Below are 52,803 nucleotides of genomic sequence, written 5' to 3'. Positions count from 1 at the left end.
TCTGGTGGCAGCCAGCTCCCCACCACAACCTGGCTTCCCACGACCTCTCTGCCCTCAGCTCCCCTCTGGCCACCTTGCAGGCCTCTCCAGCCACAAGCCCCTCTGCTATTTGGGTGTGCTGGCCACTGTCTCCACTCTGTCTTCCCTCTTCCCCAGATGTCAGCATGGCTGGTGCCTTCCCTATTTCTCTTACAGTGGCAGCTCCATGAGAGCAAGGGCTTTGTTCCTTAACAAATCCCACCGGATGGGCACACAGTTTGCGTCCATTGACTGGATTCCCTGAGCCAGGACCGAGCCCTCTGTGCAGGGCCCTGGGCCAGTGTGAAGTCATCGGGGCCTCTAGAACATGCCTTTCAGCTGTGCTTGCTTCGTTGGTACAAGTTGGGATCATTGTGTCCACCTGGCCAGGTGGGTGTGAGGATGGGAGCAGATCCAGGTAAAGCACCCGGTGCCACACCTGGCCCTCAGGACACTGTCATACATGGTGATGGCTTTCGCTCATTCATTTGTCCATCCATCCCCAAATCCATCCATCTATCTATGTAATTGTCATTTATTGAACACTCGTGTGTGCTGTGCATCGTGCCAGGTGCTGGGAGACACGGTGAACATGTGGACAAATTCCTGGCTTCAAGAAGGAAGTGAGCCCCTTGCTTCCCTTGTGGTGGGACACCAGGGTGGAATCCAGCTGTCGGTGAGCTGATGTTCTAGAGCTTAAGTGTGCACAAGGCAGCGTGGTACAATGGTTAGGACGTGGGCTCGGGATCAGGCCACCTGGGTCCAGATCCCTACTTAGGCTCTGTCTGCATTTCCTCCTCTATAAACGGGGCCTCATCAAAGCATCCCGGCAAGGGGATAACCATGGAACATTCCTCCTCCCATCTTAAGGATTCAGGGACAGGCCATGGCGGGCATTGGGGCAGGGCTTGGTGAGCGTTCGCAGTGACGCGAGGGGACACAGGAGGGTTAAGGACCTACTGAGGCTGGCACTGACCACAGGTCCGGACGTGCCTTGTCCTGCAGCTGTGCCCTTGAGCCTGTGGCAGGGGGAGGGAGGGCCTGCGTGGCGGTGCCAGCCAATCTCCAGGGAGCTGGGGTCAATGTGGGCCCAAGAGCACCCCCGACTGCTGGCTCCTGAGGCGCACACTCCGCTCACTGGCAAATGACCTCCCTCCATGAAAGAGGAGGCCAGTGGCCCTCGAATGACCCCAAGTGAGTTTGCCAAACAGCTGCTGCCACTTTGTCCTGCGGTCGCTCTGCCCGGACGTCAGGTGGCTCTCCTCCAAGCAGAGAAGTGCCAAGGGTTGTGTCTGGTCCCTGCTGGTGCCTCAAAGTCGGGCAGGAACCCCCACACCCTGTCTTGGGCCGTGGGGTGAAATAAGCCCAGGAGCAGACCCCGCTCTGCTGCTGACAAGCCAGGTGGTCACGTGAACATTCTGAGCCTCATTTGGCACATTTCCAAAATAGAGTTGGTTGGTGCTAGCAACAGTGGGGCCAGCCCTTGGTGGACAGGCCTGGGTGCAGGGAAGGGATGCAGACCCCAGACGCCCCTGGGAAGGCATCCATGTGAGCTCCTGGCCACACCTAGGCACAGGGAGGGATATCCTGCCCTCGGATCTAGGTTTAGTTTACTCTGGGCTGAGAACTCTAGGTTGATGGACCCGCAGAAAGTCCGTGACCTGGCTGGGACAGGCTAGGTCCTGTGTTCCGCCAGGCAGGTGGGTGTTCACAGCCCCTTCCTGATATACCAACACAGCCGCTGTCCGTGTATCTGGATTATCGATGGGGTCAATTAGTTTCGGCCTCTCAACCGGGTGATTGATCCCCCAGGGGACGTTTGGCAGCGTCCAGAGGCATTTTTGTCACAATTGGAGGTGACAGTGCTATTGGCGTCTAGTGAGTAGAGGCCAGAGATGCTGCCAAACACCCCACATTCTGCGATACAGAATTATCAGCCCCATGTCAGCAGTGATTCAGCTTAAAAAAATAAGCTGGTGTGTATACCCTCGCCCCATGGAGGACCCCAAGGAAGTCCTCAAACAATAGTATTTCCAAGGGATGCCTGGGTAGCTCAGGTGGAGCATCTGCCTTTGGCCCAGGGCATGATCCTGGAGTCCCGGGATCGAGTCCCACATCGGGCTCCCTGCATGGAGCCTGCTTCTCCCTCTGCCAGTGTCTCTGCCTCTCTCTCTGTGTGTGTCTCTCATGAATAAATACATTTTAAAAATCTTTAAAAAAAAAAAAAAAGTATTTCCAAGAATAGGGCAAATCAATGGAGCACGTACCCTGTGCCCAGCTCAGCTCTGAACCCTTCCATGTATTAATTGATCTCCACAGCGATGCCATGAGGTCACGGAAGAACCCGGAGCTGCCAGAAAGTTCTCATCCAAGGCATTGACTCATTTCTCAGGCTGCCCTTCACAGCCTTGTCTGCGTGACCTCAGGCTTGGCTATTTTAGACTCCGGCCTGCAGCCAGTCTGAGGAGCTCTGTATTAGTTTTCCGACTGCTGCAGGAATGGGCCTGAGCTACACACACGGCAGGTGGGGTTTCCCTTCCCAGAACAAGCCCAGAACCACCTCTGACCCTGACCTCTGACCTCTGGCTTCCAACAACAGATGCTCTCTGGCTGTTGCACCTGCTGCTGGGACGACCACCCCCCACCCACCCCACCCCACCCCACCCCAGGAGCTGGAATTTGATCTTTCACCAACATAAGAAACGTTTGCCCTGAGCAGATTATCTCAGTGGGGGCCTGGGTGTCCTGGCTCTGCAGATCTTGTCTTTGGACCTGCACGCATGTGTCGTGCCTGTGCTCGTGCTGGGGGTCGGGGCTGTCCTTGCTGTGGGCCGTGGCTTGTGTGTCGGTTCACACAAGACACTCCCTGGGGCTCATCTGCAAGGGCAGAGGAGCAGCAGGACTTTAGAGTTTTCTGGAATCCTACAGGGAGCTTTAAAACGACTTACCAAAATGGAGAGCACATCAGCAGGTGCTTGCAGGGCAGGAGGAAGGTAGGCATGGTTGCAAAATAGCAACCGGAGGGGTCCTGGTGGTGATGGAGGTGTTAGGCATCCCGACTGGTGGTGGTGAGAGCAGGAGCTTGCACGGAAGCATGTGTGTGCACACACGTGCACATGCATGTGCAAATACAAGTAAACAAGGGAAAAAGCAGACAAGACAAGTACAGGCCAGTTGTACCAATGTCGCTGTGCTGGTTATGATACGGTCCTACTGTTTTTCAAGATGTTGTTATTGGGGGAACTAGTAAAACTACACAGGAACTTTCTAGATTATTTCTTATAATTACTTGTCAGTCTGTAACCATCTCAGAATATAGGGGGTAATTTGTAAGAGGTACACGCTCTGTCATCCCAGCTCCAGGGATGTGGACTTGAACGGTGTGCAATGGAGCCCGGGCAGGGGCAGGTGTCTGAGTTCCTCAGGCGAGGCCAGTGGGCAGCCAGCACGGAGATCCACCGTTGACTTCAGCTCCAGGGTGGACAGGGCTGGACGAGCCCGCACCAGGCCAACCTGGGCGTTGCTGTGTCCTCCTGGGTCTGTGGCGATTAGCCACTTTCTCTGCCAGTTCCTCCCAGAGAGTAGTGGGGTCTAGACCCAATGCGGCGGCACCAGCGATGACCCAGGTCCCTTGCACCCCCAGAGCACGGCAGCCTCTCTGGGTTGGTACAACGAGCCGAGGGCTGAGGGTTCACACTAGGCCTGACTCCTGTGCCAGCCTGTAAAACAGGCCCTTCTGGGCCAGCAGCTGGGCAGGGCTGCCGCTCTCTGCCACCTGCCCCTTGTCCATGACCAGCACCCTGCAGGGGAGAGGGAAACGAGTGGATCTTAGCAGCCCAATCGGCGCGAGCACTCTGCCACTGAAAGCCCAGCATGTCTGCTCCAGTCGAGTCTGGCCTTTCCTGCAGTTTCCGGACCCTGACAGCCACGGTGGAAGCATCGCTGGCCACGAGTCCTTGGGCTCGCCCCTTCCCCTGTGGGCACCAGGTGTGCCACCCATACAACGGGCCCTTGATAATCCATCCCAGCGCCTCTCCGGCTCTAAACCCTGCTGCCTTCCTCTGCCACTGCGGGGCCAAGGGGTAAGGGGGCGGCTGAGCGCCAGCTGGGAGAAGGGCTTACCTGGCGCAGTCCAGCACAGAGCTCAGGCGGTGGGCAATGAGCAGCACCGTGCACTGAGCAAGCCAGCTCCCGAGGGCAGCCTGCATCTGGAGCTCTGTCCCTGGGTCCACGGCAGCTGTGGCCTCATCCAGGATAAGGATCTGGGTTTTCCGGAGCAGGGCCCGCGCCAGACACAGGAGCTGCTTCTGGCCCACGCTGGGAACGAGTGGGATGGTCAGGCCGGACATTTGTGTGTCTGCCCACAGATGGGTTCCCCCGACAGCTGCGGACGTTGGGCGGGGGGCGGGGGTGTGTGTGCATGCATGCACTTCTATACGCGTCGGTCCCCAGTCCACAGAGCTGGTAGGGACCCCCAGCCTGCCATTTTTGAGCAGGGTGACTCTTGACAAACACATTCAAAGCCCCGTGCCTCAGTTTCGCCCGCAGTGAAATGGCTATTTCTATTTCTGTTCTGCAGTCTTCACTTTGTGCCGGACGTACCCTAAGTGCTTGTGCACACACTGGCCCACTGTGACTAAGGAGGGGGTGAGGACAAGGTAAGTCCCATAAAAAGTGCTCAGGTGGGGAAGTTGAGGCTCAAGGTCACACTGTCTGTGAGACCCTGACCCTGGAGACCCAGGGCCGTCTGGGGCTATTTCCTTTCGTGCTCTGCTGGTTCTCCCAGCAGTATCTCTTGAGAACCAGGACCTACTGTGGCTGTGCTGGGGGACTCTGGGCAAGTCTCAATTTGCCAATTCTGCAAAATGGGATTCGTGAGAGTGCCTCTCTGGTGACTACGGGAATAATTCTTGTTCCCTCTATCCAGGCACTGTTTCAACAACTTTACACATTAGAACTCAATCCTCATAAGGGAAGGAGATACTAACTGTAATTCGCATTTTACAGAGAAGGAGGATGAGGCCAGAAGGTTAACCCTAGGCCCAGGGTCCTATTGCTGCTAATTGGCAGAGGCTGGATTTAAAGCACGTCCAAACTCTTAGCCACCAAGCTACCCACTTCTCCAGTGTGTGGAATCTACCCACAGCCCCTTACCCTAACGCCTTTGGGGGCAGATGGTTTTCAGAATCCAGAACATCTCGGTTTTTAAAAAGGCACACACTTAACACCTAGCAACATTCTTCACAATAGCCAAAAGGTGGAAGCAACCCACGTGCCCTTCAATGAATGAATGGATGGATAAGAAAAATGCGGTCTATCTATACAATGGAATATTATTCAGTCTTAAAAAGGAAGAAAGTTCTGACACCTGCTACACCATGGAGGAACCTTGAGAACCTATGCTAAGTGAAATAAGCCAGTCACAGAAGGCAAATCCTGTAATATTCCACTTTAAATGAGGTACCCAGTGTAGCCGAATTCAAAGAAGCAGGAGGCAGGATGGCGGTTAGGGGGCTGGTGGCAGGTAGGGGGAAAAAAGAGAATTATTTTTTTTAATGGGGATTGGGTTTCAGTCTTGCAAGATGACAAAGCTCTGGAGATGGGTTGCACAATGATGGGAATGTACTCAACGCTACAAACTACATTAAAAAACGATAAGGTTGCTAAATTTTATTAAAATTAATAAATTTATTATGTGTATAAATTAAATCAATTAAATTAATTAATATGTGTATCTTAAATTAATTAAATTAATATGTGTATTTTACCGCAGTTAAAATTTCTTTTAAAAGGCATATGCCAGGGCCCCCTGGGTGGCTCAGTGGTTTAAGCACCTGACTCTTGATTTCAGCTCAGGTCATGATCTCAGGGCCCTGAGGTCAAGCCTGAGTCGCGCTTCATGCTGGGTATGGAGTCTGCTTAAGATTCTCTCTCTCCCTCTCCCTCTGCCCCTCCTGCCTCTACTCACCCTCTCTCTCTCTCTCTCTTAAAAAAAAAAAAAAGTCATGCCATATGTTACTCGATACCCAGTGAGCATGGGGTTTGCACCCAATATCAAACACAATGCCTTTGGAGCAAAATAAGTGCTGAGTGGGATAAAGGAAGACTGGAAGTAGCCTTCTGTCAGTAAAGGTTGGGTCTTGTCACCCAAATAAATTTAGGGACTGAACTTAGGAAAAAGAAACTGGGTATTCAGAGACTGTGTTGGGGTTTGAATTGTGGATAAGGGATGGGATTCATACTGGCAGTGTTCACCGAATGGGGCTGGTAGTCCTATGGTGGGGGGCATTCCAGGGTCTACTATCCTGGGGATGGCGCTGGGGAGCCCTGGCTTCTCCCAGGTCCTGGTCGTGGTGGGGCAAGCCTACCTCAGGTCGGAACCTTGGTCGGTGCACTCATACTGCAGCTGCCCGGGCAGGCTGGCCACCAAGGGTCTGAGCTGCACCATCTCCAAGGCTTCCCAGATGGCTTCATCCGTGTGCTCGTCCAGCATGTCGAGGTTCATCCGCAGAGAGCCGGGGAACAGCGTGGGGTCCTGGTCGGAAGGGGCAGCAGGTCAGAGCCGGGCCCAGCTGGGCCTCCCGCCTCGGCCCACCCTATTCCCCAGACCTCACCTGGGGGATGATGGTGATTCTGGAGCGCAGCGTGTGCAGCCCCACGTGTGCGATGGGGACCCCGTCGATCCAAATCCCCCCCTCGGCTGCCTCCAGAAGCCGCAGGAGGCCCCCGGCCAGGGAGGACTTCCCGGCCCCTGTCCTGCCAACGATGCCCACCTGTGGGGGGGGAGGCAAGGCTCGTTCTGAGCAGACCTGGCCAGAGGAAAGCAGGCCACAGGCTGGAGGGGCCCTGGGCATCTGGGCAAGGAGATGCCTGCATCCAAGATCCATCCATCTACCCATCATCCTTTGAGCACCCACTGTCCTGTCATCTGTCTACCTTCCCATATATTCATCCCTTCTTTCTGCACATCACTGTCTTCCTCTCACCTCTCCCATCTTGCTCCCCATTCCCCCAGCCTTGAAGCTATACCCTGCCCTTCCATTACTCCTTCCTTCTCTCCCCGTCTCAACCGATTCATGTCCCATCCTTCCGTCCATCCTCCTATCCATCCTTCCAGTCATTTCCTGTCCTTTCTTCCTCTCCATCCATCCATCTCCCTTCCCAGCCCATCCATATCTCATCCTTCCATCCATCTGCCCATTGCTGTATCTGCCCCCCCAACCCTCCTCAGTGTTTACTGTTGCATTCTCAATGTCCGACACTCCGCAGAGGTTCAACACAATTTGTTCAAGAAATCAATGAAATGTGCCACCCATTGTGTGACAGGCATTTCCTAGCCTCCAGGAATATAGATATTAAGGGGTCCTGGCTCCACAGGGCTCCCTGGCTGGTCTTGGAAATAGTGCAACTGAGCAACCCTAATCGGAATATGGCGAGATGAATAAATCCCCTCTATAATCAGACCCTGGACCTGAAGCTGCCTGGCAGAGGCAGTAATGGGGTAATCAGGGAAGGCTTCGGGGTGGAGGGGATTCTTGAGTGGAATCTTGCAGGGTGAGGAGGAGTTTAGGAAGGGCGAAGAGTCCAGGTAAACCACACCAAGTGCCAGGGCGTAAAGTCCCCAAGGGCAGCACCACGTGCACACCTAGCTCAGCGAGGCAGCTGTTGCACAAGGGTTGGCTAAGAAGCCCGGGCAGGGCAATGCATGGAGAGTTGGGCGCGGCCTTGAATGCCAAGCTCAGGAGTCTGGCCTTTACTCTGAGGGAAGCTGGCAGCAGGTGGAAGGTCTCAAGCAGGGGAACGACACGCCCAAATCAAGATCATAGGAAAACAGACTGGAGGTGGTGAACGGGGAGACTGGGGGCTCGGCGGGGAGCCTGGGGCAGTCCAGGAGGAGGCAGGGAGGATGTGCACATGGGTGGGGAGTCAAATGGACTAAGCCTCTGTAAAATGGGGTAAAACTGGTGCTTCTTCATAGGATTGTTGTCAGGGTAAAGCTGCAAAGGATAATAATAGAAGCACTGGCAAACATCTTGCAGCGCTTGCCACGTGCCAGGCACCGTTCCAGGCAGTGTGTGGGTATAAGTCGGGTGAACTTCTCAACTGCTCTGTGGGGCTGACATTATGGTTCCCATCTTACAGATGGTAAAACTGAGATCAAGGCATGAAGCGACTTGCCCAAGGTCAGCCGTGGCAAAGCCGGGAACTGAGGCCACACAAACCGGAGAAGGTACGTGGAGCCCTGAGCGCTCGGCCCCGGCATGAGCAGGTGTTCAGATACGGTCAGAGGCGAAAAGAAAGAAGGGGGTCGGGGAGCTGCCTCCTCATCTGGGAGCACCGGGGGCGGGGGGGTGCGTTTCACCAAGATGACGGCAGGTGTGGGGAAGACTGCAGGTTCAGGCAGGGTGGGGTGGGTGTGCGGATGAGGGGGTGCAGGAGGCAGCGGGTGCTCAGGGCCTGGGCTCCACCCCGGGCCGGGGCTCCGTGGGGAGGGGGTGCGGGAGGGCCGCCCACCTTCTCTCCAGCGTGGATCTTGAAGGACACGCCCCGGACGGCCAGCGGGAGCTCAGGGTGGTGTCTCAGCCCGAAGTCCCGGAACTCCACCTGCCCCCCGTGAGGCCAGGGAGACCGGGCTGCGCAGGCGGGCAGCCTCCAGGGCGCCTGGGGCAGGAGGGGACATGGGTCAGAGGAGCCTCTCTCCCTTCTGGAAAATGGGCTTGTTTATGGCTGTGGCGGGGCTGGAGGGGGCATGGAACACAGCAGAGCTACAAACAACATCCAGGATTCTAGAAGTATTGACTACTCCGTATTCCTCTTATTAGCCACTATCGAGGCTCACAGAATATCCCGTCTTCCTCTAGAAGGGGGAGACAGGCCCCTCTTGTCTCCGTGAAGAGGGCGAGGTTGCACAGGGGGTGTCATGAGCTGCCACTGGCTGTTCCTGTGACCTGGCACGGGCCCTCCACCCCCCGGAGGGGACAGGAGGTCAGTAAGAGCAGTGCACATGTGTGGAGTGTCTCCAGGGTGCCCCCCAGGACACCAGCGCAGTCAGCCTTGCCTTGTCGCCCTTCCGTCACTGTCACCTCGCTGTGATGTGTCTGTAATGTCACTGTTGTGCTGCGGTTACCCATGGTCCCCGGTCAGTCAGAAGAATGACCTGCTTTGCCCAAGTGAAGAAGCAAAGGAACCAGGATCTGTCCTGGCTTCTTAACCATTACCGCCGTGCTGGCTGTGACACCAGCCCACGGGGTCAGGGGCTCTAGCGCCCGTGTCCACAGCTGCATCCCTGCGCGTCCCCACCCATCACCTCCTTGGGCGTCTGGACATAGTCCTTCATCCGCTCCACCGACACGATGCTGCTCGCCAGGTCTGTCCAGCTGCGAACAGCCCACTGCAGTGTCTGGGTCACCTGGTGGGAGAAGACACCTTGGGCTGGCTTCCTGCAGGCCCCCCTGCAGGCCCGCGGCAGCCCCGAGGCGGGGGCGGGAGGCAGGACCTGGCAGACAGGGGGATGGGATGTGGCTGCCACTGCCAGGACCCTTCCTCTCTCCCTTCCATAGAACTGGACTATGCGGAGCAGAAGAAGCTTGTCTGAACCGTCTTGATGCAGGTGGGGAGACAGGACCAGAGAGGGCACGTGGCCCTCCCACAGACACACCGCAGGACCCAGGCTCACTGACTTCCATCCTGAGAGGTTTCTATGCCTTGATTTCTCATCATTTTGCCTCATTGTAAAATGAGGATAATAACAGTATTCCTGATGGGTTGTGGGCAGGGTTAAATGAGTTAATATTTGTCAAGCTGTTAGAACAATGCTTCATTCATAAAGAATGCTATATATATATTTTTTCTATATATATGTTTTTCCTTCATAGGATCTGATAGTATTTTTTAGTTATTAATATTATAAATAATATATTAATATTATAAAATATGGCATACATAAATATTAATATAAATATAATAGTATAATATAGTTATATAATATTAATTAGTTAATATCAACTATATATTAATATATTAAGTTATAATATTAATAGTTAATAAAAATTATAATATTAATAGTTAATTATAATTAATAGTTAAGAGTTCATTAACTATTAGTAGTTGTAATTGATTAATTTAATATAAATTGAATATAATTAATTAATAGTCAATAAAACTTAGCAATGCACTGGAAATGTACTTTATATGCCCTGTCTCAACTAGTCTTTACAATGTGTGAAGAGATTACTGACCCATTTCTCAGATGAGCACACTGAGGCTCTGGGAGGGAAGACTCTAGCCCAAAGTCCAGGAAGGTCACCTCAGCTAAGCTTCTGTAGAGCTATGTTTTCCTCACTGGTCAGTTGTCTGGCCCTGGGTCCTTGAAGGCCCCACTGGCAGGGGTGTGTCAGTCCCGGGTGTTGGGAGTACCTGCAGGGCAGCAGAGACCGAGAAGCCCACGAGGCCGGCGCTAAGGTGGGCCTTGCTCAGCACGGCACACATGGCGGCTGCCAGCACCAGCATGTTCCCCAGCAGCTCCAGGTTGGCAGCCAGCCACCTGCGAGGGGAGGCAGGTGAGAGCAGGGTCAGCGGGGGCCCTCCCTGCACAAGGACCGGCGATCGTGCCACCGTGAGTCCCCCAGGGGCCTCAGCAATTGTCCCCTCCACACCCCAGGCCCCACTCAAGCTCAGTGGGTGGGGGAAGTTGATGCTTTCCTGTCTCACCTGTGCCCGGTTCAGAGCCTGGCACACAGTAGGTGCTCAAGTAAAGTTTTGCCCTGGTGCCACTTTTCTGTCGCTGGGATATGCCTGGCCATATCCCTTGTGTTCCCCTTGCCTGAACCCAGCTTCCATCTCATCTTTATGTGCAAGTCAGCTCGAATGCCGCCTCTTGTGAAAGCCCTCTGGACTGCTCCTCCCTTTCTCTCAAACAGGTCACTGATGATTTCATAACAGTTACCACTCTTTATAGCAAAACTATTTAATCAGTCCTTGACTGTGAACTCCAAGAGGGCAGTGGCTTTGTCTTGTTCACAACTCTGTCCTCAGGACCTAGCATAAGACCCAGCACATAGTAGGTGCTCACTGAATAATACATTAAGTGGATGAATAAATATGCACCCCCTTCTCCTGGATTCCTACTCTACCATTCATTCATTCAACACACATGTATTGAGCATCTACTGTGTGCCGTGCACGCTGGAGATGCTGGGGACACAGAGTGACCCGGTATTAAAATCCCTGACTTCAGAGAGCTCTGGGCTTTCCTACAATATACTATCTAGTTCCCCAAAGAATCCCACAAAGTGGAGTATTGCTGTCCTGTTTGACAGGTGAGGACACTAAAGCTCAGAAGTAGGTCGTTGCCTAAGTCCACACACATAGGTCTTTGAAGCCACGGTGCTCTGACCAGGAAACACAAACCTTCCCCAGCAGGTCATGGGTTTCAGCAAAGTGGCCAACACATGAATAAAGAAACCACTTCCTAGATGGCTGACCTTGAGACAGCCCCTTTGTTTCCTCAAATCCCAGTGGAACCATCTGTGGAATGAGATGACGCCTGGCTCCTTACACTTGAGAGGATTAAATGAGATATGCCACATGTGGCACGGAAATCCCTGGGCCCTCCACATAGTAGGTGCATTCTAGATGTCTGTGAGGTCTTTCCTCCCTCGGTTTACCCCAGGAAGAGGTGGAATAGGTCATCCAGAAGGCATATGGGATTGAGACACAGCCCACAGCCCCAGGGCCTGAGAGCCACAGCTGGCCAGGGACCCAGGGCATAAAGGAGAAAGGAATTCACATTTATTGAGTTCTTACTGTGTGCTTGCCCTCTCCACACTGTGGCACCAGGGTGCCTGGATGTGAAGCCTGACTCCACCACGTGTTTGCTGTGCGGCCCTGGGCAAGTCCCTAAATCTCTATGCCTGAGGTCCACCCTCTCCAGAACAGCCTCTGCCTCGTGGGTTATTCATAGGACTCAGTGAATACATCCATGTAGAGTGCTCAGAACCGGGCCGGGCATGCGGTAAGCATGTTACAAGCACCAGCTGAGTGCATGTATTGGATCCTGAGAGCCACCCCGTGAATGCCGTCCCCCTTTGACAAAGGAGGCTCAGAGAGGTACGTAACCTGCCTGGGATGGCCCAGCTAGGAAGTTGCAGAGCTGGGATTTGAGCCCATGTCTGTCTGTGCTCAGACACTTTGTTACTGAAAGGAGGCTGGAGATGCTTATGTAGCTGCTCTATCACCAAGGCAACAGAGGCTTCTTCCCTTCGGCTGCTCTCTGTACCTGCTGCCCCTCTGCGGCTGTGGACTCCTCAGGCCACGCTCCCAAATGCACCCACATGGTACGTAGCCTCGGTTTTATCCCTGACTATGTGACCTTGGGCAGGCCACGTGATCTCTCTGGCTGCACAGTAGGACACTGGGTCTCACTCTCTGGGGACACAGATGTGTTTGTAGTACAGGGCCTTCTCCGCCCCAAGGCTCTTCGTACCTGTCAGCCACCAGCCGTGGGAAATTGACTCTCTGGCTTTCATCCACGTGTGTGTCATTCTGAGCCACAAAACGGCACTGGGCCTGGAAGGCTCTGACCACTGCGCTGCCCTGGAACGTCTCGGCCACGTGGGAGCACACGAATGAGTGCCTGGCTGACTCCAGGCGTCGGAGCTGGCATATGCTGGCCACATACAGGCTCTGAAGCGAGAACAGGTGAGGAGGGGAGAAGTCACAGGTTGAGACAGGTAGTTTGGGGAGCACAGGGGAGCCTCAAGTACAGAGTTTCAGCTTGCTGTATGACCTTGGGCTAGTCGCTTTCCCTCTCTGGGCTCCCATCTCCTTACAGAATCAGAGTTACGTGGTTCTTTTTAAGATCACCTAGGAAGCTCAAAAACCGTCCAGTGCCCCATTCCAGAACTATTAAATCAGAATCTCTGGTGGGGTTCCCTTGGCCTTGGTATTTAAAAAAAAAAAACTTCTGGGTGATTCTAATGTACAGCCAGGATTGAGAAATCACTCCTCTCATGCAACTAGGCTGTCTCATTCCCAGGTCTTAGGCCAACTGCTTCACTCAGGGCCAGTCAGTATGGGAACAAGACCATAAAGGACAAGGAAGCCAGTTGGCCAAGCAGAATTCATTCACATAAGTCAAGCTTCCATGGCAGGCTCTGGGAACATAACAATCCACAAATAATATGAGGTGTTATTTGGTTTGGGGTTGCAGTGTGTGCGCAGCCAGAGAGGGTGTGCATTTGCTGAACACCCAGGCTGTGTGCTAGGCTCTTTACAAACAGTATTTATTAACATGAGCTGGGCGTTAGTGGGCTTCACGGTTTACAGATGAGAACACCTGAGGCCCAGAGGGATAAAGCAGCTGGTTCAGGTCTCTACGGCAAGTAAGTGGCAGGGCCTGGATTCAAACCCACCTTTGCCCAACCCAAAAGCTGTCCCTCCCCAAGTCAAGAAGACACAGAGAAGATAGTGGTGGTTGTGGTTTTTGTCTGGCTACCATGGTTCTTTCTACTCTATTTCTGATTTCCTGGGGTGGGGCTTGGGGGGGGGAGTTCAACCATGGGACCAGATGGTGGAGGTGGTGGCATGACACAGCCTAGCCGGTTGGGGTAGCCATCCCTTTGGTCGCTCTGATTAGCCCAGGGATAAACACATGCCCCGAAGTAGGCAACTCTAATCTTTCCTGGGTCTGACGTATGAATGCCGAGCTGGAGAACAGGTTACTTTGTGCTGGTGTTGCTGAGGGGGATGCTGGGAGCACAGGGTTGCCAGGGGCCATCTGACCTGCCCCTGGAAAGAGAGTGTGTGCAAAATCAGGCCAAGCAGACTAAAGCCAGCGTGCACCAGGGTTACCTGAGGGGTTTGTTAAAACCCAGATTTCTGGGCTCCATTTCCACAATAGCTGAGTCCGTAAGTCTTGGATGGGGCCCGAGAACATGCCTTTCTAACTAGCTCCCGGCTGGTACTGATGCTGCTGTTCTGAGACCACACTTTGAGCCCCACTGAGCAAAGACAGGGAGAGACTATACAGCATCCTGGTGACAACTGGCCCACCCTGCACTTTAGGGGTGTCAGTCATTAAATTCTATCCTTTTGTTTAAAGCTAATGAAACGGGATGCCTGGGTGGCTCAGTGGATGAGGGTCAGCCTTTGGCTCAGGGCATGATCCTAGTCCCAGGATTGAGTCCCACACTGGGCCCCCCGCAGGGAGCCTGCTTCTCCCTCTGCCTGTGGTCTCTGCCTCTCTGTGTCTCTCATGAATAAATAAATAAAATCTTGAAAAAAATAAAAATAAAGCTAATGAAACAATTTCTCTGGCAACTGGAAGAGTCAAACTTAATGCAGCAGTCTCTGAGACCTTGCAGTGCCTTCATGGTGTCCAGATAACTGGAAAAGATGAAGCTGATTTCAGCAGCAGCCACAGGACAAAATCTTAGCTATTAAGAACTTTGACGTGGACCATTGGAAGACAGACGAGTATAGGGTGTTGGAAATAAATTGTGGTGTCTCTGCCTCTGGGATTCTTCTAGGGATGGCCCCTGGATGCCCATTGTGCAGAACCTCCTACACAGAATGCTGCCCAGAGACAGGGGACTGGATGAGGTGACCTGAGCTGAGCCCTGGAACTTCCTCAATCTCTCCCTACCTGAAACCCAGCATAGAAGACCAGCAGCGGCAGGATGGCCACCATAGCCAGAGGGGTGGCCACTGTCACCACCAGGCTGACCTCCAGGAGTCCAAAGACATAAATCAGCAAGGACCGGAGTTTGTCTGGGATGTCCACATCAACTATGTCTGTCTCTTTGGAGAAGCGATTCAGTAGGTTCCCGATGGGGGTCCGCTCAAAGAAGCCGATGGGAGACCGCATCACATCCCACAGAAGTCTCTGGAAAAGCAGGCTGGATGCCCGGATCCCCCCTAGGAGCACCATGGCCATGGAGGCAAACAGCCCAACGGCTGGGGAGAGAGAAGTATCAGAGCATGAGAGCTGAGACCACCTCCCAACCCCCCATGGTAGACAACTTATGATTTGACCCTCCTGCTAATCCCTCAATGGAACCCTCCTGTACAGGTTGAATATTATGCCTCCCACCCTCCAAATATATGTCCACCAGGAACCTCAGTATGTGAACTTATTTGGAAATGGGATCTTTGGAGAGGTTTTCAGTGAAAGAGCTTGAGATGATACCACCTTGGGTATAGGGTGGCTTCTAAATCCAATGACTAGTGTCCTTACAAGAAGACATCCAGAGATCAGAGGAGGTGGTGTGAAGACAGGCAAAGACACAACAAGCCAAGAATTGCTGGCCCCCAGCAGAAGCTAGGAGAGAGGCATGGGAGCGTTGCTCCCCCAGAGCCTCTGAGAAGAACCAGTCCTGCTGAGAGCTTGGTTTGGGGGCTTCTGGCTTCAGGGCTATGAGAGTTAAGTTTCTATTGTTCTGAGCTCCCAGGTGTGTGGCCATTTGTGTCAGTCCTAGGGAACTCACATGCCGCTTCCTCCCCATCTGATCTACGGACTTGGGATGCGGCCAGCTTGCTCCCTGTCTCTGGGGCCGAGCAGATTGGACCCCTGGCCAATCCAAACACTGCAGTTGGCCTGTCCTCACCCCAGTCCTCAGCTGTCCCCAACATCTGGGGGCCAGGATTCTGCATTTGCTGATGAGCCTGGCAGAGACTCTGGGGGGCCCAGGAGGGGAGGGATGGGCCATGTCCCCACCCCCACCCCCAAGCTTTATCTGAAGGATGCATTTGGGCCCAGGAGGTTGGCACAGACAGTCATGAAGGGCAGGGTAAGCCAGGGACGGGCAGGCCAGGGAGCCCTGAGCACCTCGGAGGGAGGCTGGGAGGATGGAGGGCGAGGGGTACCTTGAAGGCAGCCCAGGATCCCGAAGATTGAGCCCCGCAAAGCCGCCTGCGTCTGCCGCCCGTCCATGGTGGGATCGTCCGCCCACAGGCTCAGCCAGTAACCGTGACAAAAGGAGGCCACTTGCTGGCAGAGGAAGAGGAAGAGAGCGTAGACACAGAGGGGAACACCCACAGCCTGGAAGTAGCTCAGGTACATGGTGGCCTTCACCTGTAGCGCAGGTGGGGGTGGTGGGGGCAGAGGGAGGTGAGGCGGGGAAAGACCAGGCGAGGCTCTCAAAACACATCAGCGGGGCACATGGAACACGATGCAGACCTTACGGGTCCCTCCTCGGGGCCTCCCACCTGGAGTACGTCTCTCCTTCAGCCCCACCGGCCTCCAGGCCCCCTTCCTCTGCAGAACCCTCAGAGGGCCTGTCAGCCGAGAAGGTGACAGGCTGTGGCACTTTCTGGCTTGGGAGTAATTTACTGAACACATCCTGCGGGACCAGCACGTGTCTCTGGCCCCATCAGAATTCCCACCTGACAGATAAGGAAACTGAGGCATGAAGAGGTTAAGATGCTTGCTTCAGGTCCAGCTCCCATGAATCTGAAGTTCTTCATGTGGCCACAGCCAGAGCAAACTTCTGGAAACATCATCCTGACCCCATCTTGCTGTTGCTGACCTGCTCATGGCTTTCTCTTGCTCTCAGAAGAAATACCAAACCTCTAGTCTATGTCTCTGACCTTACCTCCTACTCACTGTCTGCTGGTCTTCTGGGATCCCCTTTTTTCCTCTGGCACCCTAAGCTCTTTCTCACCTCAGAACCCTTGCACCTGTTGTTCCCTCTGCCTGGAATGCTCTCCCCCTGCTCTATCTGAGGCTGGTCTCTTGCTTTAGGGCTCAGCTAAGTGTCACTCCTCAGAGCATCTCAACCCAAGTAGGCTCCTGACCCTCCGTTGGCTGGTCCCCATCTCGTTGCCCTTCTTTATTTTTTATAGCATTTATCACTATCTAGTATCACATTGCTTGGTAGCCTCGTTGTTTGCTGCTTGTCTCCCTTCACTAGTGTGCAATCTCCACCACAGCATAGACAATGCCTGGCAGTGTGGGTTCTGTAAATGTTTTCTGGGTGGATAAGTGAGTGGATGGTCAGGTGGGATAATGGGTGATTGGGCGAGTGGGTGAATAAATGGTAGGTGGGTGAATGGGAGAATAAATGAGTAAGTCTGTAGTTGAGTGGGTGCATAGGTGAGTTGATGGAAGGATGGGCAAGTGGATGAATGGGTAGATAGATGGAAGATGAGTATATGGATAGGAGGGTGGATGGATGGATAAGTGGGTACAAGGTGGATAGATGGGTAGGTGGGTGGATAAGTGGGTGCATGGGTAGATAGTTGGGTGGGTGGATGGATGGATGGATGGATGGAGAGTAGGTAGATGGCTAGATAGATGGAAGACGGGTACTGCATGGATAAGTGGGTGGATGGGTAGATGATAGTAAGTGGATGGCTGGATGAGTGAATGGGTGGGGGGTTGAGTGAGATGAATAGATGAGCAGGTAGATGGGTAGGTAGATGGATGGGTAAGAAGGAGGGAGGGGGTGAGTGGTGAATGGGAGGAAAGAGCAACAGGAATGAGTGAGTAGGTAGGTGGGTGGATGGGTGGACAAAGCAGCATAGAAGAAAAGAAATAGTACAAGCTGCAGATTCTGGCTCTCCTGGATTTGAGTCCCCGGGTGGTCCCGTGCTAGCTATGAGAACACAGACAAACATTTCCAGACCTCAGTTTCTTCATCCCTAAAATGGAGCTATCGCCATCTAATTTTAGGGTGGTTGTGAGCATTAAGAAATATGAAGCACCTCGAGTCTTGCTTGGCACGCAGCAGGTGTTCAATAAAAGTGAGTCTCTCCGCTCCCTGCACAGAGCCGTACCTGATGGGAGGCCTCGAGCCCTGGGGGGCCAGTGGGGGGTGGGGTGGGGAGCTGTAGCCTTGGATGCAAAGGGGAGGGAGCAGCCGGTGTTACCCTGCCATTCTGCCTGCCGTCCTCTCCTGCTGGCTGTCCTGCCCACTCGGGACCAGCTAGGGGAGCCCCTGTCTGGGCCTCTGAAGTGGTCCCGTCCTTCTCAGGGACTAACTTCATGGACCTGCCATTGAGAGGAAATGAGGACACATCAGGGTCCCTGTCCATGGGCTGTGTGCGTCCAGCCCTCCCGGCCACTGGTCGCCAACGAACCCTGAGGTACGCTCTCCACTCACTCATTCATTCACTCATTCGTTCAACTAGCAGTGCTCCGTGCTCCCTCCTGAGTGCCGTCCCCTACCCCAGAGGCGAGCAAGCCTGTTCTCCTGATGCCGTGTCACTGAATGAGCTTCATGTGTCCAACTTCAGAACTTGGTTTTTCAGAGTTTTTGTTTTGGCTTAAGCTTTGCTACAATCATTCTGCCTCTGCTGTTTACACTTCGATTTGTCATTCCAGGTGGCCAGAGTGTCACTGTCGCACAATTCAATGTTGAGGACTTCTTGTGTGTTCCTTTCATCTATGGATGGGTGGGCTGCCTCAATCTTAAATGCCAATTGCCACCTGCTGACCGTGAAGCCACAGGAGGCTGACTTAGCTGTCTGCCTCAGTTTCTTCAGCTGTAAAATGCGGTTAGTCTCTACAATCAATCATCTATCTATCCACCATTTATTGATCTCTTGTCTATCTATATATTCACCTATGTACATATGTCTGTCTTTCTCTCTCATCTTACTTAGGATTACCATGCACTGTGAAGACAAGTGGGATTGCCCAGTATGTGACCAGGAGCACTCTGGGAGGCTAGCTGGCATGGGGAGGCATTGTGCCCAGCCTCTACTTGCTCCCAGGGACCAAGGACCCTCAAGATCCCCCTACAGTCCCCCAACTATAGTCACTTAAGCTCACGCTTCCTGGTGCCCAGTGGTCTGTTGTTCTGTTTTACAAAATCACTTTCCATAAAAAAGAGAGAGCACCATGTTGGCTGGGCTCCTCGGCTGCAGACAGCCCACAATGAGTCCGGCTACGGCCTATCCAGAGGAGGCCAGAGAAAAGGGGACAGCAGGCCTTCTGGTGATCCCCCCACCTATGTGCCAAGTGATCCCATGAGTGTAGACTCAAGCCCTTTGTGTGGCAAGCCTGTCAAAGCATGATGAGCGACAGGACAAGGCATGTCATTAACAATGGTGAGGATCTTGCTTTGCAATCAGCCCTGCCCCTCCCCAGCCATGAGACAACCTGACAAACTGTAAGGCATTCATCATACTTGAGGGCACACTGGTCATTCTATGAACTGGCCACTTGAGGACCTAATCATTATAGAGCCAATTGATTATCCAATAGTTTTTGGTGAATTATCCCACAGCTGAGCCCCATGGCAGGTACTCTGAGGGGGGTCCAGAATCATCTTGGCTCCCCTTACCCACCTGAGAGGCAGTTGGTGACAACAGCCACCCTGACTCAGCCTCTGCCCATGCTCCCCCGGCGCTCAGCATCACAGTGGACTCACCTCTCGGGTCCACCTACAGGCTGCTCGCTTCCAGCAGGGCCTCTGGGGTCCTCTGCATTGGTCATGAGTTCTGTTTCTGCAAGGTCAACAGAGTCCTGTCACGTGATGGGGGTCAGCACTCGGGGTCCAGATGCTGGCTTTGCCACCCAAAGTTGACCATATGGCCTTAACTTGTCTGAGCATCTGTTTCCTTCCATCTGGCTCCTGCAACTTCTCTCAATCCTCCCTGGGATCTTCTGGGAACATTATTCCTTCAATCACTCATTCATTCATTCATTCATTCACTCAGCAGATATAATGGCACACCTGCTATGAACTTGGGGCTAGAAAAACAGTAGCAAACACTGTACACAGCAAACTGCCCCAGGTTCCCCCCAGCAGCCCTGCCCAAGCAATTCCTTGTTCCTGGAATATTCTTTTCTAGGTGACTCCCACCCAACCTCAGAGTCACCTCCCCCAGGGGGGAACCTCCCTCTGACTGTCGCCCAGACCAGGCGGGTTCCATCTCCAAGCTCCAGGATGGTGACATGGTGAGTCAACACTTGGGATTTTTACCAGGGTGGGCCAATGCTCAACAGATGTTTCCTGGCAAGGCAGACCCTGGGGATGGGGGCACCTGGCTGTGCATCCTTGCTTTGTCATGGTGTCATGGGGAACGTGGGGGTGAAGGACAGCATCCTGCCTACTCATGAAAAAGCACATACTCTGGAGTCAGGCTGCTTGGGTTCAAATCCCAGTACCACCATTTAGAGGCCATGTAAGCTTGGGCTAGTTCCTTCACTTCTGGACCTTGGTTTTCCCATCTGTAAAATGGAGGTAAAGATGGCCCCGACCTCACAGAGGCATTGGGATGATTAAATGAGCTAATGCATGGGAGGTGCCACCCACTGTGGGGGAGCTCACATCGGTGGCTTCACTTCCAATGCATGGTCATCTTTCCAGCACGCGCTGTGTTTTCTGGTTATTAGAAGCCCCACCTAGGGCGTCGTGGGCCTTCTGGCCTCTAGCCACCAAGTGACCATCTCGCTCAGCCTCTGTAGCAGTTAGGAACATAGACTTCAGATATGAACATACCCGAGTTCTAATCCTGTGACCTTGGAAAATTGAATTGTCTTTGTCCAGTTTGCTCATCAGTAACATGGCAGCAATGACTGCATGTGCCTCATGGGCATGTTGCAAAGATCTAATGAAATAATCACTGCACTTAGCACAGTCCCTGGTTCAGAGAAGGTGACACTGGCTCTAACTGAAGGGATAGGTGGCCTCTTCAGAGAGCTGTCTGCTTCCAGGCTTGGGCCACCATGAAGGCTGTGGCCAGAGCATTCCAGCCATGCCAGTGGGATCCTTGGAGCCTTCTCCCCAAGGGTGGCAGGAGCCAGGGCCAGAGAACCGGCCAAGCCTAGCTAGTACCTCCATCTCCTCTGTCTCCTGGCTGTCTGGCTGCATCCAGAAGACCCACCAGGGCCCCCTTCCTGTGCAGAAGCTCCTGGTAGGGACCCATCTCTGCAATGGCTCCATCTTCCAGCACCACGATCCAATCAGCTTGGGGCAGGACATGGAGCGCATGGGTCACGAGAATCCGTGTCTGGGCAGGGAAGGGGTGAGTCACACTCACGTGTATGACCAGTCCTCCAGAGCCAGGGGTTGGGGGGGGGAGTGTCAGGCAGTGTCCTGGGGCTCAGGGTGGAGAGAGCCCCCTTTCTTGTACTCCCACCCTCTTTCTCCACATCCCAGTAGAAAAATAGAGGGTCTCCTTCAAACTGTATCTTGGAACAAGAAGACACACAGGCTCCACCTGAACCTGGACCTGGCCAGTGACCTGAGGCAGAGGAGCCTCATCCCAGACCCAAAAGCAAGAACAAACTGCTGTTGTAAGCCACTGTGATTGGGGGTTGCTTGTCACGCAGCATCAGCAGAGCAAAAGCTGACTATTACAGAGGAAGGAGAGCCTCGAGGAGAGCGGTGGTGAGACAGACTGGGGTCAGGTCCTCCCCTGCCTCTGCCCTGTGGCCTTTGACACGTTTTCCCAAACTTACCGTTCCATGGAGCAGCCCGCCGGGCCCGATGACCTGGTTAAAGACGCGCTGGCCAACGTGGGCATCCAGGGCCGCCAGGGGGTCATCCAGCAGGTACACAGCGGCCTTGCTGTACACGGCCCGGGCCAGGCTCAGCCGCTGCTTCTGGCCCCCAGACAGATTCATGCCCTGTGGCCACGGGAGGGGGCAGGGGCCTGGGTGTAACACCTGCTCATCAGAGTGAGGGCCAATTCACTCTGCATGTCCCACCAGGGCCACCTCCCAGCTTCCAACACTTGCTGTCAAGCCAGCATCCCCCTCAGCCTCCGCCCAGCCTTGCTTCCCCCTTTCCAGCCAGGCTTCCTGGAGGGGGTGGCTGCACGCTCCACACCTACATCTTCTCCTCCAAGCCACTACTCCCTTGAGTCTGGCTCGTGTTCTCATTCCTCTACCGTATGATACCTCATTCCTCAGGGACACCAGTCATCTCTCTGTTGTACAACCCAGTGCTAGCCTGTCAGTCCTTATTTTCATTCATTCATTAATTCATTCCACTCACATTTTCCCCATGGCTATGATACACTCTGTTTTCTAGGCTCCGGGGATACAGCAATGAACAAGAGCCAGTCCCTGCTCTCATGGAGGGCACTCTTACACTCTAACAAGGGTGAGGTGAGAGACACATAATCAATAAATAAACAAGCAAAAATACATCATCTATGGGAAGGTGTTATGTGCTCTGAAGAATAATAAAGCAGCATTAGTGTGTTTGCTGAACCAGCATGAACAGGGCTGCTGTGTGGAGCAAGGTGGTCAGGTAAGGCCTCTCCACTAAGGGGACATTTGAGTTGAGACCTAACAGATGTGAGGGATGAGGCATGTGGACCTGTGGGAAAGAGCTTTACAAGCAGAAAGAATAGCAGGTGCAAAGGCCCTGAGGTAGGAATGTGCTCTGGGTGTTTAATGAACATCATGGAGCTCCACATGGCTGGAGTAAAACAGGGAAGGGGGGATCACGGAGAGGAGATGGAGTCAGGGAGGTAAGTGGGGTTAGACCTTGAGAAGCCTTGTTGCTGACTATCAGGACTTTGGCTTTGACTCTGAGGGCGATGGGAAGACCTTGGAAGATTCCAAGCAGAGGAAGGATGTGCTCTGTTCTACATTTGAACAGAATCCCTTTAGCTGCTGCACTGGCATTGGCCTATCCAGTGTGAGGACAGAGAGAAGCAGGGCAGCCACATGGGAGGGGGAACTGATGGGGGATGATACCAGAACACTCCTGGAAGGTGGACCCAACAGGATTTGCTGATGGATCAGATGTATGCGTGTATGGAAAAGAGGAAAATCAAGGATGACACCAAGGTTTGGGATCTGAGCTCTGGAGGGATGGAGTTCCGGGCAGTGAGGATGGTGAGTTTCGGGGGCACATGGGTTCCGTTGAGGATATGACAGTGGGACACAGGTGGAGGGCAGCAGGCACTCCTTCCTCCTGAAACACCCTCCCCTGGCTTCCAGGTGCCCATCCTCCTCTCTGGACACTCCTCAGCCACCCATCGGGGCTCAGCCCACACAGGGGCTTCTCCAGACCCTCTCCTGGGCCCTGTCTTCTCACCAGGAAGCCCACTCATTTCCTTATTAGCAGCTCCTACCTTTGCACTCTCAACTGCCACCTAGGGGGGCAAGGAGGTTCTGCAAGGAGCCAGACGGTAACTAGTTTAACTCCGGTCTCTAAGACCACTGCTCGCCTCTGACCCCGTCATGCAAAAGCAGCCTTGGACTGTCCGGTAGATGAATGGGCATGGCTGTGTCCCCGAAGACCCCATTTACAAAACTCTCGGTGGATTGGATCTGACCCTGGGTCACAGTTTGCTGAGCCCTGCCCAGTCCGCAGCTCCAGGTGCGTCTGTCCAGTCTATGGGACATCTCTGCCCCAGACCCTTGGGTGAGGCCCAGAGAGGGGAAGCTCTTTGACCAGAGTCACCCAGAAAGGCAGGGCAGGACGGGAGCCTAGGTCTCCTGACTCCCAGCAGCCGAGGGCCCCTCAGCCCCAGTCCCTGCCACGCCCCTGCTTTTGTCTCTCTTTGCAACCATTTGCCCATTAAGCACTATTTATTGTGCTCTTCCTCTGGGTTTGGCCCTGAGCCAGGCCCTGTGTCTGCCCCATTTCTCTGCTCCCCTGTCTTGTCCCTCCCACCACGTGGCCCACAGGCCAGGGAGGCCAACGGCCCCCAGCTCCAATGACTGCCTGTGGCAAGAAGGCCCCGAGACCCTCACCTGCTCCCCAATTTTGGTGTGGACCCCTGCAGGGAAGCCCCTCACGTCTGGCCACAGGGCACAGGCCTCCAGAACTGTCTCCAGCCACAGCGGGTCCAGCTTCTGCCTGAAGCACACGTTCTCTACCACGGACGTGTTCTGGACCCAGGCCTCCTGGGGCACGTAAGCCACGGAACCCTAAAATGCAACTCACTTTGGCCAGTAAAAGGCTGATAGGGATGGAGGTAGGAGCGGTTTTGGAGAGGTAGGAGGAGCAGGGAGGAGCGGGGAGGAAGGAGGCAGGTGAAGCTCTGGAGGAGGGGGCAGGAGTGGGGGAATGGGAAGGAGCCAGAGGGCTTTTAGGATGGGGAACATTCTAGCACACAGGTAGGGGGCAGCCTCACCTTGATGCTCACAGATCCCTCCACCTTTGACAGCTCCCCAAGGAGGGCAGAGAGCAGGGAGGACTTCCCTGCCCCCACGGCACCTACGACAGCCAGCAGCCGGCCCTGGGGCACAGTGAGGTTTATCCTGGCAACACAGGAGGGACATGTCCCTGGGTTGGGTCCAGCCTGAGTCTGTGCAGGGCTGCACCCCGGACAGAGCCGGCCTTTCCCGATGGTGACACGGCCCGAGGTCCCCCTGAGTAAGCGTGGAGCAGTGTGGCCCCTCGCAATCCTCGTCTGGCTACTGGAGCAGCCCTCCTGCCCCACACGTGTGCATGTGCATCTCCACCCATGCGCACTCCCACAGCACACACGTATAATGCACATGTTCATTACACCACATACACACATGCACACAGCCTCCCACAAGGGCACACGCACATGCACACCACATACATGTGCAAACGCGAGCACACACGCAGACATGCGTGCACACGAATAATGGATGCACATGCACATTTATACAAACACTGCACCTGTTCTAACATACACATACCTGTAGGTGCACATATGCACATATGAACGCCTGCATACACGTATGTACACACACACAGTTTAGTGTGGCAGGAGGGTACACCAGCCTTGCCTCTTGTCTAGGGTATTGCCGTAGGCTGCCCACCGCTTGCACTCTGCCCCTGCCCATGTGCTGTAGCCCACCCTCCACGCCGTGGCTGGAGGGACCTGTTAAACCCACCTGGGATCGTGACACATTCTTGCTCAAACTCTCCAGTACTTCTCATTTCACTTTGGATCAAAGTTAAAGTCCCAACAATTCATGAAGGACCCCCAACCTCCTACTGCTCTGTCCCTTGGCTGCTCTGCCTCGGCCACACGGACCTCCAGTTCCTCAAAGACAGGAGGCCAGTGGTCCTCAAGTAGGAGGGATTGTGCCCTCTGGCTCCCAAGGGTCATTTGTCACACCCGCTGGGGGTTGCTGCTAGAAGCTAGAGCTACTGGTGGTGGTAGTTACTGGTGGTCCTGCTGAACGTCCTACGATGCACAGCAAAGCACCTACAACAGAGAAGTCTCCAGCTCTAAGTGTCAGTGCTGCTGAGGTTGAGGAACCTTGGTGAGACACACTCCTGCCTCAGGACCTTTGTACTTGCTTCCACCGCCTAGAAAGCCCCTCTCCCAGACACTTGCAAGGCTCCTTCCTTCCCTTTACTGTGACCTTACTACACATGCCTCTCCCCCAGCATCACCCCCTGCCCCTGATTTCTCACTGATGGGCCCCCATCCGGATGTCAGCCCCAAGAGAACAAGTCTCTTGTTTCTTTTCTTCACTCTGCGCCCCAGGCATCCAGCAGGGACTGGCACATAGCAAGCATTTAATAAAGACTGCAGAGTGGCTGAATGATAATGGACATAAATACTGCCCGGCGTATGTCTCTCCCTTCTTACGGGAGTGTTGGGGTTGGCTAGAGGTTTTCTGTCACAAAGACCCAGCCAACATTGGGGGCTGGAGGTGACAGTGACCTGGAACACAGGAAGGAGAGAAGCAGACGCGGCTGATGAGGCCAGGCCTCTCTTCGTGTCACGTCGGCCAGCCTGGGGAGCAGGGGGGTGTCTCCTGCCTGGCCTGGGGGGGTTCGGATTCCCTGTTCCTCCATCTCCGGGAGCCTCGCTTCCCCAGAACTCTGCCGAGGCCGCCTCTACCGATGTCCCTGACAGCCCCAGTGCAGACGGACCCGCCTCCGGTGCCAGGCTGGAGACCTGTGCTGTCTGTCATGTGGGAAGCTGCTGGAGCCTCTGCATCTTCCTCCTGCCCGTGGCAAGGGAGTCACCGGGGAAGCCCTTCTGTACCTGCGCAGGCAGGGCGTGCCTTCCCGGGACCAGGCGAAGGTGCCGTCGCGCACGCGGATGCAGGTCTCCCCAGCAGCTGCGGGGCAGAAGCGGGTCACCCAGACAAGCCCTGCCTGCTGAGTCTCATCATGCAACTGTGCCCCTCACCTTTCCGATTTTATTTTCTATCTCAAGGAACACCTTGCCAGGTTTATCTCCCTGACTTGGCGCACGAGGGCAAGGGCCCTGTCGGTTAGAGGGTTTGCGGCTGTACGCCCAGGGTGGCACGCAGGAGGTGCCCGTGGATGAGTGGAGAAAGTAGCCTCCGCATCTGTCCCCATGTTACACGGCGGCCAGCCCAATCCGCAGGTGCCATCCTGTCACCAGCAGCCCCCCAGCTGGGGACCCTGGCATTTGGTCACTGGGCTCCAGGAGTGCAGCGGGTCCCATCACCCCTTCCATAGTCCCGCCCCCTCGCCAACTCTGCACTCACAGCATCTGGAAGGACTTAAGTCCACAGCCCCGAGGTCCAGTTCTTCCAGGCAGAGGAAGGCGGCCAGACGGTCAAAGGACACTCGGGCCTGGGGGAACCAAAGCTCTGGGTCACTGGAGCCCAAAGAGCCAAAAAGAGGACTCGGGCTTCAGGTGCCTGGTGCCTCAGGATGTAGAAAGGCTTCTGGTGTCCCAAGCCCGAGGCACCGGCAAGGCCTTAGCACACAGCTTTCCAGGTCACGGGAAACTGTGCATGGAGGTGGTGATGATGATGGTGACAGTGACCTCCTGGCTACTCTCCCCTAACTACTAGCATAATAGGGACAATCGGGCTGCCATCCTGCATGCAGATGAGACCCAGGAGGAGGATGGTGGCTTTTCCAAGGAGGTCAGCAGACCATTATCAGAAATGGATCCAGACTTGGTCCACCTAGGGCGGCCGTGTGGGTAGGGATGCCTCAGCCTGGCATCATCTTGCCATCACCTCCATCACGGCACAGTGGGCATGGACACGGCAAGGGAAGAGAATCGAAATAAAGACGCTTTGTACGAGAAGGGAGACAGAACACGAGGGACTCCTAACTCTGGGAGGCGAACTGGGGGTGGTGGAAGAGGAGGTGGGCGGGGGGTGGGGGTGACTGGGTGACGGGCGCTGAGGTGGGCACTTGACGGGATGAGCACTGGGTGTTGTTCTATATGTTGGCAAATTGAACACCAACAAAAAATAAATTTATAAAAAATAAAAATAAAAAATAAAACCTATTGTATCTTAATTCAAAAAAAAAAAAAAAAGAGAGAAGGGAGTGGGAATGCTGGCACATCCTGTATCCTCTGCCTCTCCATTTCCCTGCCTCTTCCTCCCTCCCCCCATCCATCCTCCTCCTCTGCGGGCAGTGTGGGGGTGCATGGAGGCGGGGCCCTGCTGCTACACCCCTGCCGGTCAGCTCCCAGCTGGCCTCCCCGCGCCCTGCCTCACCTGGACCACAGAGTTGATGGAGAAGGGCATGAAAACCTGAGCCTTGTTGAGGATGGTGAGGACCGTGAGGGTCACAAAGGCTTTCTCAGCGTCCATGGCGTTCTCCTCGGCCACCAGCGTATGCACAGCAAACACAACCAGTGCGACCTGGGGGACAGGCGGAATGAGGGGGACAATGAGCTGGGGGCATGGCCCGGGAAGCTGAGCGAGCGAGACATGTCCGGAGGCCTGCGTGGCCAAACCCGCTCCATCCTCCCCTCGCCCGAAATTCTGCTAGCGCCCCATGCCTCATTCCAAGTTCATGCAGCTGTGTAGGTGTCACCAAAAATATGAGTGTATTGGTGAAGGGACTTGTGTGTGCAGCCCCCGTTCGAGGACCAGAAATTCTTGGTTGCAGACATCTAGGGATACCATGCATTTGATCTTGGTAGCATTTGGGAGGTTCTAGACATGGGGGGCACTTGTGTTTCTAGAACACTTTGGAGATGACCCGAGGTTGCAGCTATCGTCTGCACCCGAGGGCAGGGCGGTGGGCGTTGGTGGCATCTCTGGCTCTGGAGTCCCTAGGGGGTAGTTCAGTTCTAGGTATTGGAGATGTTTCGGTTCTAGGTGTCACTTGGTGTGATGACCTGATGGTCGCTTGGTGTGATGGTGACTCAGTGATCCTGTCTGGGGAGCTCTCATGGTTCTGAGTGGTGGTCCTGGTGGTTCTGAGTGTTGCTACTGTTGGTGACACCCCCCAGGATCAGGGTAGGGGGAGGTTCTAATCCTTCTGGGAATAGGTGTTGAGGCCCACCTGCCACCAGCCTTGAATATCTTATGAAGAGTTTGTATTGTTTATTTATTTGTGGGCACTGAGTCATTGCAGGTTTGTTGGTAGCAGGGTGACTGCAGTCAGAGCCGTGCTTTAGGAAGGCCGATGCGGCAGCAGTGGAGGACAGGACAGGCATTGTGCCCAGTGCAGGGCCACTGCAGCCATGTGACAGCCAGCGCCGGTGTGGACGTGGGGCTCTACCTCCGCAGCTTCCCGCACCTGTTGCCTCATCCCCAGGCTAGAAACTGCAACAGCTACAGGCCAATGCCAGGCCTTATTGGCCACTGCCGCCTTCAGGGGAATGGTCTAAGTGCTTAGCTAACTCAGCACAAAGCAAGGATCCCTGTCAGAGGGAAGGATCCAGAAAGGTACACTTGGATGGATGGGGTGGTCTGCAAAGCAGGGCTCCAGGAGCTGGGGGGTGGGGGGCTCCGCCTACCTCATCCCGCCCTAGAGCTCCATCCCTTAGTCTATGCTCTGCAGAGGGACCAGAGGGACCTCACCAGAAACGTGGACACTTGGAAGGACACCAGGGACACAGAGAAGAGGAGGCTGGAGGTCCTCATGGCGCCCAGCTCCTGGCCCCGGATATGCAGGACTCTTTCCAGAAAGGCTCCCTCCCAGCCATGGGACTTGACCATCTTCATATTCCTGATGATGCAGCTGGTGAGCCGCACCCGGGAATCCTTCTGCCTCATGTGCTCTTCCTAAGACCAGAGGGGAGAAGAGGGCAGAGGGCAGAGGGCAGGGAAACGTCAGAAATTCTACTTCCCCAAACCATCACACTCCACCTTCAGCTACTGCTGTTGATTCAACCTCCACACCAGGCCCCAGGAGGTCTGCCTCTCAGCAGGGCTGGCCCCACAGTCCTGGCCCAGATCACTGTCATCTTGCACCTGGGCCATTGTAGGTGCCTCCTCCCTCCTGTCCCTGGGCTTCTGCCCTCTTTGTGGGTGAGAGGTGATGTGCCACCAGCAGAGGGAAGCTCCCAAAGACCAGGGAAGCAGGAAAGAGAGCCGGGAGCCAGCCTGGGCATGGTGCCATCCAGAACGCTTCCTGGAGGTGGGAGTGACACATGAGCTATGGTGAGGAGGTGCTGGGTGCACAGAGAGTGGGTGGATGAGGGGACAGGGGAGATGAAGGGGACAGCATGACCCAGAGGATGGGCAGTGTGGTCAGAGAGGGTGTGGGGGGACCCGGGGTGGGGGGCTGGGCTGGACCACATTGGGACACAGAGGTCAGGCAGAGGAGTTGGGGCTGTCTCACCAAGGGGGGCGATGGCACAGGAACAGGAGGAGGGTATTAAAGGGTATGTGAGACAGATCTTCCTTCCTCCTGGGGTTCTGAGCTGAGAGGGATGTGTGGAGAGGTCCGGGTTGGGGCGAGGGCAGAGGCGGGGACCCAGGGAACGTGAGACAGGGGCACCGTTCTGGATGCATGTGCTGACGGACGTCATGTGAGAAAAAGAGACCATCAAAGCTGACCCAGGGTTGGCTTGGGGCTTGAGTGCTTGGAGCGAGGGGAGCAGCTGTCCACAGAGATGCAGGGGGCAGGAGTGACAGGAAAGGCTCCCACCACCCAGTCCCCCCTCACCTCCTCACCCCCCTGCACCTGCCCCAGTGCCAGTCCCGTGGCCTGCAGGCTCCCCTTCCCACTTCCCACCCGGTGTGTCCCGTCCCCCAAACATCACACCTGATGCTGTTTCCTCTTCTTGGTGATGAAGAAATTCAGAGGGAGGAGGCTCATGAAGACGGCGATGGCAGTGAGAGCAGACGGTCCTAGAAGCTGGAGACAGAGAGGGTGGATGTCCCCAGATGCTTCCAGGAGCCCAGCTGGACGACCCCAAGGGATTTGGTCAGACTAGCGTCCTAAGGTAATGGACTCCAAGGGAGCTGATGAGAGCGGCCGATGGGCGCCTGGTGAGGATGGAGTCCTTCCTGGTCATGGACGGGAACAAGCACCCCACACAGTGGTGGTGGGGCTGTGTTCAAGTACGTCACGAGGGTGCACGCCTGGCCAGAATGCTGAAGTTGGATCTCCGGGGTCAGGGTCTGAGTTCAAATCCTGACCCTGGCACTTACTGGCACTTACCTTCCCTAAGCTGTAGTGTCCCCATCTGTGAAAGGGACGTCGAGCATCACCCATCACATAGAGTAAGTGCCCATGTCATACAATTATTATCTTAGTCTTCATTTCACCCTTGACAAGGTTGCCTGATTTAGGGTGGGGGGGAAGCATTCGTAGTCAAATTTGAATTTCAGACAAAACAGCAAATGTCTTCTTTGTATAAGTATATCCCATGCAATTTTTGGGATATACTTATACTAAGAAATCAATCAAATCAATTTCTCTGAAATATGTATTTAACGGGACGTCCTGTATTTTGTCTGGCAGCCCTACCCCACACCTGCTTTGTGACTTTGGGACAGGAATGTTCCCTCTTGGCTTTGGTTTCTCTGTGTGGAAAATGTGGAGGTGGGGGTAAGGTAAATGATTTCGAAGGGGTTGTTTGAAATTTCTTCCAAGGTCCTCTGCACCCAGTTTCTAGACAAACCCCACCTCCACTCCTACGGCCACCGTGGCCCTCAGTTTCCCCTCTCAGCCTTTAAGAATACTTTTGTAATCTGGACCACAGAGCCAGCCAGTTTGTTTCATTTATGCAGCCATCGTGCCACCCAGTGGGCACATGGAGAAGTGCCCAGAAGGCAAACAGCCCAACAGCCGGGGTTGGGAGAATCATTAAAAAAAAAAAAAAAAAGGGTGAAGAGAGGGCACCTGGGTGGCTCAGTGGCTGAGAGTCTGCTTTTGGCTCAGGTGGTGACCCCGGGGTCCTGGGATCGAGTCGCACACTGGGCTCCCCATAGGGAGCCTGCTTCTCCCTCTGCCTGTGCCTCTGCCTCTCTCTCCGTGTTTCTCATGAATAAATAAATAAAATCTTTAAAAAAAAGAAAAAGGTGAAGAGAAGGTGAAGCTTTAACTGGCAAAAATAATATCACTTGGAAAAATTGCTACAAAATCTAATTGTGGCAAACTCAATGTCCATTCCTTCCAACCCCCGTCAACAAGATTTCAGGCTGACTTTCTGATGTTAGGGACCTTCTGGCAAAAGGCCAGGAAAGTGATGGCTGTGTCTTCTGCAGATTTGCTTGGGTCAGAGGCCTGCCCACTCATTTGCTCTGCATTTTTCTGAGTGTCCTTCCTCACCCTCTCTCTTCCTAATAGTAACATCTAACATTTATTCATTTACTCTTAAAGATTTATTTATTTATTTGAGAGAGAGAGAGAGAAAGAGAGCGCGCACACATGAGAGAAGGGGAGGGCCAGAGGAAGAGGATCCTCATGCAGGCTCCCTGCTCAGCACAGAGCCCGTTGCAGGGTTTGATCTCACAACCCATGAGGTGATGATGACCTGAGCCAAAACCAAGAGTCGGACACTCAACCGACTGAGCCACCCAGACAGCCCTAACATTTAACATTTATGTACTGCACGTCAGGCACTGTTTGAAGGGCCTGACATGTGCCCTCTGTGTGCTAGGCCCTGGATACGAGCTAGCAAGTCAGAAAGGGTCCTGGCCCCCTTGTCCCATGGGGTCAGGGCAGTAGGAGGAGATGTACAGTAACCATGACATACCCTGACCAAATACCCCTGGATGGTACTGGGGAGAATTCCACATACACAATCAGTATGACTGTGATCATCGATACCCTTGTCCAGACGTCCCTGAACGATGGCATACCTGCCAGAGATAGACAAAGCAGATAATCATCCAGATGATTGGCAGCCACAGCCCGTTAAGGTAGATGATACACTCAGTCAGTCGCTGCACATCCACAGACACCAGGTTGACCACGTCACCCACTGCGCTGGCCTTTCTGGAAGCGCTGGACAGGACCAGGACCTGGGCAGGGTGGGAAGATGAAGACCTAAGTCAGAGAGCAGGACAGGACGAGTGTGGTGGAGGGAGGTGGGGAGGCCCACAGAGGCGGGGAGGCCCAGGGCATGGATGGAGAAGAGCACAGCCACCTGGCGGGCCTGGATCTAAGCTGGTCTGCCCTTGGTCTGTTCACTCATCTGTAAAGTGGGCCAGTAAATCCCCAGAGCCACCCTCCCAGGGCCGTTGTGAGAATTCAGAGAGACAACAAAAATGGAAATGCTCTGAAATCCCTAAAGCACTGGAGTGATAAGTTAATAGCATAACACGTCGAACCCTTGGGTTTATGACGGTCATGGTGGTCCTTTGCTGAGCGCTAACTATGTCCCAGGCCTTGCGCTAAGTGAACAGTGTCATCACTTTCTGTGACAGAGCACATCCCACAACCAGACGGAGCAGGTACTGCCGCATTTCATTCAATCTGGAACGCCATGAGTAAAACACTCTATTTTTGTATTGCTAAGGAAACATAAAATCAATGCAATTAAGTTAAAACACAGGAGACGCCTCTTGATATCAGAAGGGCTAAAAAAGGGGCACTTGGATGGCTCAGTGGTTGAGCATCTGCCTTTGGCTCAGGGTGTGACCCCGGAGTCCTGGGATCAAGTCCTGCATTGGGGTCCCCACAGGGAGCCTGCTTCTCCCTCTTCCTGTGTCTCTGCCTCTTTCTGTGTGTCTCTCATGAATAAATAGATAAAATCTTGAAACAAAAAGGAAAAAAAGCCTTAAAAAGGTGAGATAGGAATCAATGAAATGCAAAATTCCTAACCTCGTTTTACAGCCAAGGCTAGGTCAGGCTTGGAATCTGAGATAGGACGAAGACCAGACACTAGAGCCAGACAGGGTGTTAGATCAACCTTTGAAGGCATTCAACGTGCCTCTCACACACCAGCTTGGCTCTCTGGCAGTCCCAGCTGTGCTCCGACCCCGGGGTCACAGTGGACCCCTTCCAGCCTGTTGAATCCTAGTTCTATTTGCAATCCTCTCTGCTGAGTGCATGAGGAAAGAAGTAAGGGGGTGAAGATGTGAGCCCAGAATGACGCAGTAGAAAATCTCCAAAAAAAACCACAAAAAACAAAAACAAAAAAAACCTTCAAATCTTTATCAAGTATGTACTCTGGGCCCCACAGGGACCTGAGTACCAGGCATATCACTGTAAACAACAGAGGGGGATAGCTTGCTCAACCAGGAGCAGTTTGAGCTGGGAAGAAAATGAAATAAAGACTTACATAGCTCCTTTTTTTTTTTTAAGATTATTTATTTGAGAGAGAGAGAGAGAGAGAGAGAGAAGCAGACTCTCACTGAGCATGGAGCCTGATGTGGGGCTTAGTCCCAGGACCCTGAGATCACGACCTGAGCTGAAATCAAGAGTCAAATGCTTAACTGATTGAGCCCCCCAGGTGCCCCAAAGCTCATTCTTTAATAACAGTTATGAAGAATGTTAGGGAGACATGTTTTAAAATATTATTCAGTAATATTAGTAATAAATCTCAATAATAATAATTACCATAATTATTATTATTAATAGGAGTTGTCCCTCATGGTCCAGTCCCTGGCCCTGGGCTGATTAGGGCAAGTGTGTGGTGGCCCAGAGTGTTGAGAGCCCCAACAAGCGGGCGATCGGAGTGCGAGCTCTGGGTTGGTTGGTAGGCACGTGGAAAGCAGGCTCCCTGGTGAGTCACTTACTGCCTCTAGGAATTGGCGAGCCCTGGCAGGGATTGGCAAGGCCCCAGATGTCCAAGCACCGGATACGGAAAATAAGACACTGTTAATGTGAAGACAGCCCAGCAGGAAGAGCCGGGGCCTGACCTAGAGATGAGCAAAGCTTCCCTAAGGGTGGGGATGGGAAGATCGATGTCCTCAGGCTGCCTTGCTGTCAGCCTCAACTCAGCAGGTGGACTCACTAGGCCAGTCGGGCAGCCCTGAGCTCCGGCTCGTGTGCTTGGTGGGGAGACATGGGTGGGAAACACAGCAGGCAGGCAGTATGGGGAGCCGCCCGTGTGGCCATCCAGGAGCTTCTTCTGTTCCCCTTGCACTGCCTCTCCCCCAGGAAACAGCGCAGGTGTGAGAAGGGACTCATGGGGACCGGGTCACCCTGGCTCAAATGCTCCAGACCCCACAAGAGCTAGTATCTCTTAGGCAGATAGTCTGGCGGGCTTCAGTTTCAGGGCTCCCAAGGGGGTGAGTCACTGCCCCAAGAGAAGCCCAAAGCTATGGCTTCCCACCAGGTGTTCATACTCCATTGACAGAATTTTCAGCCTTAATGAATTTACCAAAGGGTCAGGAGTCATTTTTACCATAAGCAAGTGTTGCCTGGTAACATAGCTGACAGCCCACCTCTTTCTGGTTTCCACACAGCCCCAAGATTAACCCTTTCTCCTCACGGGGGATGAGTGGAAGGTAGGTACGTGAAAAGAAATGGAAAGGGTGTCCAGGTAGTAGGAACAGCAAGAGCAAAGGCCCTGAGGTGGGAGGTTGCCTGGTATGTTTGAGGCCAGACTAGGCTGAGCAAGAAGGAACTTATATGACGTGATAGAGTTGGGGGGGATCCCAGGGTCAGATCACTCAGGGTTTTATGGAAATAACCCAGAAGGTGAGAGGGTAGTGAGAGACTGTGAATGAGTAAAGTAATGAATGAGTGCCTTTTCAGGCACAGATGATAAAAGATGTGACCCTTCTCAGCTAGAACATTCATACATGAATTGGGATGAGAAAGACATACCCCTCCCCGCCAGGGCTCACCTTTCTGTACACCAGGCCCGTGATGGCCGTTCGCAGCCTCATCTGCAGCACCTTGAGCTTGTACATGTAGTGTTGCTCCAACAGCGATTGCAGGGAGGCGGAGAGGAACAGAAGCACCGCGAGGACATACCCCTTCCAGGCCGGGATTGTGGGATTGCCGATAAACTCCAGAAAAAGGCTTTTGAGAGAGGGAGGGTACAGGTGCTGAGAGAAGGCATGCGTGGCTGTTGCTTTTGCCTGAGCCTGGCAAGGTGGGGAGGATCACACCGTGGGGGTGATATTTTTGCCAATCTGGGTGCAGGGATTTCTCCCACCATCCGCACACCTTTTCAATGTGACTGAGGCTCCTTCAACCAAGAGGTGAGTGTTTTATCTCCACCTGTTGTGGGCTATGTCGTGGACTTACCTATGTTAAGTCCTTTTTTTAAATTATTTTTTTAAGATTTTATTTATTTATTCATAAAAGACACACACAGAGAGAGAGGCAGAGACACAGGCGGAGGGAGAAGCAGGCTCCATGCAGGGAGCCTGACTTGGGACTCGATCCAGGGTCTCCAGGATCACACCCTGGGCCTAAGGCGGTGCTAAGCCGCTGGGCCACTGGGGCTGCCCCCTGTTAGGTCCTAATCTCTGGTGCTTTGGAATGCACCTGTATTTGGAGCTCAAGCCTTTCAAGAGGGGATTTAGTCAAAATAAGGCTGTTAAGGTGGGTGTCGTTCTAAGACATTTGCACACATGCTCAGGGGAAAAACCCTGTAAGGACACAGCAAACCAAGAATGAGGCCTTGGATAAAATCAATCTTGATCTTGAACTTTGAGCCTCCAGAACTGAGCGAAAATAAATGCCTGCTGTCAAAGCCGCCCAGCCTGTAATGCTTTGTTGGGGCGGCTGCAGCAAACAAATGCACCATTCCCTGAATCTGGGCTGGCCGTCCAACCAGCTGTGGCCCAGAAAACACAGTGGCGGCGAGACTGCGCCAGCTCCAGGCCCGAGGCCTCACGATCATGCAGCTCTTGATCCGTGTCTCCGAGCCCTGCCAAGGGGCCACGGGAACGAGCCGGAGCAGGCTTTGTGGAGCAGAGACAAGCTGTCCCCGCTGAGAGCAGCCAGTCCCCCGGGCCAGCCTCATGGCGTGACTGCAGGCACACGAGTGAACCCAACTGAGGAAAGAAGAACTGCCTAGCTGAGCCTGGCCCAAATTGCTGCCCCACATTATCATGAGCCAAAGAAGTGGTTGTAAGCTGGCCTTGGGGCTGTTTTGTTATGCAGCAAAAGCGAACTGATACACTCAGGTTAGAGTTCATTCATTTTCTCTCCCTGAGGTTTATCACTCTCCCATGTATTTTTCCTCCCACTCCTCAGTATCCTTTCAACCACCCTCCAGTGCCCTCAGCTCTGGAGGACCAGGCGGGGCAGGAGGAGAGCTGATGCCCAGCCCCCAACCCCCAGCTCTGGGAGAACACCATGAAGGGAGGGACCACCAGCCTCCACAAAGCCCCCAAGGCCTGGACCCACCTGAAGAGCTTGGGGACAGCAAACCTGAAGACACTACAGATGACAAGGTTAAAGGTCGCCAGGAGGAAGGTGGAGCGGGACACCTGCCAGATGGCTCTCAGCAGTGGACCCCTCTGGCTCCCTTCTTGCTGCAGCAAGGCTTCCATCTCTGGGGCTTCTACGTCACGGCTTCCTTTCCTTTTAACCTCTCTCGCCTTGGTGTGCCTTAAGGGAGAGAAGAAATTGGCTCTGGGTCATTGCAATAGATGCCCCCCCCCAACAAACTCATATGTAGAACCCTAACCCCAGAGTTATGGTATTTGGAGGTGGGGCTCTGGGGAGGGGATGAGATCACGAGTGGAGAGCCCTCATGAACAGGATGAGTCCCTCAATAAAACAGGCCCCAGGCAGCACCTTCCCCCTTCTGAGTGAGGACACAATGTGGACACAGCCGTCCATGAACCAGGAAACAGGCCCCCACCAGACACCGCAACTGTGGTGTTTTGATCTTGGACTCTCCAGCCTCCAGAACTGTGAGAAACCAGTCTCTGTTGTTTCTAAGCCTTTCAGCTTATGGCATTTTTGTTAGAGCCATCCGAATGGACTATGACAGTCCTTGTAAATATTCTCAGAGGTAGCAGCTGGATTTCCAGCAGGACCAGGCATCACAGGGCCATTTTTATGGCAATTGGGATGAGTGGGTGTGAGTCTAGCCACACTCCCTCACCTGTTTTTCTTTGCCCCCCAGGAGCCCCCATTATGAGACAATTGGGCAGGGGAGGGACAAGGCAGGAGGGCAGCCCTAGGACGTTAGGGGTGGTGATGGGAATGCACATGCACTGAGCACCTCCTATGTGCCAGGCATTCCTCACTCCTCTAAAGCTGGCAAGTTAAGTGTTATGCCCATTTCGCAGATAAGGAAATAAAGGGTTAGAATGAACTTGTCCAAAGCCCATGGTTGGGAAGTAGAAGAACTGGGATTTGATTCCAACTCTGCGTCTTCAGGGCCCAGGAGCTATGTGAGCCATTAATGCAGCTCCCCCCTTTCCCTTCCACAACTGGCTAGCCCGTAGGTGGTTTAGAGCTGGTCCAGAGCCAGTTTAGAAGGCCACAGCTGACATCCGTGGCCCTGGCACTCCTGGGCTGGATGAAACCACAGATCGAAGCTGGGGGGAGGTGGGAGGAGGGAGAGCCGGCCGGTGTGTGGTCTTGGGCAGATGACTGCCCTCTTTGTCCTCTGCATCCTTGTTCATGAAAGGGCTCTCTGAGCTCCTTTCTGCTCTGACAACTTCCGGGGGTTAGCAATGCCTGTTTACAGAGTTGAGGCCCAGGGCTTGGCACTGGGATCAGCCCTTTACATGCACTGGCTTATTGATTTTTCTTGACCTCCCTGCCTGGTGGGTTTCACAGGCTCCCTATTCAACCCAGGAGGACATGGAGGTTCCAAGAGGTGGTGGCAGCTGCTCGAGGTCACACAGTGAGGACCAAGCAGGGACTTGAGCCCAAATCTCAATTCGTGATGCATATGGCACCTCTTTGTCAGCCCCACTCACAAACATTTTTAGAAAGAAGGGGGAAAAAGAAACTGATCTTGGTGAGCACTGGCGGCCAGACCTTCACTAACAAGTCAAGGTCTTGCCCTTTGACCGTGGCCCAGCTTCTTGTTTGGTTTGGCATCTCTCATGTGGGTCTGTCACTGAGTTGGGCAGGGCTGCTGCTCACAAACATTTTGGTATTTGGGTCTCGAATGCCAGAAAGATGTCACCTTCTTGTCACCTGGCCATCCTTCCCCATCAGCCCACCATTTACTTCACCTTCAAAGCCATGCTCCAACTCTCACTTTTATATATTTGTCTTGTTAGAACTCCAGGTGGGCAGACTTCACTTGTATTTCCCCCACATTTGGCTCTAGAATGCAATAGGCACTCAATAAATACTTGCCAAATGGGAAAAATACAAATATGTGACATGTGTAAAGGGCCTAATAGGTGTGCCTGGTGCATAAAGTTGGAAAGATGTGTCAAAGGAAGGAAGGCAACCTGGTTTGCTCCTGCCTTGGAGCCAGGAGCCTGAGATTCAAATGTCTGTGCTGTCCCCATCCCTCCCAGAGCCTCAGTGTTTCCATCTGTAAGATGCGGTATGCCAGGAGATCCCTCTTTCCAGCTGGATGTTTTGCTCATTTCTGCTCCACTCTAGAATTCTGAATCGCTGCATTCCACCTGCAGGCTCCGTAGCCAGGCTCCTCCTTCACAGCGGGTCTCACGTTCCATCATGGGAGGTCTCCAGAATGGTGTCTGGTCTTTGGTCTCTGGGCCAAAGGACCATTTAGTGTGGGACTTGCAAATGACCACAAGGAGAGGCAAGGGGTGGGAGTGAGCAGCCAGGTCTAAGTTGGGTAAACAAAAGGAAGTGGTGGAGACTGTGGCAAACCAAAGAACACACACCCTGTCCACTGGGGCAGCTGCTACCCAGATCCACTCCCTTGTTACCATCCAGGAATGTGCCCTGGCACTGCCAGTGTACTTTATTTTTTATTTCAGATTTACTTATTTATTTGAGAGAGAGAGAGAGAGAGAGAGAGAGAGAGAGAGAGAGAATGCATGAGAGTGCAAGGGGGGTGCCGAGGGAGAGAGAGAATCTCAAACAGACTCCTCGCTGAGTGTAGAGCTCCAATCAGGGCTCAATCTCATGACCCTGAGATCATGACCTGAGCTGAAATCAAGAGTCAGACACTTAACAGACTAAACCACCCAGGCGCCACCTGCCAGTCTCCTTTAAAAGAGATGAGAATTCCAGATTTCTGCATGAAGTCTCCAATGTTTTAAATGTTGGCAACATTAAAAAAAGAAGAAAAGAAAAGAAACAAAAGTCCCAAATAACCACAAGAGTAAACACCAGGTGGACCAAACATTGATCTCATCTAGTCAGCAAGTGGCTGGTTCCTGACCTCTCAGGATGACGTCCTCTCCCTTCCCCTGAGAATTGCAAAATAATTTAGAAATAAAACCAAAGTTCTCTCTGTGTGTAATTAGCTCAGAAAATAACTGAGCTGGATCTTTGTAAGGCCTTGCCTTCCTCCTTTCCTTCTGTCAATTGCTGTGGATTCTTTAACTGTTTCGGAGACTGTTTCCAGCTTAGCTCCCAAGTTCCCATGCCCCTAGGGGGCAGGTCACAGCTGGGAGAGATTGGGCCAGACCTGGAGGGGGCTTTTAAAAGATTTTTTATTTATTTATTCATGAGAAACAGAGGCACAGGCACAGGCAGAGGGAGAAGCAGGCTCCCTGCGGGGAGCCCGATGCGGGACTCGATCCCAGGATCTCGGGATCACACCCTCAGCCCAAGGCAGATGCTCAACCACTGAGCCCCCCACCCCCGTGCCCCTTGAGGGCCCTGAAGAGTGGAGGAGCAGTACAGCAAGATATGGCTGGAGTGAGTTGCTGTTTTATGAGTTTGCTCATATCATTTACTCCTTTTGCAAAAATCACACACTCCACGGTGCCTCTGAAAGGACCACCAAGAATGGGGCCTGCCCCCTGGCCATGGGACTGGTCCCTGATTGGCACATGACTCGAGCCCGCCAATCAGAGGCCTTCCTTAGCAGTTTCTGTATGGATGGAGAGACACTCATTGTGCTGGAGTTGCTACACTGGCAGGATACGAAACAGGCCCATACACAGACCTCAGCTGAGCTGAGGGATGGTGTGAAAGAGTTTGGACGTTACGCAATGTCCCTGGATCCAGCCACACCTGAGGCTAGACCTACCTTCTCAGCTATGTGAGCCAATAGACGGTCTCTCTGTTGGTTTTTCTAATTTGGAGGGTTCAGCTCTCTACAACCACCACCCAAAATCCTAGCGCATGCAGGGGAACCCTGTAACTCTTCCCACAGAGCTAAGTCACTTTCGTCTGTCCCCTGAAACACCACGGTCACGTGATTTGTCCGAAGTCATCAACCACTCAATGGCAAGACTGCATTCAACCCACGTTTCATGAATCCTGTGCTAACATCTCTTTTCTGTAGACCAGAGGTTCCCCAGCCTTGGTTCCTCAGAATCGGAGGGGACCACAGAAGTTTCCAGAGATGCCACAGAGGGCAGGAGTGAGGCAGAGTGGACAGGACTCAAAAGAGCTTGAAATCCTCTGGATAACAGATACTGCTTGTGCTTTCATCATTTGTGAGGTATTCACTAAATTCTTTTCCAAAATCTTTTTTTTCCCTCCCCCACGAGCTTATGAGCCAGGGCCTAATGGCATGCCCATTGTACAGATAAGAAAATCAAGAACCAGGAAACCAATCCCTCAAGTTAAGTAGTAAATAGCTGCGTGCACGTCGTGGACCACCACCCAACCCTCGACTCCCCGACCCTGCCCGCCTGCCCTGGCCCCTGTCTGTTTCCTGCCTGGCATCCCACCATTGGAGCTTTGTCTGGGGGCTTCCAGGAGCACCCACTGTGTCCTTATGGAGCCTGCAAAGCGCTCTGGGAGGAAAGTCAGTTAATGCTTAGTGGGATCAGCTGGCAGGTGGGGACTATGGCATTGAAGCCCAGAGTAGGGTCTGGGGTTGTATTTGGGGCCAAATGATGAGCTTTGCTGACCAAGCACAGGGTCGAGCTCTTATTTTCCAAGCACTCACCGCTGAGCCGCGCTGCGGGTCCTTGTCCATTCCCTTTGGAGTTGGGAAACAAGCTCTTCAGAGGAGTTTTCACGCCCAAGTGACCAGAGATCTTCTGGCCCCAGCAGCCTCCTGTAGCCTCTCCAGACCAGCCTGTAAAAGAAGGTCACCGGGGCACGCTCCTGCTGCCATTCCCCCTGCAGAGTCCTCGTCTGGTCGCTGTGTGACCCCAAGTAAGTCACTTTACCTCTCTGCACCTCTACTGGCCCCTCAGGAAAATGAAAGCAATTAACCTGATCACACCTGACATTTGTAGGGGCACTTCTCAGTTTACAAACATCATCTTATTACATCTCACACAGTAACTATTGACCCACTTTATAGATGAGATAAAAACAGAGACTCAGAGAGATTAAGGGACTTAACCAAGGAATGACCTGGGTGGCAAGGGAAATAGACCTCCCTAGGAGTCAGAAGTCCCCAGCTGGAAACCTGAACTCTACCCTCAGCTTTATTTTATTTTATTTTATTTTATTTTATTTTATTTTATTTATTTATTTTATTTTATTTATTTTATTTTATTTATTTTATTTATTATTTTATTTATTTTATTTTATCTTATTCTATGTAGAGCTTTTATTTATTCATGAGAGACACACAGAGAGAGGCAGAGACATAGGCAGAAGGGAGAAGCAGGCTCCCTGCAGGGAGCCCAATGTAGGACTTGACCCCAGGACCCTGGGATCAGGACCTGAGCCCAAAGCAGACGCTCAGCCACGGAGCCACCCAGGTGCCCCATCTACTCTCAGCTTAAGTGTCCCCATTCCCCTCCTCATTCACCTCTCCAGCTGTCTGGCCTTAGGACCTTTGCAGATTCACATCACTTGGCTTAGAACCCTTTCCCTGCCACTCTTCACCTGGCCCCTCTCTCATCCTTCACCTCTAGGCTTAGACGTGATTTCCTTACATGCCCACTTGATGCCCCTCCCGTCAGGTAGATTTCCCTATTATAAACTCCTTTCCTGAGCTGCTCTTTATAATGCTTGCTGCAATTATGATTTACTTTTTTTGGTGTGATTATTTATTATCTTTCTCCTCCACTGGATGGTAAACTCCTTGGGGACAAAGAGTATTTACCTTTATTCTCCTCCCCTGTAACCTTGCCTCCTGACACAGGGCAAGAGATTTGTCAAATGAAGAGACTTACCAGCCTTGTGACCTTGGGCAATTCACTTCCCACCAGCAGCCCTCAATTTTCTCACTTTATTTTTTTTTTAATTTTTTAAAATTTTCTCACTTTAAAACAAGACAGTGTCCCAACACTTAAGACTAGTATAGGAGATGATGGTAGTTGGCACATCGTCGGAGGAGGTCATGGAGAGGATGTGACCTACGGTGGTCCCATAAGCTGGGCGTGGGCAATCGGAGTCTCCTCACCCCTCCTCTGTCCTTGGAATATATGTCCTGTCCACTCTGCCTGCACTAAAAGCCATTGCGAGGACGCAACCTTGAGAGAGCAATGTGTTATTGAGACCGTCTGGACGGCAGGTGTGATTGAACCCCGCTGAGCCCTCCACTAAGATTCCGGCGGGCTGGTGCAGAGAGCAACCGATCTTGTGGCTCCCAGGACAAGCCCCGTGAGTTCCCACGCTTATTTTTAAAGCTGCTTTGTGCCAATAGGAATGGTCTACCTCTTTCTTCAGTGTCTCCTTGCCCTCCAGGTATGGGGGCCAGTTTGTGAACCAACACACATACACATGAAGTTATTACTATGGGGGCAGCTGGGTGGCTCAGTGGTTGAGCATCTGCCTTTGGCTCAGGTCATGATCCCGGGGTCCTGGGATCGTGTCCCACATCAGGCTCCCTGCAGGGAGCCTGCTTCTCCCTCGGCCTTTATCTCCGCCTCTCTCATGAATGAATAAATAAAATATTTTTTAAAAAAGAGATTAGTTATTATAGACTTCTATAGCAGTAGTGTTGTTTTCTACTCAGATCTCCATAATCTTACTGATAATAAGGAGAAGGTCCTTTTTGGTGGTCCTAAGTTCCCATCTGAAACTTTCCAAGTTCCTTTATTTTAGACAGACGGGGACAGAGGAAGAAAGAGAGAGAATCTTAAATAGGCTTCACGCCCAGCACAGAGCCCAATGTGGGGCTCGATCCCATGACCCTGGGATCATGACCTGAGCTGAAATCAAGAATCGGATGCTTACTCGACTGTACCACCCAGGCACGGCTCTAAATTCCTTAAAAAACAAATAAACAAACAACAACAAGAACAACAACAAACACAGACACACAGGGAAAACTCAATCAATCTAGTTCTGATCTAGAGGTTATTGACATGGCTTGGTTTTCACTGAAATTTTTGGACCCTAATAAGGCAAACAGCTTGAGGAATGGTTCATAAATGCCACGTTTGGGAAACAGAGGGTTAGGTCCCCTCTAGAGCTGGTTAGCAAACCTGTATGCACTTCCCACCCATTCCTCCCCCTAGAGCATCCTGTTTGTGTATTTACCAACCACTTTGTGCAATACTCATAATGGACCAGACACTATGTGCCTCACAAGCCTTATTTCACTTAATCCTCATCACCCTATAAGGTAGATGCTCTTCTTATCCTCATTTTACAGGTGTGGGGACTGAGACACAGAGAAGTTAAGTAGCTTGCCCGGGGTCACACAGCCAGGAAGTGGTGGAGCTAGGATTTACATCCAGGTGCTACCAAGATCCGACTACCAGGAGGGGGACCCTGCAGGTGGGCACACCCTCAGCACCTGGCACGCTAGCCCTGGAGAAACATCTGTCTTCTCCGCCAGCCTGGGAGCCTCTGGAGAGTAAAGATGTGAGGTCTTTGCCCAGAGTAGGTGCTTACTCGATGTTGTGGCATGCATGAAGCCGAGTAATGGATATGACTTTGTTGAGCACCTGCTGTGTACAAGCATTTAGCAATTTACTTTTAATGAAGGTAGAGTTGTTCCCCTTTTACAGAGGGGCAAATGGAAATTCTGAATGTTTGCCATATGGGCCAGTGAAGAGGGAGAGCCAGGTCTCACTCGGTGAGTGAATGAGATGGAATGTGGATATTGGACACTGAAATCTGGCAGAGAAGCACTGAGACTGAGAGGGAGAAACCTGGCTGACCTTGGTTGGCTTGGGGAAACGTCTCAGGGAGAGAGCTGTGGTGATGAATAAGGGTGGCAAAGGCAGGTGGCGGGAGTACCACCTCGGCCTGTTTCCTGCTACTTTACTTACCCAGAAACCCACCAGAACATGGCCCTGGAGAGGAAGGAAGCTTCAGCCTTTGGACATGGATTCTGTAAAGACAAGACACGAGGTGGAGGGAGGACATGGTCTCACGTTCCATGGCTGGTGTAAGGCAAGGGAACCGAGGCCAGGAAGATAATGCCATCACATTATCATTTTTGATTTTTTTTCTTCCATTCTCATAGATTTCAAAAGCCTACTATGGTTTTCACTTGATTACTTATGTCAATTTTTTATTTTTCCTTCCATTCTCAGATTTAAAAAGCCCTACCATAGTTTTCACTTGATTACTCATGTAGCTGAGCATTTTTCTTTTTGTTTTTTTAGACGATCTCTCCCTCAGATACTTTCCTGATTTCTCAGGCTTGTTCAACACCTCCTGTTGTAAACTCTCTTGGGCCACAGATTTCTCCTGCAGGGCACTCGCCGCCCCCCCCCCCCCCCGCATTGTAATTTTGCACATATTTGTGTGATTATGTGGTTAATGCCTGGTTCCTCGACCTGGCTGTTAGCTGCATGAGGACAGGGACTACATTTGCTTGTGCACCATCGATCCTCAGGACCTAGTTGTGGCACAGATCAGGGACTGGCAGATTGCCTGTCTCTGCAAATAAAATTTTATGGGAACACAGCCACGCTCCTTTGACACACTGTCTGTGCTGCAACAGCAGAGTTGAATAGTTGTCATAGAAACCATATAGCCCACAAAGCCTAAGATATTTTCGATCTTGCTCTGATCAGAAAAAGTTGGCCAACCCATGGCACAGGGCAGAGATAGACAATACCCATTTTGCTGAATGAAAGAATGCATGAAACATGCTTAGAGGCTTGGGCTCTAGTTTAGCTCCCTTCTGTCCCATGGGGAGAGCGAGACCAGACGTGGAAGTGAGGGAGACGCGACAACTTACAGACTGCTGGGGTTCTTTAGGGAAGAAGGGAGGTTGATCGACGAGGCAGGACAGCACGAACTGTGCCGCCACCAGAGACAAGCACAAGTAGGTCGCCAGGTGAGAGAAGGGGTTACTCCGGAAGTCCTGTGGGAGAGAAAGCAGAGGTCCCATTGAGTCTGGCACGCCGAAGTCTGAGCTGAGGCCCCTGGAGAGCACAGGCTGGGCAGGGCACCTGTAAAGGGGAGAAAAGGTCAAGGCTGAGTGGGGTTTCATAGACTAAGAGCAAGGCCCAGGCAGAGATCCAGAGCCACAGGGTTTGAAAGCCAATACCCCTGGCGTCCCAGTTTATGAATACTCAATTTGCACACATTCTGACTATACACATGGTGGGCCAGGTGTCTCCCCTTAGCCAGGTGATAATTGGCGACAGCCCCTGGAATGTGAGACGAGGGAATACTTTTCCTTTCTCCTTGTGCCACAGAGGAAAGCCTTTCCGCACTCCAGCCCTCCACCCCCGTCTCAATCTCCCTTTCTTCTTCCTCATGGCCAGTGTTCTCTGGTTTAAGAAGGGAACTGGTTTGGGGACCCCTGGGTGGCTCAGTCGCTTAAGCACCTGGGTATTGATTTCGGCTCAGGTCTTGATCTCAGGGTCATGATCACAGGGTCCTGAGATGGAGCCCTGCATTGGGCTCCACACTCAGTAGGGAGTCAGCTTGAGATTCCCTCTCTTCCTCTCCCTCCACCCCTCCCCCTGCTCATACCGAACCCTCCCTAAAATAAGCAAATCTTTAAAGAAAACAGAAGGGAACTGGTTTTATTGAGCATTTACTCTGCCCTGTGCCTATGCAGTAGTCTTTTTTGTTTTTTTGAGTAGGCTCCACACCCAGCGTGGAGCCCAATGCTGGAATGCTGGGCTTGAACTCATAATCCTAAGATCAAGACCTGAGCTGATATCAAGGGTCAGACACTCAACCAACTGAGCCACCCAGGTGCCCCTAAGCAGGAGTCTTTATAGGCACTGTCTCATCACCTTGACTCCAGCTGGAGTTTACTTGCTCTGTTTTACTCATGTGGAAAAAGGCTCAGAGAAGCCATTGTACCTTGCTCAAGTGCACACAGATGATCTGATCCAAACCACAAGCTTTTGCTGCCCCTCTGGTCAGAACACCTTAGTTTCTTTTCTCATGCTCAGGTATGTGGTTTATGCAGAACTGACTCCATTCCAAGCGGTGGGCAGGTGACTGAGGTCTGACCAATGAGTATGTTCCAGTCCCCTGGCCACTGTGATTGCATTAGGAATGGAGGCAAGACCCACACTGGGCCAATGAGAGCTAGAACCATCGAGAGATCTTCTACCAGGTTTGCTTCACAGGCAGATCATTAAGTGTGGATCAATTGGTGGCTCTTCTGGCTACCCCACTGGGGAGCAAAGCTAACATAGCAGAGCCAAGGGACAGAAATGAAGATCTGGTGTCATCTGGACACCGGGATCAGCTAAGCCCAGGAGATCTCCCATTTATGAGCTAATAAATCCCTTTGGACCTTTCCCCCCTTCAGCTAGTGTGAGTTGAGTTCTTGTGGCTTAAAACAAGAGCCCTAGTTTCAAATTGCAATTCCTCGCCTGGATTTCTACACTCTTCTGTTTGTGTTTTTTTAGCCAGATAGTAGACAATTGGGTATTCCAACCACATTATGGCCCACCTTCCCTATATTGCCATTTTTACAACTTTCTATCAGGAGGTTTGTTCTTAATTTGGGGGAGATGGACTTGGGCTCTGTGCTCCTTGGCTATGTAACTTTGGGGAAGCTATTCAAAATTCTTGGCCTTGGTTCCCTTGTCTTTAAAACAGGACTGTTAGAATCTGCCACAGAGCATTCTTGTGGGAATCCAATGAAGACATGATGTAAAGAGCCTGCCACAGGGCCTGGCATGTGTGGATTGGGCTCCAGAGCATGTGTGGTCACAGTATTATTATTTCTATACTGTGTCTGTCAACTGTGGGAACCTCCCTTTTCATAATCAGTGGATGGCCTATAGAATTTTCCCATTTGTTAGAAACTCAGTTACAAAGATTACTTTGTAAAAATCTTTACAAAGTAAAGAGGAATGGTGTTCCTCTGCCTTTTTCTTTCAGGAGCAGGATGGAGCAACCATTTAGCTGGAAAAATGATGACCTACAGCCTGCTGCAAGGGGTCCCTAGATCAGATGTCTTGGGTGGACATGACATCTCTGCAAGCAGTTTTCAACTGGGGCAAATTTGTTCCCAGGGAACGTTTGGCTATGTCCGTAGACATTCTGGGTTACCATAAGGGGGGTGTGCTGTTGGCATCTAGTGGGTGGAGGCCAGGGGTGCTGCTCAACATCTCACAATGCAAGAATGGTTCCCTCTACCCATCTGTTCTTGTCCACTGTGTCCTGAGGTTGAGAAACCCTGGTCTAGGCTACTTTTCCCTTTGCAGATAAAATGATCCATTGTGTCCCTTAATATGGAAATGCTACTTCCCAGGACAGAAATGAGTGGGTATGCAAAATGAGTATGTATCTGCGGATGAGACCATGGGTGAGGGTAAGTGAGCATGAGGGGAAATGTGCATGCACATACAGAAAGAGTGTGCACAGGTGTGTTTGGGAGGTTGTGGGGGCGTAATCCCAGGCTCTTTACTGTTTTCCCTTTTCCTTGGAATTACATTCCATCCATTTCTCACACTAGGAGCCTTTTCAAGAACAAAAATTTGAGAGAGTAACATGTCATGGAGACCATCTGGACGTAGATGTGACTGAACCCCATTAAGCATCTATAAGCATCGAAGATTATGAAAGGTAGGTGCAGAGATCTACTTGTCTTGCAGCACCTAGGACAAGCCTCGTAAATCCTCTTGCTTACTAGCCTTGCCCTGTACTGTCCGGAGTGCTCTGCCTCTTCCTTCATCTCTCCTTGCCCTCTGTGTACAGGGCCACTTTCAAATTTCACTGGGGAAGACCCTGAGGTTGGGAACTCACAGTGTGCCTGTGCCCGGGGCAAGTGGGGGGCACGGGGGCTCATGGGAGGATGTGTGAATGGATGTGCAGTGTGGGAGCCTGTGTCACATGTACCTGAGTGGTGTGGGAGCTTGAAGACACAGACACACTGGCTGGTGGCAAGTGTGGGCGGCCATGTGCACGTGTGTGTGTCTCAGTCTGTGCTTGGGTAATGCGTTCAGAGGGGCATACAGGTGTGTGTCTGGTATGCAAATGAAGTGTGTGACATGTGCATGTAAGACATGGGAGTCTGTGTCCATGAAGGATGTATGGGATGATGGGTACACCTGTGCGAGGGAGTCCCCTTTTGTGTGTCTCTGTGTAGACACTAAGTCATGCGTGAAAAGAGGAGGAAGGATGGGACCCAAGGCTTGAAATGGGCATCTCGGTTCCCCCCCCAGGCCTCCACTTACCCCTTGCAAGACCAGCTGGGCAGTGCTGGTAATCGGCAAGAGAAAGCAGAGCATCCAGTATCCAAACAGCACCCCCGACGCCCGGACACCCTTTTTCCTCTCCATGTGGATCAGGAACATGGCAAAGCTCTGGACAGCGGAGGCAGGATGGGCCCCTCAAGGTGGGGAGGGGTGGGGAGGTAGAAGGGGAGCCCCGCTCTGCCCCGCACCCTCCACCAGGGCAGGAAAAGCTGCAGCCAGGAGCAAGCCCAGCAAGCCTGGGTCGTCATTACCATCGTGGTGAGCCACACGGTAGGATGGATGAGGATTTCCGGTGCCTGGGGCATGCCCCGCTGGATTCTCCAAAGAGCCACAGACACGCTGGAGGTGCACAGGATTATGAGGGCGAGCCCAAGCACCTGGGAAACAGGTTTAGATAAGGCTCATGGGCAAAGAGAAAGGCAGTGGCAAACCAGACAGTGACCCTGTGCCCAACTGGACAGTGGCTCTGGACGAGGCACCACTAAGGTACCAATGTGACTTTAACAGTGCTGGTGTAAAAGATGCCTAAGAAAAAGCAGTAAGGGCTGTTGCAGATAGATCTTGACCTGTAAGTGTCCTATAAATAATGCACCACGGGAGTGGTGAAACTCTCTGTTGGGACTAGTACGTCTCTAGACCTTTCTCTAAGATGTGGTGGTCTCTTTTGAACAAGAGAAAGTGATGTGGTGAATGCAGGTGGGAGAGAAGACAGGACCTGGGAGCATTAAAGAAACTATTGCAAGCATCTCAACTAGTATAAATTAGGGTTCAAACTACTACCGACAGGCTAAGTTTGACACACTGCCTGTTTCTCTTTCTTTCTTTCTTTCTTTCTTTCTTTCTTTCTTTCTTTTCTTTCTTTCTTTCTTTCTTCTTTATGATAGTCACACACACACACACACACACACACACAGAGAGAGAGAGAGAGAGAGAGAGAGAGAGGCAGAGACATAGGCAGAGGGAGAAGCAGGCTCCATGCACCGGGAGCCCGAAGTGGGATTCGATCCCGGGTCTCCAGGATCGCACCCTGGGCCAAAGGCAGGCGCCAAACTGCTGCGCCACCCAGAGATCTCCACTGCCTGTTTTTCTATCACCTCTGAGCTAAAAATGGTTTTGACATTTCTCTTTCTCTTTTTTTAAATTATTTATTTATTTGTGTGTATGTGTGAGAGAGAAACAGGGAGAACCTAGGGAGATGGAGAAGCTGACTCCCCACTGAGGAGGAAGCCCGATATGGGAGTCAATCCTGGGATCATGACCTGAGCTAAAGGCAGATGCTTAACCAACTGAACCACCCAGGCGTCCCTCTTTATTTTATTTTATTATTTTTTTTAAGAAGCCTCCATGCCCAGCATGGGGCTTGAACTCACAACCTTGAGATCAAGACCTGAGCTGAAATCAAGAGTCAGATGTTTCACCAATTGGGCTACCCAGGCACCCCTGGTTTTGACATTTTTCAGGTGTTAAACAAAAATCAAGGAAAGTATAACATATCAGGACATGTGAAATTTACATGAAATTCAAATATCAGTGACTATCCATAAAATGTTACTGAAACCCAGTGATGATTATTTACTGTTGTCCGTGGCCACTTTCCTGCCACAGAGGCATAGTAGTTGGGATGGAGACTATATGACCCTCAAAGCCTCAAATATTTACTATCTGGCCCTTTAAGGAAGAGCATGCAACCACTTGATAGGTGGTCAGCAATAGGACAAAAATTAACAAGGTGTTATGAGGATAAATGAACCTTGAAGGATGTTCTTGCAGAAGTTTGGAGAAGGGGCCAGATGAGCAGGAAGGCTCACACATGGAATGCCTGTGTTTTTGTAACACACAAAAGCAAATACATAACCATGTTAAGAATAGAAGGGAAGGGAGAAGAAATGGGTAGGAAATATCAGAAAGGGAGACAGAACATGAAGACTCCTAACTCTGGGAAACGAGCTAGGGGTGGTGGAAGGGGAGGAGGGTGGGGGGTGGGGGTGAATCGGTGACGGGCACTGAGGGGGGCACTTGACGGGATGAGTACTGGGTGTTATTCTGTATGTTGGCAGATTGAACACCAATAAAAAATAAATTTATTATTAAAAAAAATAATTGGTTTTTAGAAATGTCAGTGGAGAGGTACTTGGGTGGCTCAGTCATTAAGTGGTTAAGCATCTGCCTTCAGCTCAGGTCATGATCCCAGAGTCTTGCAAGAGCTCCCTACTCAGTGGGGAGTCTGCTCCTTCCCCTCTCTCTACCCTTCCCTCCTGTTCATGCACTCTCTCTCTCTCACACACTCTTTCAAGTAAATAAATATTCTTTTTAAAAAAGAAATGCCAGTGGAGAAGCATACAAGTCAATGCATGACTGTTAAAGAACTTAAAAAGTTCATCCCGGTGTGATCCTAAAATCACTTCATGGATCCCAGGAGTATCCATTGCACACTTTGGGGAGTTCCAGGTTATGGTGTTCATAAACTGGCTGGAACATGCGTGTGCCTGGATGTGTGTGTCTGCAGATGCATGGATTTTATTATCATGGAATCCATTTGGGGCAGACCTTATTCCACAGAGCTTTCCTCTGTAGCCTTGCAGGATCACTCTGTTTGACTAACAGATCCCCTTCTTGTTTCCCACACTGTGGGTCCACTTCAGGGTCGGGTCTCAGCCGGGTTCCAGCTTGCTCCTCCCACCTCTCAACCATTGTCTGGTTACAGGCTCCCAGAGGCAGCAGTTACCATTTTGGCCTTGAAGAGGGGGGACATCCGGAGGTAGCCCTTGCCACGGCGGTGGATGTAGAGGAGGTAGATGGGGCCAAGGACCCAGAGGTACATCGGGGGCATCCAGACTCCTGCTGTTTTCAGGAAGCACACATTCAGCAGATGTGCAGCAGTGGGCTCGGGCTCTGTCCAGTTCCAGACCTGAGGGGACACCAGGGCCACCCTTGTGATGGTACCGTGCAGGGGTCCCAAGCTCACCCCATCAGGGAGCAAGGCAACCCTTTGGACTCCTAACATTGCCGTGAGAATGGGCCCGGCACTCCTTGGAGTACCTTATAATTCTTGACTCCTTTAACACTAACATCAACTCTATGAAGTCGAGGCAAGCATCATGCTGATTTTTCGTATAAGGAAGCTGAGGCCCAGAGACTAAATAACTTGGGTGACTGTCATCCAGCTGGAAAGGGGTGGTGTCCTGCTTATTTTTCTTTACTGTTCCCCACTTCACTGCTGGCCAACTCTGTGAACTTCATCCTCCCTGTGCCTCAGTTTCCTTCCCTAAAACGGGGAGGGGCGGTGTTCAGAGATTATACCTCAAAGGGTTGAGTTAAATGGGTTACTGCCAGTAAAACACATAGTAGGATGTTGGGTACAAAGTAAGCCCTCTATTAACATCAGTTATTATTACTGCCTTACTTGGTGGCCCCTGAAATCCTGGGAGCTGGCGACTTTCACTCCCACCCCATGAACGTCACTCCCCAGAGTCCTTTGCAAAGAGCCAGGCTGAAAGAGGAAGTCAGCCCGAGAGGTGGGGGTCCTGAAGCTTTGTGCAAATAGAGGTCAAAGCTCACCAGCAGCTGGGAGGTCTGGAAGCCTCATTAGCAGGGCTAGGGTCTCTGGGGGGCAGGATCTGATAAAGGGGTCTCTCTCCCCTGCTTTCGTCTGGCTGGGAATTTGGTGGTCTCTCCCCTCCCCGGTATCACCGACAAAGGAGAGCTTTTGGGGAGATCTAACGAGCCCGGAAAAGGAGAGTGGGGCAGGAGGGGGACACTCACCGCCTGTCCCAGGCAGGGCTCTGCAGGCGCTGCCATCGCGCACCCCCAGTGCCCGTCTGTCTGTCCTCCCCGAGGTCTGTCCCTTGGTCCCTGGGCAACCTCGTCGGCCACACTCCAGGTCCTGGAAGGGGCGGAGACTGGCAGGCTTGTCTGAGATTTGAGCTCTGGGATAGCCAAGCCCAGGGCAAGGTCCTGCCCAGTGACAGGGGTGGGGCGAGAGGGGTGAGAAGAGGTGATCAGGGGTGGGGCGAGAGGGGTGAGAAGAGGTGATCGGAGGAGGATCAGAGGGGACGCTCTGAGTGGCACCGAGGGAGGGGATCCTTGAGCCCCAGAGAGTGCAGTGGCATCCCAGTAGAACCCGCCAACCCTGCAACAAGCGGCATGAATGCTGTCTGTCTGTATCCTGGAGGGAAGATGTTCAGATCACTAATGAATAGTTTAGTGCAGTGTCCAGCACACGGTAAATGCTCAAAAAGAGT

General features: G+C 52.5%; 1 protein-coding gene across 2 annotated transcripts; it reads right to left on the bottom strand.

Annotated features, from left to right (window-relative positions):
- Nucleotides 1-3,232: 3,232 nt before the first annotated feature.
- On the bottom strand, nt 3,233-52,460 carry ABCC6 (ATP binding cassette subfamily C member 6). Of its 2 annotated transcripts, none has more exons than XM_041747394.1 (31): nt 52,325-52,460; nt 51,288-51,470; nt 48,814-48,939; nt 48,542-48,670; nt 45,127-45,252; nt 44,207-44,268; nt 40,972-41,103; nt 36,360-36,563; nt 34,844-35,021; nt 31,907-32,068; nt 29,862-29,954; nt 28,673-28,876; nt 27,356-27,502; nt 26,381-26,468; nt 25,909-25,984; nt 24,064-24,190; nt 23,681-23,857; nt 21,428-21,595; nt 20,802-20,976; nt 19,392-19,467; nt 17,887-18,007; nt 15,883-16,090; nt 14,663-14,973; nt 12,503-12,702; nt 10,435-10,561; nt 9,326-9,427; nt 8,533-8,679; nt 6,633-6,791; nt 6,387-6,553; nt 4,141-4,335; nt 3,233-3,818 (listed from the first exon to the last, which is right to left on the bottom strand). In XM_041747394.1, the coding sequence occupies exons 1-31, from the start codon at nt 52,358-52,360 to the stop codon at nt 3,710-3,712; spliced, it is 4,515 nt and encodes a 1,504-aa protein (XP_041603328.1). In that variant the 5' UTR covers nt 52,361-52,460; the 3' UTR covers nt 3,233-3,709. The 2 variants fall into 2 exon arrangements, with proteins under 2 accessions (XP_041603328.1, XP_041603330.1); XM_041747396.1 differs by having other exon boundaries at nt 51,288-51,403; nt 52,325-52,441.
- Between the last annotated feature and the right edge of the window lie 343 nt (nt 52,461-52,803).

This window comes from Vulpes lagopus, chromosome 3, assembly GCF_018345385.1.
Source record: "Vulpes lagopus strain Blue_001 chromosome 3, ASM1834538v1, whole genome shotgun sequence".
Taxonomy (NCBI): Eukaryota; Metazoa; Chordata; class Mammalia; order Carnivora; family Canidae; genus Vulpes; species Vulpes lagopus.
Note: the sequence above shows the minus strand (reverse complement) of the source record. Positions and strands in the feature narration are given on the sequence as shown.

Coding starts and splice junctions, on each gene's coding strand:
- ABCC6 (XM_041747394.1), bottom strand. CDS start 52,360: ATGGCAGCGCCTGCAGAGCCCTGCCTGGGACAGGCG. Junction 25,985..26,380: donor CTTAAGTCCTTCCAGATGCT/GTGAGTGCAGAG, acceptor TCTGCCCCGCAG/CTGCTGGGGAGACCTGCATC. Junction 16,091..17,886: donor ACGGCAGGCAGAATGGCAGG/GTAACACCGGCT, acceptor CCTGCGCTACAG/GTGAAGGCCACCATGTACCT.